The sequence below is a fragment of the Jatropha curcas genome, chromosome 8 (genome assembly GCF_041381405.1).
Source record: "Jatropha curcas cultivar XTBG-Jc1 chromosome 8, XTBG_Jcur_1.0, whole genome shotgun sequence".
NCBI classification, from domain to species: Eukaryota; Viridiplantae; Streptophyta; class Magnoliopsida; order Malpighiales; family Euphorbiaceae; genus Jatropha; species Jatropha curcas.
This window is the reverse complement of record NC_143158.1, coordinates 22,420,261-22,487,764: the sequence shown is the minus strand read 5'-3', so window position 1 is coordinate 22,487,764 and position 67,504 is coordinate 22,420,261. Positions and strand designations below refer to the sequence as shown.

General features: G+C 30.5%; 3 protein-coding genes across 3 annotated transcripts; 2 read left to right on the top strand and 1 right to left on the bottom strand.

Annotated features, from left to right (window-relative positions):
* Positions 1-10,445: 10,445 nt before the first annotated feature.
* On the top strand, positions 10,446-11,679 carry LOC105643919 (uncharacterized). The gene has a single exon (XM_012229162.3). It carries the CDS (start codon positions 10,497-10,499, stop codon positions 11,595-11,597), a length of 1,101 nt encoding a protein of 366 aa, XP_012084552.2. The 5' UTR covers positions 10,446-10,496; the 3' UTR covers positions 11,598-11,679.
* A 13,740-nt stretch (positions 11,680-25,419) lies between these two features.
* On the top strand, positions 25,420-26,325 carry LOC105643920 (uncharacterized). Its single transcript, XM_012229163.3, has one exon. It carries the CDS (start codon positions 25,617-25,619, stop codon positions 26,130-26,132), a length of 516 nt encoding a protein of 171 aa, XP_012084553.1. The 5' UTR covers positions 25,420-25,616; the 3' UTR covers positions 26,133-26,325.
* Positions 26,326-26,952: 627 nt separating this feature from the next.
* Positions 26,953-35,512, bottom strand: LOC105643910 (oxysterol-binding protein-related protein 4B). Its single transcript, XM_012229152.4, has 7 exons — positions 35,305-35,512; positions 32,030-32,185; positions 30,293-30,541; positions 30,086-30,182; positions 29,014-29,299; positions 27,387-27,489; positions 26,953-27,297 (listed from the first exon to the last, which is right to left on the bottom strand). Exons 1-7 carry the CDS (start codon positions 35,305-35,307, stop codon positions 27,043-27,045), a joined length of 1,149 nt encoding a protein of 382 aa, XP_012084542.1. The 5' UTR covers positions 35,308-35,512; the 3' UTR covers positions 26,953-27,042.
* Between the last annotated feature and the right edge of the window lie 31,992 nt (positions 35,513-67,504).

Below are 67,504 nucleotides of genomic sequence, written 5' to 3'. Positions count from 1 at the left end.
TGAGTTGGTTGATAATATTTAATATTTGTTACCATTTAAACAGGTAGATAGCCTTACTTTTAGGAGAGGTTTTGCCGAAATTTCAATAGAATCTTGAATAATCATAATAAATAGATTGTTAGATTTATTGAGGATGATTTCTTATTCTTATTAGGAGGAAGTCTTTATTTAATCCTTTTCTCTCCTTTCAATTCTACTTCATATAGATTATTCAAGATCGCCTTTTACTTTTGCAAAACATAACTATGATTAGAATATTCCATTTTTTATTGCCGTGAGTTATAATAAATGGTGCATATCATTATCATCATGCATAATCATTTACCATATACATAATTGTATACATATAATTCAGTAATCATTTCTATATTATTATTATGTTATTATTAATATATTATATGATTGTATCTTCTTGTTTGCATTTTAATTATTAATTTGTTGCATCTTGTGTTGAATAATTTGCTTGATTACTTATATTGTGATATTGACTTGTCTAGTTTGTGTGGAATTGAGATGAAACGGGTCACCATGGTTTTGTGAGGGTGGTCTTCAATACCGTCGGCCATGTATGGGGAGATCGGTGCCTCCGTGTGCATCTGATGATATATGATATGGACACCCATAGGTGACCGCCTGTTGATATGGAAAAGAAAAGAGAGTGTAAAAAAAATGAGAGGGCTGGTCAAGTGAGTATTAGAGGGTCGGCTATGTATTCCTGGTCGATTCCCTGGTACACACGTCATGAGAGGATGTGCCATGTATGAGGATGACTCATCGGGGGTTTTGGTGACACCACAGACCAATTTCCACTTGTTTGATTATGTGAAGATGTTCTTGTATGTGGGTGCTGATGTTGTGCCATGTGTTTGACTGAAGGAATGCTCATTTTAGTATTAGGGGAAACATTTCATGTGAATGTGTGTATTAAGCATTATTCTCTAAGTTGTAACACTCACTTTTCTTTTATTTAACTTTTTCCAAGAGCAGATTCCTCATTGTTCCAGCTAAAGCTCTGTTTTCTTTACCGCAAAGTTAGAAAAGTAATATTTAATTTCACATTTATTTAAATTATATAGCTATATGTATCGGAACTTATTTATACCTACATGTTAGTGAATTCCACAGTTGTAGGATTATAATCGATAAAATTATTTGCACATTTTAATTATTTATTTATGTGCATACATGAACCAGTTAGCCATATTATGGATGCTATGTATCATCTTGGGCTCGAGCTATAATGTTTGAGATGTTGGATTTGGGCTAGAGCATAAAATTATTATGAGTCTTGTTATGTATGGTAATATGGGTTGACTATTCTTGAAATACATATTGATGTGATTGAATTCAGTGGTTCAAGCTTACTATGGGCCTCGGGGCCATATGCTTACCTAGGCCCTACCTAGGCCCTAGTGTCGGTCCACTCATGCTTTCGGGTCGTGACATGAGAGCATTAAGCACAACCAAGAATCGAGTAACCAAATTAATTAAAGTCAATATTTTTCTCTTGTATTGATCAATCTTTCTATTTTTTGTGTAATAGAAAAAATTATTCAAAAAGTCTTAATTAACATATACTATGGAATAGTAGAAAAAAAAAATCTATGTTAAAAAATATGCTTAATTACTTGATTTATTTTATATTTAAAAATGCATATTATTTTTTCGTATTATTATTACTTTAGTAGTAATTGCTATCATAAAAAAATTAAAATAAAAAGGATGAAATAATTTTTATGGACATAATTTGAAATTCATAAAAAAAAAACTAAAATAAAAAGGATGAAATAATTTTGATGGACATAATTTGAAATTCATAAAAAAAATAAAATTTTAAAGAAAAAATGGGATAGAAATTCTTAATTTTTGGGACGGGACGGAATGAGACAAAACTTGGGTTGGTGGTCGGTTTTTATTAAAGAATTAGTCATGTCCTATAATCACTTTTAGGAAGGGATTCAAGATGGAAATCTTAAATTAATATCAAGTTTTTCTCAGGATGAAAATTTTGGGACAATTTTCGAGAATGGGTCGAGATTTTTGCAGTACCGTGCACACCCTACTAGCTAGTATATACAAAGTAAAAGATTGGAAATCTTTGATGTGATTTAAACGGGGTAAATGTTGACTTCTATAGGTCTAAGGTTAGTGTTATTGGTGTGAGATCAAGAAAATTATTGTGTTTATTGACCTAAATTGTTTTTAAAAAGATTACCAATTTTACCGTAAAATTTATTCGACCAAGTATAGACCCGTTTAGTATTTAACTTGAAACTATTTTTTTGTTTTAAAAAAAACATCCTTTTAAATATTATTGAGAAAAAAACAATGATTTATTGTATAACTGTTTTATATTTTTGTATACTTTCCTAAAGCGACACTACTAAGTTTATAGGTTGACAAAAATATCATTGAAAACTTTAATTTTATTGGTTAAAGAATAAAGATAGTTTAATTTTGATTGGTTATGTTAATTTGCTATTTGAATCTAAAATCTATTAGGAAGTTTAATTTAATTCTAAATAGGAAATTGTTCAAGTTTAATTTTATTGGTTACGTTAATTTTTGGAATCTAAATTCTATTAGGAAATTTAATCTAATTTCATGGTTCTGAAAATCGGACCGGATCGATCGGTTGGTTTAACCGAAAATTTGACAGTGGTCCGATCCGGATTACATAGGAAAATAAGAAGCTTAAAAATCAGCATAAACTGGTAAGAATCGAATGAAAACAGCTAAAAATGGATGAATCAGACTGGTTAAAAATTGATTTAATTCAAATTCTGGGCTTTTATCTCTGACCGTGGCCTTTTTGAAATTTGGGCCTCTTAAAAGTTGGGCCTAGGGATTTGTTAGTTTTAAACCTCTTTATTTCTAAATTCAAAGTCTTGTTATATTAATTAAAATAATTAAATTTCGCAACTTTAAATTTAAATGTGAAAATTAATGTTATATTTTATTGTAATTAATTGATTTTTTTAGTATTAAATTTAGTAATTTTTTGTTCTTTTTGTTTAAAATTATTTACTAATTTTTCTATTTTTTTTATAAAAGCCAAATTTGAGAATGTTTTTTATTTGATATCAAAATTTTATTATGTTATATTTTCAATTTTATTTAATAAATATATTTAAAAATATTATATATAAAATTCCGGTTGAACTGTATTGAACCCGGTTGAACCCTCTAATTCAGTGAATCCCTATTTGCACCAGTTCACTGACCGGTCCGATTCTCAGAATACTGGTTATAGGTTTTAATTTAATAAGTTGATTATGTAGTGAGAAAATTACTTTAGTTAAAATTTGTTGAACAGAATATTATTTATGCATACATAAGTTTGATATTATATATAACTAATATAAATATTTCAACAAATGTAAATAATTTTATTTTAAATTTTGACAACCATAGGAAATTATAATAAATCAAATACAACTTAGGCTCCGTTTGTTTCTGTAAATAACTCACGGGAAAATAAGTCAACGGAAAATATTTTATTAATCAAAAGAAAATTAAGTCATTTTAAGGAAAATTATTTTCTATTTTCAAGAGAATAAGACTATGTTCAGCAACAACTCTTTAAGTAGCTTTTAGCATTTTGATTGGTCAAAACGCTAAACGCCACTTAATGAGAAATATAGTTTGGACTAGTTTTTAGAGATTATGGTAGCGTTTTGTGAAAAGTTAACTCATGTAACATTTAGCTTTAGCGTTTTATAAAAAGCTACTAAAACAGCTAATAGCTAAACACTACTAAACAGTTTACATTTACCTAAATAGCTAATTTTGCTGAACAAAACCTAAAACATTTTTCCGAGATTGACAAACTTATTATAACCTTATAAACTCATATTTTTTTTAATTTATTATTTATTGGTAGTCACTACCACGAGTTACCGTTCACACCAGTAGCCGCCGCCACCACCGGCCACCACTATTTATCGCCATCGACTTTTAAAATTTATCATTTTTTTACATTTTTCTCATATTTAACAATAAATTTTTAAAATATGAAATTTCTATTATTATTATTAACATTTTTATGGTCTTATGAGTTAAAATTTTAATATTTTTAACTAATTTTTAATATTACAACCAAACAATGGAAAATAATTCAATTTGGAAAATATTTCAAGGAAAACATTTTTATGGAAAATATTTTGTAGAATTGAGTTATTTTCCAAAGCAAACGAAGCCTTAAATGATAAATATTGATATTATATATTATAGATGTCAATAAATATGATATTAATAAAGTTATATGCTCTATATTTTTTTTTGATTTTGTCAAAAAAATTATATTTTTCATATTTCTGTATCTATGAAACTACAAATTAAAGTAACAAAATAAAAGAAAATTTTTAATGTGCTAATTATTATTATTTGTGCTTACAAATTTTTTAAAATATATTGATTTAATTATTTTCCTAATAAATTTTATTTTTTTATCTTTTGAAGTGTCGGTTGTTATAATTTATACTTACAATTTTTTTTTATTTTATTAATTTTTCTACTTTTATAACATATTGTATGTAAAAGAATTAAATCACGGATATATATAACGAGTACATATGCAATACACGTTCATAAAAATTAGTGTGCGTATATATATATGGGACAAAAGAAAATTTCTTATTTAGAATTGGATTAAACTTTCTAATGTAATTTTGATTTAAATAATAAATATATTACTTGGCCTTTTAATTTAATGATTTATAGTTTAATTTAAAAATTAAAATTTTAATCAAAAAATAAAATGAAAATGCATTTAAACTTCAAAACATAGTTAATTCTCAAAAAAAAAAAAAAAAAAAAAAAATTCAATACATAGTTACACATGGTTTGCGATGAGTGTTACGTGTAGTTAGTATATGCAATGGATATATTTTTATTTTCGTGAATCTTTATAAATTAAAAAAAAACGATTAAACCTAAATATATTTGTACTATATATATATTTTAAGAATTTAAGCCTTTAAAAGGTTTACACACCAAATTAATTAAATTCAATTAGTAATATATTAATATTTGAATTTATAATGAGTTGGGCTTACCTTTTACACAAAATATTAGTTTACCCTCCTCCTTATATGGCATTTGGTTAATGTATGTTTAACCAATATGGGATTAACAACATACCTCAACAAGGACCACTTTTTATTTTTTTTTATTTTTACATTATATTTGCATATACAAGTGTAAATTCATTTATGGCATAAATTCACACTTTGAACATCGAGTGTCATATATCAAATTCTCCACCCTAAATTGTTAGAATAATTATTAAATAAATATTATATATCTTACCATGAACAGTAAACAACTATAATTCACTTGCTAAAATATCATTACCTTCGAATCTAAACAAGTAGATTTATTAACATAAATGCAAAAGACTATTAAAAATCCAACTTTGTTTTGAAATTATCATTTGTCCTTTCCTATCTTACCCTAATAATAATTATTATATTTTTTTAGTGACTCTCAATAAATTTGAGTATAATATAGACTTTTATGGATAAGAATTGCCTACTCCGATTATATGAGCATACCCATATACTAAGTAAATCTATAATATATTTTTCTAAGAAAATTTTACTGTGTTATTTTTTTTTAGTGAATGGTCAAAGATATCTTCATTTAAATCAATAAACTATTTTTGGTTTATTTGGTATACAAATGGCTCCATACATTAATTTTAGATAACACTTTCACTTTTAGCTCTAGTTATAGCAAGTCAAAACAAGAATGACAAGGATGATGCAGATGAATCAAGAAAGTTACCTGAAAAAACAGAGGACAAACATTAAATTTTTAAATAGTTTCAAATTTAAAACAATGTTTTTTTTTACGTTGTCTCTGTTATGGACTATCCTTATGAGCTTATAGTTTGTAGTTGTATTAAATTGTAAATCTGCTTAAATTAAGCCGAACCATTAAAAAAAATCCTCAGCTTGCGAATTGTTTTAATTCTACCCTGAATCAACTTTCTTCTTTAGGTATACCGAACTTGAACATGAGTTACAATAATATTCCAGATTTAAATTCTACTCGATTCAGTGAATAAAAAATATTTTTTTTGTGGAATCCACAATTTCTCTCATGGTCAAGTTAACCCAAGGATTGGATTAACCCAAAACACATCATTTCAAATAGAGAAATTAATAAATAAATACTACTTTAGAGAAATATAATACTGAAAAAAAAAAAGATAAATCCAATTGTCAAATCAATTTTATAAAACATACAGCCGTATGCAATTCAAAATTGATTCATATCAACACTAGAGAGGAGCGAAGAAGGAGACCGATCCTATCTCACTGATCCTTATCTCACCGATTTTTGGCGCGAAAGTTAAAGTGAAATTTTATGCAAAAATTTCTTCTCTTCGTTTCACATAGGAAAATTGATTAAATAGTGAAATTGATCAAGGGTTACAATTGTGAGAATGAGAAGATGATTGTTGGTTTATTTTTACTGGATATAACCGAAAATGTGATCGGGGATATAGGGGATGGAGTCGTGCGATGGGTTGAGAGAAGTTCGAAATAATATGTCTGAGGTTAACCCATTCCTTGCGTTAATTTGACCGTGAGAGAGATTTGTACATCCCACAAAAATAAATTTTTATTCATTAAATCTGGTAAAATTTGAATTTGGAGTGCTATTGTAACGAATGTGAAGTTCGGAGTACTTGAAAAAGAAAGTTAGATTTAAGATAGAATTAAAACAAGTCATAAAATTAAGAGTTTTCTTAATGGTTTGGTAGCTTGAATTATAGCACTATAATAATATAATTCTCCGAAAAAAAAATCTAAAAATGAAAGAATTTAAAACTTCTAAAGGAAATTATAAATTGTTTAATATTTGGTTAGGCTTCGGCTCGTTAAGGACCACATTTTATTTTATTTTTTACATTATATCTATATAAAAATTTATGTACGGCACAAATTCACATTTTGAATAACAAGTGGCAAATATCTTATTGATCCTCCCTAAATTACTAGAATAATAAAAATCTTATTGCATACAACAAAGGAATATAATTCACTTGCCAAAATATCATTACATTTAAATCTAAAATAGTAGATTTGTTAACTAAAATGCAAAATCCTATTAAAAATCCAACTTGATTTTGAAAATACAATTCGTCTTTTTCTATTTTTACCCTAATAATAATAATAATATATTTTTTAGTAGCTTCACATAAATTTGAGTATAAGATATACTATTTTTCACATATAAGAATTATTTATACATAAGAATTTGCTTATACAAGATATATGGACCCATCCATACATTATACACCAAGTAAATTTGTAAACATTTTTTTTAATTACTTTTTTTTTTCAGTGAATGGTCAAAAATATTTTTATTTGAACCAACAAACTATTTTCCTCGTTACAGATTGCCGATATGGGCTTATAGTTATACATATAAATATAAATTCACATATGGCACAAATTCACACCTTAAATAACAAGTGGCATGTACCATATTGGTGCGCCACAAATTGTTAGAATAATATCATTTAATAATAATTAAATATATTACCTTATATAGCAAATAACTATACCTCACTTACCAAAATACAGTTACATTCCAATATAAACAATTACATTTTTTTTTTTTTTTGAAAATTTGATAATTCATTAATAATGAATATAAGTTGAGAACATCGTAATATTCCAAAAGATTAAGAAACACAAATATAGAAAATTGAAATCTTCTATTTAGAGATGATCTTAGTAGAAGAGGTTAATCTTTCGGGTAAAAACTAGTCTATTTTCAAATAAAATGACAAAATAAACTTTCTGCAATATTGTCCCAAACATTATTTTTTCAAAATCTTGTTACAATTGACACACATAAAAGAGTTTAATATATCAAAATTTAAAATGGAGGAATAAGTCGCACTACCAGGCTCTATTGATAAAAGAAAACTCATCCGAATTTGAAAATCTGAAGTCTCCAACTACAAGCAACCAATAATTCATCTTTTATTTCCCTTACATCTTCTATTTCGAACTGTAAGGGAAATAAAAGATCCACGTAAAAACTCTTCAATAATAAGAAATAACCTCATGAAAGGAGAGAAATTAATAATACCACTAAAAGAGTACTAAAAACACTCAAGATCTATCAACTATTACAGATCCGAGAGACTAAATTCAATTTGTATTCCAAACGATCATAGGTTTGGAAATTATTAGAAAGAAATAAAGAAAGACGATAGAAAGGAACGAAAAGAAACCACTGCCGACCAAAGAAGACTGTCGACAGTGATTCAGAAAATAAAATCTAAAAAATTATACCGAGAGAGCAAGAGAGAGACGGCTAACCCTAATTGATTAGATTCTTTTATTAGATTTTTTAAATGCATAAGGCTATTAAACATCCAATTTACTTTTCAAAATATCATTAGTACTTTCCCATTTTTATGCTAATAATAATAATAATAATAATAATAATAATAATAATTTAAATGTCCCTCACATAAATTTCAGTATAATATACACTTTTTATAGATACGAAGTGCCTACACCCAATGGATGGACTCATCCATACACCAAACAAATCTATAAATGGTTTCTTTTATAAAAATTAATGATTTATCTTTTTTTGTCTAATGGATGGTAAAAATACCCTCATTTGAACTATAAAAGTTTTTTTTTTTTTTTTATTGATTTGGTGTATAAATAGCCTCATATACTGCATGTAGGTAACTCTTTCTACTTTCATGTAGAACTATTTTCATATGCATTAGTCTTTCTTGCTTTATGAGCATTAATCTAACTAATAATAGAGCAAAAGAGAAAAGGTTATTAGCTATGGCTAGCAAAAGCAAAAATGATAAAAAGAAAGGTTAAGTTGGTTTGGATAATGAATGATGCAGATGAATCAAGAAAGTTGCCTCAAACGAGGTTAGATGAATATATATATATAGCGAAACCATTACTTCATTTGGTGGATTCTTCACAACATAAAAATTATTATTCGTTCTTTTGAATAATTTTCATTGACTATTAAATAGTACAAGTAGCTTATTGTGTTGCACTAAAACTACCAATTGACATTATAGCTTTAATGCAATAATTTTCCATCCATGATAGTACAAACGATAGATTTGTAAATATTTCAATTTCATGACAGATAGATAAATAATTTTTAAACAACATTGTTTTTGTCATTATCTCCATTTTAGGAGCCCTCATGGACTTGTAGTTCATAGTTGTATTATAATTCTAAATCTGCAGGAGTTATAACATTATAATAACATTATTCTCTACAAAATAATCTTTAAAAAAAGAATTTAAGGTTTCTAAAGGAAATAATAAATTTTTTAATATTAGTTTTTTCAAAAGATAGAAATTTCATTAAGACGAAACTATATACAGATAAGGGATACATATCAATATATTTCTATATGTAAAATATGTGATAAATATAAATATATTTCTATATGTTTGTATATGAAGTCTAATAATAAACCACGTATCAAACAATTAAAAAACACAATCTTCATTTGAACTATCTGATTGAGTTGACAAAGAATAAAATATTGCCATAGGCGATTATTTGCTCTGCTTGATGGCTATTCATAGCCACTGTTCAACCTCATGGTTTTTATATAAGTTCGAACTGATCATTTTCAATTTTTTTCCTTATGTTAAAGAGGATATATGCAAGTCTTTCTGCATAGCTGCCCAAATAATAAAATATCACAGATAAAATCACTATAATGGTGATAATAATAACTCAGAATTAGATATAGAAATAAAATCTGAAAATATGAGCAATAATAAATCTTTTAATATTAGTTTTGGCTTTGGCCTTGAGGATCACTTTTTAATTTTTTTATATTATATGTGCATATACAAATATAAATTCACATTCACAAATTTACCCATTGAATAATTAGTGGCATATTTCATATTGATCCACCCTAAATTGTTAGAATAATATCATTAGATAATAATGAAATATCTTACCATATACAACAATGCACTATAATTGACTTACCAAAATATAATTATCTTCGAATCCAAACAGGTAGATTTGTTAATCTAAATGCAAAAGGCCATTAAAAATCTAATTTGGTTTTGAAAATATCATATGTCCTTTCCCATTTTTACCCCAATAATAATAACAATATTTTAAGTGGCCCTCACATAAATTTGAGTATAATAATATAGATAAGAATTATATATATCTCGTATATGAGTCTATTAATACACCAAGCAAATCTATAAATGTTTTTAAAATAAATTTTAATAATTTGTCTTTGTTAGTGAATGATTAAAATACCCTCATTCAAATAAAAAAAAAAAACTATTTTGATTGATTAGGTGTATAGATAGCTCTATACGCTCTATCACTTTTGTGTACAACTATTTCCATATACATCACTCCTTTTTGCTATATATTCCTTAATCTAGTTAAATATAGAACAAAAGAGAAAGAGTTGCTAGCAATAATAAGCAAAAGCAAAAATGACAAGAAAGAAGGTTAAGCTAGTTTGGATAGTGAATGATGCATTAAGAAAAGCAAATCTCAAAAAAAGGAGAATAGGATTATTGAAGAAAGTGAGTGAACTAACAACCTTATGTGGTGTTAGTGCATTTGCTATCATCTATAGCCCAGATGAGACTGAACCAATGTTTTGGCCGTCACGACTATTGGTGGAACAACTATTGATGAGATATCAAAACATGCCGAAAATTGAACGGAGCAAAAAGATGATGAATCAGGAAAGTTACCTGAAAGAAAGAGTGGTCAAAGTGCAAGCACAATCAAGAAAGAATCAAAGAAAGAATAGAGACGTTGAGATGAGTTATCTAATAAATAAACTTCATAAAGGTAATGGAGCTGATGATTTTGAGTTTAATGAGTTGCAGGTTTTGATTTGGTTATTAGGAGAGAAAATGAAAGATTTAAGAAAAAGAGTTGAATATTTTCAACAATTTCCTCCTCTTCCACCTACAACCTCTTTTTCTCCTCCTCTTCCACTTCCTAATGAGGGCCCTACTATGCAAGAACCGGGCCACCAATTAACCGATGTTGCTAGTGCTAATGGTGTTGGGGATGGAGATATCAGAAATAGTAATCCTAGAGATACTATGATATGCGATCAATGGTATCTTGATATTATTAACAATAACAATGATAATCTTGCTGGTAGTAGTGGTGCTAAGAATGACATGATGAACCACCACCCATATGCCTATAATATCACCTACAATGGTGGTGATACGGGGTTTCCTACCGGGTCCACTGGTAATACTTTTAGCCTGGGTCTCGTCTCGAGTAATATCAATATGGGTGGTGGTGGAAATCATTTTCAGATGAGACAACAGTCTATTCATGCTAATATTAACTCTATAAGTGGACATTCTTTTGGGTTAGGGTTGCAGCCTTATCAGGGTAACATTGATAATTATAATGGTGGAAATGGCATGGGACTAAGGATGCCTCCTCCAGCTATTGCAATTGGAGCTAGTGAACCAGAGATGCATGGACTTTTTGCCGGTGGAAGCGACACAGGAACGCTATATGATATTATTAAACCTTGGTATCATAATTTCTCCCATTGATTATTATTGTCGAGTCTTTCTCAATTTGAATTTTATATTTGTTTTATTTCATGTGTTAATTATTTTGTGAGTCTCTGTTTAATCTATGTTTCCTTCAAATTAAGTAATCTTGGAATAATTCATATGTTAATTTGATTTTGTTATTTTGGTTAATCAAATGTTATGTTTCTCTTGTTTATCTTATTTGGTTAGCTCTTTCCAAGAAAATAAACAAAATGAAGATACTAAACTTTGGATTATCATACTAATTACAAATTGAATTCTTCCTCTCCTTTTTTGACAACTCATTTAATGATTAGATGAGAGACTAAACCCTCTCGGACTGGAGAACTATTATGTTTAAAAGTCCTCCCCAAAATGTTGACTCCATGACCCGATCTATGATTACTATGATGAGATCTAGTGTGCTTTAACCACTAGACCAAGCAATCTTGAGTTATAATATATTAATTAAGCACCATATGCTAATGTTATTTGGTTAATTCTGGACATGAGTATATTAGTGTATGTTTGCAAGTACAATTATATGGACATTAATCCTTAGGTCTCTCTCTAATATTACTTCTTCATAGATACTTCATTAGTCCCATAATTCTTATTCTATTTTCCTTTTTGATCTATCCTAAATTATTTTCTTATTTTCTCTTTTAGAAGTGACTAATATTTTAATTTTACTATTTAAGCCTTATTTATATGATTCTTTGTCAATTAAATAGACACAATACTACATTATTTTTAATTAAATCTTTCTATAAATAAAATGAAAATATCAACCTTTAATCTTTCAAGAAAACTCTATTTTAATCAAATGTTTGATTATAGTTTGATTAGTTTTAAAAATAATTGATTATGGATAATTTTATTTTAATTGAACACGAGCACTAAGGTATTAAGAAAAAAACAAAGTAAAAAATTATAATTTAATTATACTAACTAAAATTTCTTGATCCGTGTGCATGTTAATTAGAATAAATATTATGGATCGGAGTGTATATATTAAAACAACATAGACTGCAGTATATACTTTCTTTGTCTCAAAATATTAGTCGTTTAAGGTTATTGCACAAGGATTAAGGAAACAGTTAATTCTCTTAGATTATAACAAACTCAAGGGTAATTAACCAAATTATCCTTTATCTCAAAACTATTAGTTGTGAAAGTATTTATTGTAACTAATCTAAACAAGGGTAATATTGGAAAAAACATCATTTATTTCTCCTCAAAATACTCAAAACAACTTATATTTTAGGACAAAATAATCACACAAAAACAACTTATATTTTGTGACAGAAGAAATATTTTTTTTTAATAGGAAGATTATGGATTCCATATGTTTTCTTAAAAAGTGAGACTCCTAATATTTTAGCATTTGATTTATCTTTTTTGATAAGTTTTTAAGCATTTCTCTTTTTTTTAATCCTCTTTTTTTTCGCTATTACAAAATTGAAAGGGTAGAGGTGAATTGAGTAAAAGTTAAGAAATCATGATGTAAAAATGTGTAATATGGGCTTACTTGGCCCAACCAATGCTAAAAGATAAATGCTAAACAATTAGCTAGCTAACTTGCCATATGCCCTTTGTGAGTGGATATTTAATTGATGTTGGATTCTTAATACTTCCCCTCAAGTGCAACCATGACTGGACTTCTGGTTGACGATTGAAACTTGAAATTCTCCCTCTGAAATTGAATGGGCCTCGCTAGGACTGGACATCCAGACGAGAGAGAATTGAAACGCAACATTGAGAATAACTAATTGAAATCGGGCCGGACCTACTCTAATACCATATTACAAAGTTGAAAGGGTAGAGGGGAATTGGATAAGAGGTAGAACCCATGATGTGAAAATGTGTAATATGTACTTACTTGGGCTTAGGCCAACTAATGCTAAAAGGTTAGTACTAGCCAATTAGCTAGCTACTTACCACCTTTATGTGTCCTTTTTCGGGTTGGGTATTTAACAGATGTGAGATTCTTAACACTTCCATAATTTACTTTTCAATAATAAATTGTCTTTCATTTTTATGAGTATGAAATTCATTCAATTATGGCATATAAGAAATTTAAATACTTTAGTTCATTTTTTAGATTTTCATTATATGTGTGTGTGTGTGTGTGTGTGTGTGTTATTGGTTTTTAAAATTCAAATTAAATATTCTATTTTTTTTAATAGAAATCAAATATGCCATGATAGAAAAACATACAATGTCTAAATTTTTAAATCTTCATAATTTACAAATATACGCATTTTTTTTGTATGTAGTCTAAACTTCAAATTAAATATGATACTTTTGAAATTTTAATAATTTGAAAATTGTTAAAAAAATCATGTGTTATTTAACACCCATTCAATGAATGAAAATTTAATTCATTAAAATTATCCTTTTAAAGTAACTTCCCTTTGAAGAATCATAAATTAATTCCTTAAATATAATATTGCCTAATTCTTCAAACATTTCATGCATTACATATTACACATGTAGAATGAAGCCTTTTAAGAATTTTAAACTTCAAATTCAAAATTTCAGTTCTTCACATTTCTACCTTCCTACCTTCCTTAAACGTTTCAACCTAAATTTAATAATCTATCATTACAATTTAAAATTGCAATTAAAATGCTAAAACAAAACCTATATTTCTATTGTTGCCAAAGTCTTCTCTTTCCTAACCCATATGAAAATTTTCTTCCAATGAGATGGTAAAATTTTAATCTCTCAGCAAGTTCAAGATTGATCTCATATAGTTTGAAAAATCAAGAGATAAGATGGTGAATAGTCTTCTTTCTTCTTCTTTTTTTAATTCTTATTTTAGTTTGTTTGGTAATGATGGTTTTTTTTTTTTTTTTTTGAGTAAATTATTAAATATAAATTATTAAGTAACCAATCAACGTTTGAAAATAGTCTCATAGAATTTAAAAACAAGAAGATAAGTGTCACGACTCGAAACCGTGGGCTAAACCTATACTAGGGCCTAAGTAAGCTTAAAGGCCTATAGGCCCGTAGTAAGTCTAAACCACACAATTCGATTACATCAAACGGATCCTAAGAATAGTGTGCTCATATTACTTTATATATGAGTTTCATCATCACATTACATCTTGACTCAATTCCGGCATCTAAAATAAATCATAGATCAAGCCTATATATAAAATTCATAATATCCATAATATGGGCTAACTGGTTCATTCACACTCTTACATGAACAATCACAATATCCACAAGTCCATCGATTAGCATGCTTATAATAGTATTACATAAAGCTGCATAAATTAAATAACAATAAGAACTAGAAATTACTTTTCTAGCTCTGAGGTGAAGGATGCAGAGCTTAGCTTAAACAATAGAGAATCTACCTTCTGGAAAAATTAAATAAAGATAAGTGAGTTTTACAACTCAGTGAATAATAATAAATAATATATAACACATGCATTGACGCAAACTACTTCCTAAATTCTTAAAATGAACACTCAATCAGTCAAGCACATGGCATGACATCAGCATCTACATATATTAGCACAGTCACATAATCAAGCAAGTGGAGATTGGTATGTGGCATCATCGAAACCCCCAACGAGCCGTCCTCACACATGGTCCGCTCTCTCATGGCATGTGCCAAGGAGCCGATCCCCATATATGACCAAGCAGTCTAATCCTCGCTTGACCAGCTCTCTCATCTTTTTCCTTATTTTCTTTTCTTTTCCATTTCCAACAAGAGGCCACCCTGTGATTTTTCCATATCATCCATATCATTTGATGTACACAGGAGCGTTGATCTCCCCATACATGGCCAACGGTATCGTAAACTGCCCTTACAAACTCGTGGTGACCTACTTCATCCTAATTCCATACAAGCAAGACATAGTAATATCACAACACAAATAATCAAACAATTCACTCAGTATAATGCACCAAATCAATAATTAATATGCAAACATAAAAGAATATAATATGATGTAAATAAATGTATATAAATATAATCACATATTAACAATAACATAGTAATATAAAAGTAAATGTTAAGTTACCTTTTATATGTTTTTTTTATAAAGTAAAGGGAAAATTATTATTTCGTCCCTGAGGTTTTACATAATTATTTAAGTAGTCCTCGACGTTTATACATATATTTATAACGTCCCTGAGATTTGCCACCGTCATATTAATTGGTCCTTCCGTAAAAAAAAAATACACTTTTTCCGTTAATTTTGAGAAGAAAAGACGAAATTATCCTTTGGAAAAATAATTATTTTGTCCCTGAGGTTTGCCATAATTATTAAGTAGTCCCCTACATTTATACAAATATTTATAATGTCCCTAAAGTTTACTTCTGTCATATTAATCGGTCCATCCATAAAAAAAAATACACTTTTTCCGTTAATTTTGAGTGGAAAAGACGAAATTATCCTTTATAAGTTTTCATTGACATTATTATTAATCACTTTCCTCTAAAATACCTGAAACTCGCATTTTAACCATCTTCCTCAACCCAACGCTGTCTTCATTGCCACCACCATGTCAATGAAAACTATCATCTCCATAACCATATCACCACCAAAACTAAAACCCAATATCCAAACTCAATCAAGCCATCGTCACCCTTCATCCATTTATCTCTCTCTCCTTGATTAGAGGATTTAGGTTAGTTTGGTCATTCTATTAAAAATTAACAGCAAAAAGTGTGTTTTTTGGACAGAATGACCAAGTAATATTACGGAAGTAACCTTAGGGACGTTATAAATATTTGTATAAATGGCGGGGACTACTTAAATAATTATGGCAAACCTCAGCGACGAAATAATTATTTTTCCTTTTAGTTTTGTTAGTGATCTGGTTATGGTGATGATACTTGACAGAGACACGGTGGTGGCGGAGAAGACCGCGTTGGGTTGAGGAAGATGGTGAAAATGTGAGTTTCAGGTATTTTAGACGAAATTGATTAATAATAATGTCAATGAAAACTTATAAAGGATAATTTCGTCTTTTCCACTCAAAATTAACGGAAAAAGTGTATTTTTTTTTATGGATGGACCGATTAATATGACAGAAGTAAACTTTAGGGACATTATAAATATTTGTATAAATGTAGGGGACTACTTAATAATTATGGCAAACCTCAGGGACGAAATAATTATTTTTTCAAAGGATAATTTCGTCTTTTCTTCTTAAAATTAACGGAAAAAGTGTATTTTTTTGATGGAAGGACCAATTAATATGACGGTGGCAAACCTCAGAGACGTTATAAATATATATATATATAAATGTCGAGGACTACTTAAATAATTATGTAAAACCTCAGGGACAAAATAATAATTTTCCCTAAAGTAAATCAGGTATGCACCATTTATTATTAATAACAGTGATAGAGAAGAGAAGAAGGCTAATTTGGATTTTGGATGATAGGAGCAGTAGACGAACCTGGACGAGCTAGATTAAATACAGATACAAAGGAAGGACCAAATTAAATAAAGAACTATACTTAAAAATAAATCAAGTTAAAGTTTTTAACTAAATTAAGCCTATTTACTTAATCATTAAACGTTAATAGCCTAAATTCTGTCGAAATTTCGGTAGCACCTTTTCTGAAAAATAGGACTATCTACCTGTTTAAATATCATAATATTATTATATATTTATTTATCAATCAATACACACAGTCCATCCGTCAGGCAATCAATCAAATCGAATACCCATCCTCCTTCAATAGCAATATCACTATTCAACCATAATTTACAAATTAAAATAACGTCAACTTGTCTCAAGTAATTTATCAATCATTCTTGGTTTGCATCAATATAATTAGCTTTGTTTAGTTAATTACCGAATAAATAAAATTGTTTATACATGCATGTATAAACATATCTTATACAACTAACTTAGTTAGCTTTCATAATAACTCTTATTCCAAAACCTTTAATTGGTACCTGCACATTAGTTACTTTAAGCTTAACTACATTATATACATTTATATAAATATGTCCCATAATTCATACCTAATCTTTATATATGCTCTTCTTTCTCCACATCAATCCAAGAACCAAATTTACAATCAAACCTCATAGCCTACATGCTAACAATTTCGTCATTCCACCAAGAATTCACATGTGCATCAATTTTCATCCCATCATTTTCAAAGCCCAAACAGTAGAATAACATGGAAGCAACTATAACAACAAAAATTCAAGTTTATATTTATAATCCATATTCTACTCAACTAAGCTTGTTCATTTTCTATCAAAAATCAAATATACAATATTATTTCCCTTGCACTATGCAAAAGACAAATGTAGATGGCTAAACTAGCCGCTGCCATATCAAGGGAACCTTGGATTTCTTTTTATTAGAATTCATACTTAATGAGTTGCTAAACACATTTCCTATTTAAGAACTTAATTACAACTTCATACACTCATATTAAAGGTTATAGTTCAAGAGATTAACAAAATACCTGCTGTCATTACAAAACAATTCTCATTTTTATTCCATCTTGATCATTAGAACTTCCAATATTAACGACAAAATATGAAAACATATTCCTATCACTAAACATAGACTTAGTTTAAACAGAACCTTTGATTTTCTCTATTTGGAGGCTGCCAACATATCAAAGAAATCTTAAGTTCTTGATTAAACTCATATATGATATGATAGTTAACCCGTTTCCCATCGAGAGCTTAATTTATAACTAGATGCTGTCAGGCTAAAGAAATCAAAATTTTATAATTAGAACCAATACATACGTCTATTACCTCCTTTCCCAACAAACACTTGACTCACAACATCATATATTTGTACCATAAGCTATAATTCAAATAATCAATTAAAAAGGGTCCGGCCAACCTAAAAAAAATCAAGGTTTTTAATTCAAGTTCATACCATATATACTAGTTAATTCATTTACTAACAAAAATTTAATTTACCATATCATATATCTCATATCATGGTACTAATTTTAACAAATGGTTAGATTAGCCACTACCATATTGAAATTATTCTAATTTCTCAATGAAAAACTGAAATAATTATAACATACTTATCAATTTCACATCAAATTTCAGTTTGTGCTTAAGGTTAACAATTAAATCCAAGGTTTTCCCCAAACCTTTATATAAACAGTACCTTGGATTAAAGCTAGATACTGCCATAATCATATAATACTGATTTCTAAACTAAAAAGTAAGTACATCAACCTTTCCTCCTATTTTTTCTCCCAAGCTTATATCACATATAACCAAAACTTGTCCAAAATTCACAAGCCTATATTACATAATCATGCAAAACAGGATGCCAATTGGGTAGATGCTATGCAAAGTGAACTTGATGCTCTAAAAGCAAATCATAGATGGGAATTAACTTCCTTGCTAAAGGATAAGAAACCAATTGGCTGCAAGTGGGTAAAATACAAACAAGATGGCACAGTTGATCATTACAAAGCCCGTTTCGTGGCTAAAGGATATAATCAAATGATGGGTCTAGAGTATACAGACAGTTTTTCACCAGTGGCTAAACTGGTTACTGTTAGAAATCCGGTGTTTCGCGAGTAGACCAAACATATCGACATCAACTGTCATGTCGTCCGACAACACATCCAAGACAGTTTCTTACAACCCTCATACATAGCCTCTCAGTCTTAAACGGCGGACATCCTCACTAAATCTCTCCCTGTTGAGCAATTCCAAAACCTAATGTCCAAGAGGGGCTTGGTCCATCTACCGCGCTCCATCCTGAGGGGTGGTGAAATGGTACATATTGGGCTCACACACACAACTGATCCATACATCAACAGGCCCAAAGCAATATACAGCCCAACCTTAAGTTTGTTGGATAGTTACAATTAAGTTATAGAATATGAGCTGATGTGGCATGAATGGTTACCATTTACAGCAATATAAAAAGCTATGTACAGAGTCAATGTAAATATACAATTCAGTTTTTACTTGAATATAATACAGAATATTTCATCTTCTTCCTACGCAATACCCTAAACACCAAGATCTGAACACTTTTCCATGTAAAGCTGTGATTTGAATTTTCAATATGATTGATTTGATTTTTCTGCGCAATACACTGTTCCAGCTCCTGACAAGATACAAAATTTAATCAGAAAACATTGACATAATATGATTGATTTCAATAAAATTTCTTTACCAGCTCTAGAAAGCAGCTTGCTCTATCATCCACAAACTCCATACCATAACCTTTCCTTTATTATAGAGGACAATTTTTGAATACATAAATAAAATTTACTCTAAATGACAATTTTTGTTACTAAAATGATATATTTATATTTTTTAAAATTGAGCTTAATTAATTAAAATAAAATACAGAAATTTAATTATGCCAAAAAAATTAATATTGAGTAAGAGTAGACAAACTAAAAAATGTCAAAGATTAATTTGAAAAGTTTCCCTTCTTTTTCTTATTAAACTATTTTTATTATTAAAATATTCCATTGAATATTAAAAAAAGGTCTGAACAATACACATTTTGGATGGAACGTTTACTAATTTTTTTAAAAATAAAAAAGAAAAAAGCCAATGTGAGAGTCTATAAGGAAATGATGGATTTATTAATTATGCTAAAATTGAGTGACTAAATAACAATTTATCCAAATACCACGATGACAAGGAAAACCCAAGTGATAGGGATATGCTTCAATTTGAAGTAACACGGAATTGAATTCAAAAAGTAAAGACAAGGATGACTCTTTGTCCTTATAGAGGACCAGGAAGACTATAATAAAACCTAGAAACAAAAGTCTAGACCAAATGAGAAGAAAATGAGGAGACAACTCCTTCCTTCCACGACAGGTCAAGTCTTCTAATCGCTCCAGAGTTGGACTTACACAGTTTGGAAAACTCAAATTACCAGACTAAACTAATTTTGTTAATTTAATATTTCACTTATTTGATTTTGTTTCGGTTGTAATGGAGAATCTGGAATCTTTTAAGTCGGTTCAATTTTTGTTAAACCTGATAATAAATATAAATTTATTCAAAATAATTAAAATCAAACCAAATTAAATTTGTTTGATTTAATTCTATTCATTTTAATTTATATTAATTTGGTTGATTTAAATTCAATAATTGCAATGTGTAGCTCTTCTAGTTAAGGGTTTTTAAACATCTAAATCAAATGTCAAATTTGATAATTACATGGCCCTAATCCCACGGCAGGGGAAATCTTTCAAAACGAAGTCAGGCAGACAAAGTCGTTCCTCAAGTTTTGTTTAAGTCTGTGCTTTGAAAGGTTCAACCATTTTATAATTGGACATGAAGAAGGAATTTGTAATTTATTAATTTTTTTCCAAGACTAGGATTTGATATTTTTTCTTCATCAATAATGAATTGCGACCAATAATTTACTTTTGCTAGTAACATTGTATGAATCAAAATAAATATACATGCATATATTATTACTCTCTTCTTTTCAAAATATACATGCTAGTGATCACTGATTTGATATGTTATTCAATTCAATTCTGGTAATTCAAAAAATAACTCGATTCGATTACAAATTATACCTAAAATGGCCAAAATCGGCTAAATGCTTTCTGACCAAATGCTCATTCCTAATTATGGCTCTAAGTAGAGGTGGATCTACAATAAGGGGTAATAGAGCACTTGCTCCACTGATATATTTACCTTTTAATTTATAATTTTTTACATTTTAGTTATATAAGTATGTTAATCTTTACTAAATCTTTAGCTTTTGCCTGGATTGAATTATTATTTTCCTATGTATTGTCCCACTAATTAGATTTTAGATCCGCTTACGACTACTAAGCAAAATTTACCTATAAAATCGAATATTTAAAACTTGAAATTGCACTATTAAAATAATTCTTGAATATCATTCTTGACTTCAAAGTAAAATTATGCTAACAAAAAAAAAAGTCCACATCTTTTAATAAAACTAATTAAATAGTCTTTTACTGTCACTTCTATTAATAAGGTAAATAATCAAAATATTCTATTAAGTTGATGAAAAAATTAAAACACCACGAAATGAATTGTAACGAACCAAATATAATTTATTATTTTGGCTCCAATTCCAATTCTCACTGACAACTGTAAAAGAACCATGTCAAATCGTACAGAATCGAAAAAATTGATTTATAAATATTTTTTAAAATGTTTTTCAAATGTACTATGTTACGTAGTTAACAACAGCCACCATATTTTATCATTCAAAAAAAAAAATCCTTTATTACTATTTACTACTAATAAGAACGTTATATAAATTGAAACTACGTGTCTCACAAAAAGTTAATAATTTTTAACAAAAAAAAAAAAAGACAACTAGGTGTGTTGATCATTATTTCCGTCGGTTGGAGCCACCGGTCAGGTGTTGACGTCCCGATTTAAGACATTCATAGAGCGCACAGACCCCTAAATACTGGTGAAAGATCATGCTCCCTTCCTACAGAATTATGGCGTTGCAGTCTTAATTTATTTAATATTTGAAAAACATCATAATTAGTACATGTATATACAATTTCTTATTATATTCAACTTAAAGTGTGTATATTCTTCTAAAAAAACTTAAAGCGTGTGCATATATAGGTGATATAATATTGTAGATTAATATTATAAAAATCGTATCAAACAAAATTTATATTATTGCTACTTCATGGAATATCAGTTCACAGCACTCATGCCAAAATATCAAAATATGAAGGAAGAAGGAAAAGAAAAGATGTTGACTTCTCGCCTATAATACAGGTGTGAGAATAATAGAAAATTGTAATTGAATGAGATAGATCGAGTGATTATATCGGAGTATGGCCGAAATTCTTATCGGATACATATTTGGAATATCTTTATAATAGACATTTAGAATAAAATCCTTATTAGATAAGTAGAAGATCCTTGTATTCCAATTCAAAGTAGGATTATGATGGATAATCCATTATCCATGGGTTATGGTCCATGACCGAGTTGTTTTATTTTCCGTTGGTAACAAATGTCTTCCCGCTACCAGTGAATCTTTTCTTTAAGTTCATTTTTTGAAAATTATGAACACTTTTAAAGGATTAATATCTTTTGAAATTATTTTCCATATATATTTCTCAAATATTTTTTAGAATGAGATTAGAATTCATAATATTAATACAAAATAGCTACCAATAAGGGATTAATCAATTTTATATCTTATATTATAATGTATTTAAATTATAAGATATTAAATCATAGTATTTTTATATGTATAGAAATTTCAAAAGTTTCCTAATTAGAATAAGACTAAATTATTTTTAATGATATTTTTAATTAATCAACTAATAAAATAGCAATAAAATTAAGAGTTTTCTAATTATAATAAGACTAAATTATTCTTCAATCAACCTATAAAATTAAAAGTCTACAGGGGCACTTTAGGAACCCAATGTTCCCATCATTCGCAATTTTATTATATTATAATTAAAATATTGAAATTCTCATGACTATCCATTGAAATATTTAAAACTAAAAAAATAAAAAATAAAAGATATTATCTATATAAATATTAATCTTACAATCTAAATAAAATTTAAACTTTTATTAATAAAATATAAAATAAAAGGGAGCAAGAAAAGAGAAAAGAAAGTGCAATCATAGAAAGGATGCGGCGGATATGAGATAGGTAGTGATAAATAGGCTGAATTTTGGTTATAATTTTAGCAACGGATAAATATTCCGTTGCTAACCCGTTTGTAGAATAACTCTCAGCAATGGAAGAAAAATCAATTCATGTTATAACTTTAGAAACGGAAATAATTAAGTTGTGAAAAAGTTAAAACCCTTTGTGAAGCCTTAGCAACGGAAAAATAATGAAACAAAATTTGTTAATTAATAAAAATAATATGAGTAAGGAAACTAATGTAATCAATCTAATTGAAAATTATTTTATAATTTTAATCGATAAATAAAATTAAAATTTTATTAATTAGAAAGTCCATCTCTTTAAGATATTTCACGATAATGCTATTTTGGATATTTATAAATCTAATTATAAGAACTATAAATAAAAATTATCTATTAATTTGTAAATAGAGAGAGAGAGAGTTAATGTTATACTTACCGCAAGAAAAAAACATAATTGTAAACTCAATAATTTCAAATTAGTAAAAACTTAATATAACAATTCTTGACAGTCAAAAGCAACAAATTTTTTATGGTCAAAGACAAAAAAAACTAAACATATATATAGTAGTATGATAGGAAAAATTCCTAATTAGAATGTGATTAAATTTATAATATTAATACAATAAAAATAATAAATTGATATTATAATTAGAATATGATTAATAATGATATTTCTGTCAATTTATAAACTTAGTAGAAGCGTTTTAAGAATCCAATGTTCCCCCTCATTCGTACTTTATATATATTAGTCTTTTATGTGACTTGCGTTGTACGTTGACTATGTTTGTTATATACTCATTTTTTTATTTATATAATATTAAAGTACATGTTTTATTTATATTAAAATAAATACAAGTAGTTAATTTGTATTGCAGTTTGCTGTACAAACTACTTACAATGCTATTTCTTATGTACTTAATTCTATTTTTGTATAATGAAGTGGTCTCAGAATGAAATTCAACCCAATCCCTGACCTAATCCTTTAGTCCCTAATTTATAAATGTAGATTTTTAGAATCCTAATAGGTGTCCGAAAATAAAATCAAGCTATCACTCAATCTCTGACCCCTGCCCTCAACCCCAAATTAATATTTATATACAACTATAATGAAAAATAATAATAAATTATTTTTTAATGCTAGGTAAAAGAAAATAAATGAGAGGATGATTTGAATTAATAATGGAAATCACTTTGCCTACAGTAGCAGTATTATTTACCCAGTGTATTAGAGAAAGGAATATATGCACATACACACAAATTCTTAAAACTCAAAAAGTGATCCAAAGAGAACTATATAGTTCTAGTTTTTTTCTAGTTTCCTAAACACTACATTCTTCTAAATCAAATAGACGTAGGATATAAGAGAAAAAATATTAAAAAAATTAAAAAATGCCTAATTATCAATAGACCATCTATTTATTACAAGGGGATATAAATCTCTTACTAAATTAAAATGATAGTAGTTATAAATTATTCAGTAACGAAAAAGAAAATAAAAAATATTATTAAAAATTAAACTCTTTCAAAACTCACTTAACAAAAAAATATTTCAATGTATATAGATATATACATATATCAATAAAATATTATATATTTTTTTAATTAAAATTTTTAACTATTTATCAGGTAAATTTTATTTGAAAATTTACTTTTTAAAAAATATATCCAATGAAATCTTATGAATATAAAGAAAAAATATTAATAAAAATAATATTTTTTTTTTATTTTTTCTAAATAAAATATTATATATATTATATTTGAAAATTTATTTAAAAAAAATATAACTCATCAAACATAAAGAAAAAAGAATATTAATAAAAATAATATATTTTCTTTATTTTTTATCTATATCCTAAAAAAATTAAATATTTAATGAATAAAATATAAAAATATTTTTAAATATCTCAATGTCATATATATTTATTAAAAAATAAATTTTCTAAAATGAGAAATATTATTTTAAAATATTTTAAATTTTATTAATGCTATCGAAAATCTCGTTATTCTCTTCCTGCTTGAATATGCATACAGCACACAAGCAAAGATAAATAGAAATAGATAAACAGGTTATAGATTCCACTGAACAAATTCTCGTGCAAATTGGCCTCTATTCTCTTCCTATTCCTAATAAAAAGAAAAATAATTGCCCATATTCCACTCAATTGCTTGACTAAATGGCTCTGTTGTTGATGGTGAAGTGAGTGAAGTGACACTAAATTAGGTGGCCAGAAAATAGCACCCGTTTGTTAAACGGCAACTAGTCAATTTCTTGTTCCGTTTTTCAAGTCACCGACTAAAAAAGAACTTCTCTATTCAATTTCTTCTATATATATATATATACAAATTCCCCTTCCAAGATCAAGACCAAGACGAAGACGGAGACGGAAACGAAGAGCTCTGGAGAATGGGTTGCTGTTTCTCTACCAAATCATCATCGAAGCCAAACAACAACAGAATTCGTGTAGTTCATCTGAATGGCTACGTAGAGGATTTCGAATATCCAATTTCTGCTAGCGAAGTCACTGGTAAAGCCTCTAAACAATTTCTATGCACACCAACTCAACTTTTATCAACTGGTTCTAACCCATTAAACCCAAATACCCAACTTCATCCTGGCCAAATATACTTCTTGCTTCCATACTCTACATTAAAATCTGATTGTTCCCCTATGGATTTTGCCGCTCTGGTAAAGAAACTTTCTTCAATCGCGAAAGCTAGCCATAGTAATAAGTGTTCAACAAGTAGATCAATCTTGAACTGTCACGCTACATGTTCTAATCGGTTCGAGGAGGCAAAGAGAACGGCTAATAAGCCATGGAAGCCAATTCTTGATACCATTAGAGAAAAATCGTTTAATCAGAAGAGCGAATCGGAGGTTTTGAAAGAAATATACATGGAGATGGAAAGTGAAACAGAGTAGTATAATGTATTAATTCTTTTCTTTTTAGTACTAGAAGAGTGGGAACTCCAACTCGAGTTCCGTGTTTATAAGAAGTAGTGTTAGGCTAAGTTTATGTTATAGGCATTGTTGAATTGATTAGAATTGTAGGAGTTGATAAATTAGTGTCTAGCTATTATTCAATAGATACAATAAACTTAACTATTTCATGCTCTATGCTTGATTGATTGTATAATATAATACCTTTCTTTTATACTTAATGGAAAATTCTGCAATTTGCTGTGGAAGCATGTTAAATTTTTATCTTTACTAAGATTTGAATTACCCATTGCTTCTTGTCCAGTGGTAAAAATTTACTGTTGAAGAACGTTGAAAATTTCTTGTCAAATTATTGACTTCGATGTGGGGATAGACTCAATCTTTAGGTGGAAGGGGTCCTGACTCTCGTAAAGTTTTCCTTTGAAATTTCTAATTCAATTTTACTAAGTTTAAGTAGATTTTAGCCGTTGACCAGGCTTGATAACAATGGATAATATAAAGTTTGAATAATTAGCATTTAAAGATTAAAACAGTATTTTATAAAAAATTACTCACGTAATGTTTAATTTTTTATAAAAAATTACTGCTAACAACTACTAAAATAGTTAATTTTACCGAATACATCTTAAAAATTTTCCATTCCTACATTCTGCCCTTCAAAATAGATGAGTCCTTCGAGTTTTAAATGCTGCATTCATCCCGACTTTGATACCAATTGTTAGCATGAAAACCCAATTAAATTTAAGGACATTGTTTTTTCATAGGATTTAAAAGAGAGCATATTTATGATTTTAATCAAATGTGAAACAAACTTTGATCACTTGATGGAATATGTTAATATTAAAGTATGATAAATAGATACATTATAATATTGATTATGTATTATATGGTATCAAAAGGGGACAATAATGGGAGCTGGTGAAACCCATTTTTGAGTAGGTAAGCAATCCCATCCAGCTTCCTTGCTATATGACAAATTGAAATGTTTAGGAACCCAATTTTCTCCTCTTGAGTTTCTCTGTCTCACAAGCTCCCTCTGTTTTTCTTCAATAGCTTTCTTTGCTTGTCTTGCTTTCTCCCAGTCTTTGTTTAGGATGCTTTCACTAACCATACTCCATACTACAGCTGATTCACTGGCCAAAATTCCCTGTTAAAAGCAAAATCAGTTACATGCTTTTCCTTGTGTCTGTGACATTCCCATAATATTAATATTAAAATAAAATTGAGGTAAAGTACCTGAGGATCCTTAACTATTGGGGTTTTAAGCACTGAGATCGCTTCTTTTGCATTGTATATGGCCGTCTCTTTCCCATCATTGATGTCCTTAACTGTTACAATGCTGCAATACAAAATACGGTGATCATTACTTTTTTTTTTTTTATTATTCATTAAAAGAATTAATACATTCAAATAACGGCATAAGTTATATAATATGGGTAAATATCTTTTCGGCATAAAAGTTTATAGAAAGTCTTACTGTCAAGATAACTCAAACCTTAGATCTCCGACTCTCTATATTAGTGAAACTACGAACAAAACTATCCATGATTGATATGTTAATTAATTGTTTTATTGAAGTTTTGAATTCTACCTAAGCATAGAGATAGTCTAACTTAGTCAAAATCAAACCAAACTAGCCAAAATTGGAAAAAAAATTTAGTTTTTTAAAATACAAATCAACCTGAACTAATTAAATTACATAACTAAATTGAACCGGATTTAGTTCAATTCAATTTGAAATTTTGATTTTGGCCATTTTTTGGACTTATTAGGGTTCAGTTTAGGTCCAGTTTTTTTGTTTTTTAGATTTTTCAATTTGAAAAGTGAAAAATGAACTGCACTAAAAAATTTCAATTTTTTATTAAACCCAAATCTAAACTCAACATCTTAAAAATAAAGTTGAATTAAACCAAAGCAATTAGTTTGATGCAATGTTTTTAATTTAGGCTCTGCTTGTTTCTGTAAAATAACTTGCAGAAAAATATTTTTCATAATTTTCCGTTGTTTGGAGCGTTCAGAAAAATAAGTTAACTGGTTAAAGGAAAATTAGGTCATTTTTTAAGGAAAACAACTTACTATTTTCGAAAGAGTAAAACATTTTTCGGACATTGACAAATCTTATAAATCCATATTTTTTTAATTTATTAATCATCATAATCACTACCACTAGTTACCATTTACCATTGACCATCACCACCGGCTACCACCACTGGCCACCGATAGCCACTACCGGCGTCTTTCATAATTTATATTTTTTTTGCATTCTTTTCATATTTAACAATAATTTTTTAAATTATAAAATTTCTATTATTATTAATATTTTTTATGGTCTTATGAGATAAAAATTTTAATATTTTTAATTAATTTTCAATATTACAACCAAATAACGGAAAATAAGTCATTTGAAAAATATTTTTCAAGAAAAATGTTTTCTATGAAAATATTTTTATGAAATTATTTTCCTTACTTTACAGAAACAAACAGAGTCTTGGTTACTTTTTACTTAATCTAACTAATGCATCATAAGTAAAAAACCAACCGCTAAACTTTATAAAAAAAAAATTAAGGCTAAAAATATTTTCCATGAAAATATATTTCAGTGAATTATTTTCTTATAAGTTATTTTAAGGAAACAAAAAGAATGTTAGTTACTTTTTACTGGATCTAACTGATGCATCATAAGTAAACAACCAACCCCTAGACTTTATAATAATAAAAAAAAAAAGCTTCATTTGATAAGTTATAATATAATATAACCAGATGAATTTTTATTATAATATTTAATTATATTATATTATATTTCATTATAGCTTATCAAAATTATTTGCAAATTTAACTTTACAGCAGTAAAAAGTTGAATTACCTGTTCCAATATCCATTAACCTCATAAAGAGTGTTGCAAGAGGATGATTGGTATATTCTTCCTTTAATTGAATGGGCCCCCCTTCGCCCTAAGAAAGAATTGGTGGAATAAATTAACTCAGCTTCAAGGCCAGTCTCTTGGCATTGGACCTTAACCTTACCAACCCAATCCAGACCAGGTGGAAGAAGTCTGATCAACAGGTTTGGTGAATTCATCACATAAGTTTCTCCATGATTCAACAGCTTTAGTTCCCTTTTTCCACACACCTCAGCTTCCACTTTAGTCCCTACAATAATATATTTGGATTTTGCAAGTATAAGCATTCAAATATTTTGTAAAAAAAATTGAAAGTAAAACACAAAACTATCAAAAATATAAATAATACTTTCTCCGTCTCAAAATATAAATCGTTTTAAAATTATTATTTTATCCTAAAATATAAGTTGCTTTGAGTATTTAAAAAATAATATATGATGATTCCAACGTTACCCTTATTACATTAGATATAATAACTATCTTTATAAGTTACTCTTGATTTTGAAATAAAAAATAATTTTATCAAATTACCTTTGATTTTGTTATAATTTAAGAAAATTAATTGCTTCTTTATTCTAGGGCAAAAATTTTAAACAACTTATATTTCAGAACAGAGGAAATAATACATAAAATTCAAGACAAAAAGATAAAAATCGACTTATGGCAACTTAAAATTATATTTCTTATTTTTTTTCATATTTTTTATTTTTGAATTTTTATTTATAATTATATTATTAGGAAAATGCAAAAATAAAAAATAAACATGTAGTTGAGTTTTCCATTATTTTGGTGGAATTAAATATCTAGAACTATGTGATGGATTTTGATTAATTTGTTATATTAAAATGTGCAGAGATTTATACCATTATAAAAAGTATTTCTAAAATCTTTTGAATAAATATACTATTTTTTTATGAAATTAAAAATAGTAGAAAAAATGAGAAGTGGGCATGAACCTTATGGCATGGAAGAAACGAAGCTTAGAGTGGAAATAGTAGTGAATGCCCTTGTTTGTTATAATAAGAAGTTGAAGTACCATAGAATTTTGGAATTGGATATTGGCACCATATGATCTCTATATTTTCTGTCTCATCCGTTGCATGAAGACCAGAAACTGGTGGGTGATGTGAAACCTGCAAATTAAATTAATAAGTGTAAATAATAAATTTGAATCGAATCAAATCATTCGCTTGATTTATTTTTTGATTTTAACTTGATTTTTAAATAGAATTCAAGTTCTTACCTGTTCGAGTAGAACATTGAGACTTCCTCTGGAGACATGGTGAGTCTCTCCGAGAACAGAGTTGTAAGGAGCAAGACCAAAAACACCAGGACGAGCACAAGCAGAAATGCTCCATCCTATTACTGCTATGAATCTATCAACTGGGTTTCGTGCATTATTGCACTCTCGCAACAAATCTTTATCCACAGAATATACAGATTCACCATAACATTGAAGGTGTGATTTTGGAAGGTTGAAAATAGGTGGTAGCTGAAATTTGTAAATTAAAATGAAAAAAAAAATGTAAATAAATAAATAAATAATGTATTTAAGCTCTAACACAAAATGTGAAGATTAATCATTATGATTAATCATTAATCAAATTGTAATTACCATTATTAACATATACATAGAAATTAAATATAAAAATTGTAAGTAGCTTTAAAATAAGTTATCTAAGTTAAGTTGAGTGTAAATGGGAAGGTTCGGGATAATGCTCCCATAAATTAAGTTTTTTCTGAACAGTGTAATACTAATTAAATAAAATTTTATTTTGCTGATACAAAAAATTAGAAGGATCTTATTATAACTTGTAATTTATTTCTCTTCGTCTTTGTTAGAAAAAATTACAAGTGAAATCAAATTAGTAAGTTTAACCAACTAATAGGACAAATCAAATAGAATATTCAAACCAAAAAAAAAAATATATATATATATATATTGCAATTTGCAAACGAGAAACAATTTATTTGTGATTTTATTTCAAAATTAAATTATAGTCATTAGAAAAAACCAACCTCATAAGAAAATGATACTATTTTATATGACATTGTTATTTCTGTTTCTTATGAGTTTTTGACTTCCTCAATTGACTTTGATACAGGAATGTGAAAATGAGTTATGGCACAGGAATACAATTCGCTTAACACAAAAATTATGTGGATTAAAATTAAATCTAAACGGATTTATGCCATAAAGGAGTAATTCGTATGCGAGTCGAAATAGATTATGTTATGAGTTGACTTATATAACCTGTCTAATCTATCTAATACATTTAATGAAAAATAAAAATGTAATTTCACACACATATATATACACTAAGTAATATTTTATGTATTATACGTGTGCATTTTTTAACATAAGCTACTCGTTTAATTTGTGTTATTTTTATATTTAAATATTATACACGAATATTAAATGGCTCATATTCCACCATGGTCCCGTATCACATGTTAGGTTTGAGACACCAACCCGTTTTACACCCCCATTAGTATGCTCATAATTGCAGCATTGCAGATTGGAATTTATTCTTTGTACATATCTCTACTTCACCTAAAAGAATTGACTGTTGACTGGCATGAGTTAATAAAGCAAACTCTTAATAAAATACTTTTTCTCTTTTAAAATTTAAATCATTTAAAATTATTGCATAAGAATTACGAAAGTAATTAATTCTCTCAAATTATAACAAATTCAAAAGTAATTTAACTAAATTATTCTTTATCTCAAAACCAATAATTACTTATGAAAATATTTATTGTAACTAATATAAGCAAAGATAACATTGAAAAAACATTTATTTATTACTCTTTAAAATATTAAAAACGATTTATATTTTAAAATAAAATAATCATTTAAAAATATCTTATATTTCGAGGATGACAGAGTAGGTTCTAATGGAAGGAAATTGCTACAAGGTGGACATATGCAATTTATTGGATTTAAATCAATGTCAACCACCAAGAAACTTTAACTTGCCTGAAAGCCGTTGAGGTCTGATCCTGGCCGTACATTTCCAAACAGGCTTAAAATTCGACGAACAAGATTAGGAGCCTGATAAACATCTGAGCCGCCTTCTAATGAGAAAGGCTTTGTAAGGACAACTCTCGTTTCCTCCTCACTGTCTTCTTTGACCTGCCACACGTTGTAACGTTATCCTTAATTCAACTCTTTATCAAAATTCAAAGCGACAAACACTTGTTATTAGAATTTTAAAAGTATAAATATAAATAAAAAGTTAAACAAAAATAAATATTAATGAAAATTATTTAAAAAAGAGGATTTTGACAGAAGAAAATAAAATTAGAACCAATATCGATTCCAATGTCCATTTTGCTTCTCTTGCAGAATCCGGATAAGAATTTGAAAGCAAGTCTTGAACAAATTTTTTTTTTTTAAAAAAATGAATTTTAACTTGGAAAATCACAAATTGACCAAATTCCAACAGAATTTATTAAAACTGAAACTAGAAAAATCAATTTCGTTTTTTTTTCTTCAATTTAGAAAATCGAAATTGGTTCATCGTATTTTAGTTTCATTCAGATTGTTCCATGTAATAAAATTATATATTTTTATGTTTATAAAATTTACAGTCATTAATTTGAAAAATATTATTTATAATAAACCATTATACTCCTATGGAGACATTATTTTAAAATTTACAGTCATGTAATAATATTATATATTTAAAATTTAAAATTCATTATTTTGTAAAATAATTATTTAACCTCTAAATTTGAACCAAATAAATAGCTATCACACACACTATAGCTAATTAGCTATTCAATTAATTTAAAAAAAAAAAAAAAAGAAAGAGTAGCTATTCAATTTAACCCTCTATAAGGGCCAATCCAAAAGGTCGGCTATAATATTCCTATGGTAGACTTCAGGCCGTACGGCTATATTAATGAGAGTTTGCCATACCGTAGACTACAGGCCAAGTGGGTATAGAAAGAAGGCCAGGTGAGTTTAATGCGCAGTAAGACTTACTACTCTACTACCTTGAGTCAATAAATCCAGACAATTGGCACAACAAGGCCATACCACTCTGCCAACTACTTTTCCACTTTTTTTTACTAACAAAGGACACAAGAAACTAAAGGTTACAGATTAAATTATCTGTAAAATAGTATTTTCCAGCTTTCAAAATATAAATCATTTAAAATTTTATACAAAAATTAATAAAATAATTAATTTTTCTAAATTATAATAAAATTAAAAATAATTTAATCAAATTATTTTTTACTTTAAAATTTAAAGTGAAATATAAAGATATATAATTACCGTATTTAATATAAATAAAGTTAAAATTGAGAAAAAAAAAATCATTTTATCACTGCATTACTTCAAAATATCTATATTTTGACATAAAACAACCATACTGAGATGGAGATGATTTATATTTTAAAACAGATCGAGTAATTCTATACTTCTTTCTATTAGAAACAAAGTTGGTCAAAATTATAAAATGAGAAAATGAGAGTTAAAGAAAAATCAATTTAAGAAATAAATAATAACTAATCAATCAATTTAGAACCTGTTCGTTAATATTGATTGTTTAAATAGCTGTTAACTGTTATACTAACTGTTAGCTGTTAGCTTTTAACTCGCTATGTGAATTACAAGTGTTCGGTAAAAATATTTATTTAATTAACTGTTTAACTTAAAATGACAAAAAATGACATTAATTGTTTAATTAACTGAATTCAAAGAAAAACAATGGGTATGGTTATCAAAAATTTTTATCACTTTTTGTGGAACGCTAAATGCTAGGATGTTTAATATTTAATAAAAGCTCTCTGAACCTTTGCAAGCTATCATAAATATGTTACAAAATAATATACTACATCTGTTTCATAACACTTGTCACATTATATAAAATAGTATGTTCCAAAATACTTGTCACATTTGTAGTTTCAAGGAGTAACAAATATTTTTTTCATATTTACCCTTTGTATATGACCAATAATTATTACTTCAATTTAATGATTTTCTTAGAAAATTAGTAATAAATTAAAAGTAATACGGTCAGTTTACTCAATAATTTATTGTAACTTAGACAAATTTAATAGTTTTCTTAAATGATATAGAATTTTAAATTTGACAAATATTATGGAGCAGATAGTAATTAATACATATAGAATTTGACTATGTCAAAGCTCTAAAAGACAACATGACCTTAACGTGTAAAACCATGCAATACACTATCTACTAAAGCAGCCAAATAATAATGGTTTCTAATAAATAAATGAGGATTGAAATTTAGTTGTTAGATAGTAGAACTACTGAATTACACTTAATTTATTAGGTTTCCCATCCCCTCATTTATGAGTCCTTTATTTATTTTATTATTAATAAACATGAAATTCGTTTATCAAGTTAATCCTAATATTATTAGTTGATCATTTTCTACCATTAAAGCTAAATCAATTTGAAATTCTATGTTTAAATTAATACCAAATTGAGCCAACTAAAAGTAGTGAAGTAACTTCCTTTGTGCTCCAGATTCTCTCATTATTATAAAAGCTTATATATATATATATATATATTGAGAAAACAAAAAAGACGGCTCTTCTAAGGGAAAAGTTAGTGGAGGATATATATATATATATATACATAAAACAAATGTGTGTGAAACAAACACACCTTTCACAAAGCATCTTAAACCTTTTTAATTACTCTAAGCAACGTTTTTCAAAAGAAAAGTTAAGCACTTCAGCTCTGCCAACTTCACTTCCAATCAAAACCGTAATATATTAAATGCCACCTCTTTTATCTAAAAAGACAACCATACCCTTATTTATAACTATTATTGATATGAATATATCGGATTTCCCGGCTGTTTTCTCATTATTTTAGATATTTTTTGGTATGAATAAGGCAAACAGAAGAAAGACGCCAAAAAAAAAAAAAACCAAATGAGGAACAAAAAAATTCCCACTAAAACAACGCAATAGAGAAAAAACAGTTCTGACAACCGAAGCAATATGAATATAACCGGAAAACCGGTTTTGTCCTTCAAAACCTCATTTTTCTCGCCGGATATCTGCTATTTTTTTTTAAGGATTAAAAAAAAATGAAAGGAAGAAAGAAAGGAAAGGAAAAGAACTGCTCATCATTCCTGAATTACTAAGAAAAACTGAATCTTATTCTAAAATAGATGAGAATAAAAGTGAAAAGCATCTGCTCTGAAATTCAACATAAAACACGTATTCAATTCGTATGTATGTATGTATAAAGAAATGGATACGTACCATTTTGAAGAGACGAAAGCTTGATTATACGTTGAGATAGAGTGAAGAGGTGCTCTTTTCCGCCTTAGAGATGAGAAATGGATTTGATAGCTCTCTTTGTTGTTTAAAAATGGCGTTCTATGGTGCTCGATAAAAGAGAGAGAGAGAGGGATTTGAAGAGTTGGGTGGTGAGATCAATGACGGATAACTTGTCGTATGAAAGACACAAATTTAAAGGCACGGATCGCAGGTTCTGACGTGGTGTTTTTTTTTTTTTTTTCCGCTACTTTTAAATTTTTTTTCTCTTTTAGATATTTTTTTTGCATGACTTCAAAGTTTTAGATTTTGTACTTTTTTTATGAGAGAGCTTTATTGATACTTAATTTATTGTATGTGGAATTTGATTCAAATAAACTTAAAATTTCAAGTTATGATCAATTTATCTTTTTTTGGGTAAAAATATTAAAATATCAAAATTTTCTATTTTTAAAATATTCTCAAAATAAAAAATGTTTGAAAATTAAAAACATAAAAAATAGATTTTCAATCTCATCCTTGAAAATTGACAAAGAAAAGAAAATAAAAATATAAACTATTTTTAATTTTCATATTTTTAATTTTTTAAATTTGTGATTTGAAATATAAAAATTTATGTTCTAAATCGGTTAAAGAAGTTAACTTTAGACTAAGTTAAATATGGAGTAAAAGTTTAAAAGCAAATTCAAAATTTATATAATTTTTTTCTTAAGATTTCACATCATTTCATTTTGAAGACTTTGAAATTTTTTTTTTATTTTGATAAAAAACTTTTAAGCCTAATATCTTAATAATGTAATTTTGAAAAAAATTTAAATCTAGATCAATTATAACATTGTACAACATCTTATTAATGTTAGTTACTGGTCAACCAAATATCATACATGAGCTTATCGAAAATTTGTATGTCAGTGTGACAACTTAACTCTTAATTGCTAAGAGAATTAAAATCTACCTATACATATATATAAAGTCATGCAAATAAGTACAAAATCACGTGACATTGTTTTTTTGGCTGAATAGTGAAAATAACTCCAAACTTTGCGAGTAATTTTAATTATATCATAAATATAATTATTTTTTCTAAATACCTTAAATTTCAATTTTAATTACAATAGCGATTTAATTTCAAATTTTACATAATTTAATGAATAAAATATTATTTTTCGTTTGGACTTACATGGTTAATTGCAATATTAATGAATAAAATTCAAGTTTTTTAAAAAATTCATAAAAAGTCAAGTGAAATAATAAATTTTAATTAGTTGAAGTTATTGTTTTGCCATTTTTTAAGCATGCAATTTTAATTAGGGTTTATTGAAATTATATTTAAGTTAAATCTCTTATAAAAATAGGTTTTATTCATTAAGTATAATTTTATTTTTAAAAAATCATTATTTGTTGTCAATATTATATAAATAAATAAATAATATTTTATTTTTAAGATGAATACATTATTTTTTTTATTTCAATAGTAGGTAAAATTTGAAAATAGCATTTCAATTTAATAATAAAATATTTTTATTTTAATATTTGATATAATTTAAAATTAAAATACTATTGTAATTTAAATTGAAATTTAGGATACCAATATAAGAAAGTTAGATTTACGATTTAAGTTGGGGTTTTTTATTAACTACGTAACTATTGTTTTTTTTTTACTTCATCTCTTCTTTTTATACTTCTTTTTGTTCACACGTGGGAAAAGTGGTTTTGAAGCCAATTGTTTCAATTATGTGAACGTTGAAAATGATTGGACTCGTCCTGCATGTCCAATGTCTTTATTTTCATATGACAAATTCAATTTCGTGTCTAACAATATTAACTTCCATTTGACAAGTTGTCGTCCTATTCGATTGTTGTGGAAAGGAGACCATCAAATAATCCCAATTCAGACAACTGGATTCATTGTTTGGTACTGTTTAAAAGACTTTTGCAGATTCATTGATTAGGATTTGATAGAACTGTTTAAATTTTCAAAAATTGATGATATAAATTAAGAAATTTAATTTTAATTGTATTTCAAAATATATCAATCAGTAGAGTTATTGATAAAAGGAAGAGATTTTGTATATGGGTTAAACATAAAAATGGAGATAAAGAAAGAAGATTTAAAAGTAGAATTGGAGGTTTAACATAAACATATTTTTAAGTGGAAATAAAATTTATATAAAAAATCAAATTTTTAAAAAATTGGGGAGCCAAGTCTCCTAAATTTTCATGTTGTTTTGCCTTGTATATTTCAGCATTTATTATTATTATTTTTTAAAAAAAGGATCAACGTATGTGTTTTTGTAATTAAGCTTAATATTCTTTTTAATTGATTAGCATATTTTTTTATATATTCAGATCCATTAGTGGTGATTTAAAGTTTTGAACATCCAATTGCTATCTCTAAAAAATAAAAAAAACGCTCCTCCCTCTCTCTAAAAGTAAAAGGTTTTGTTTTTCCTTTTCTTTGGGTGGCCGCTGGCAACACATCTTCGGTTGGCGGCAATCTCTCTTGTTTTTTTTTTTTTTTTTTTTTTTTTTTTTTTTTTTTTTTTTTCATCTTTTCTTCTGTTAGTCTTATTTTAGTATTTTAGTAGTTTTCTTTTCTCTTTTGTTTTGTTGTCCTTTATTGGCCTTGTCCCGGTATGTATTTGCCCTCTTTCTCAAGACAGATCCATGGATTTGCTCTTACTTTTTGGTTTTTAATTACGGTCTTCTGAGCTTTTTAGTTTGAGGCAATCGCTCAAGGAAGGTTTTGACAGCAATTTTCTATGGAAGTGGCTTGTACAAGGGAAATCTGGTGCATTCTCTACATCAATATGAGTTTATGCACTATATCTTATTTGTTAAAGATCAAATCCAAACTTTGAAAAGCTGTCACAAAAGAAGCTTGGCACCATGGTGCATCGGTTGCTAGTGGGTTACTCTCCCTTCCCTTAGACATAGGCTATTTTAACAACCTTGTTTTTCTTCTAAATCAATCTTATATTCTCTTGGTTATACCGGATTACTTTACCTCTTGTATTCTTGTTTTATGATATTAATATATTTTCCTGTTTGTGCAAAAAAAAAAAAAAAGATCTTGAACATTTGATCTAATAAGTAAATTTCCTATAGATGTAGTCCATTTCTGCTAATTCAACCTCTTGTTAGTATATTATAATGTTTCGAGTTAATTAATAGAAATTATGATATTAAGTAATTTTAAGCGGCATAATTTAGTTTAACTAGTTTATGGAGGTGATTATTAATTCGTACCCAATAATTTTGTTAGATGTGCTAGTTTATGCTGGTGATTATTAATTTGTACCCTTTATTAATCTTGATAATTTTTACATTTGCACGTACATTTTTTTCATTATATGTTGCTCGTTGTTCTCACTTGTATTTTAATTTTTGGCCTAATGCATACTTCCTCCCTGAATTTTGACACTTTAATCGTTTGTCAACCTAAACTTTGAGAGGGATCGAATTAGCCCCTTAAATTGATTTTTTTTTTTTGTTATTTATTAGCCCCTTGCCAAGCTGGAATAGTAGCGTGTTCATTTAATTTTTAAAGAGAGTGTGAATGCTTCATTATAATCCAACGTGGCAGAACAACAACATTTTGTTGTTGCCTTTCTTTGTCCTATAAGGATCGAAATCCATAATATCAATTAACCACAAATAACTCTTTCCTCCCTCATCTGATTTAGCGATTAGGGTTCATAAGCAAAATGGAATTCAATATGGATCTCCTTATCCCTAATTGCAATTGTGGGCAAATTGCAGTTCTGAAGGTTTCTTGCACAAATGTGAACCCAAGAAGGAGGTTCTTTGAATGCAGGAGACATCAGGTGAATAAATACAAACCTAAGTTAATGTAATCTATGCATTGTGAATTTGGTTAGAATGAGCTATGTTTTTGTAGAAGGCGGGTGCATGTAACTCCTTCCAGTGATTGGATCCACCATTGCCCGAGCATGTGCAACATATGATATTGGGTTTATTGAGGTGTATCAGGGTGTGTGAAGAATAGAGGAAAAAGATGAAGGCACCCCTCCAAATTGCTGCTGGTGTTGGATTGGTTGTTTTTTTGTGGCATTTTGGGATGGCGTGAAGGAATAGCTTATTTGAAAATGATGTGGGTTAGGGAATTTGATGTAGTTATGCTGTGGAAGTACTATTTAGTTATTGTTTGGTTAGGAAGTTGATTTTGGGATCACTATTGTTTTGTGCACTTACCAGATTAGAGAGCTCTTAGCAGATTTTGTAAACAATGCATTTTATGCAATTCAATGAATTGAAGTCCCCTTTTATGTTAATTGGTAAATGTTTCTTTTAACCGATTCTTATTGATTTATGGTTTCTGGTATTGTAATATTGAAGACAGAATGAAGAAAATGAAGAAACACATTCCACATTGAAGAACAAAATCAAGAGCATAATCATGCCATAAATATTGTAGAAATATGCAATTTTAACTGTCAGACAAAAAGGTTATGTGTAGCGCACATTCCTACTAATCCAACAAAATAATGTGGTACTTTCATTGAAGTCTTATAAGTACCACATCCAAAAATAACAAGACCACTTCACAAACTCAAAAAACAAAACCATTCTCTATCTTTTCAGCATCATGGCACTATCTTCTTGGCATTTGGGCAGTTGCTCCCTTGTGAGGCCTTGCATAGCAGTACTTGAATTGCCTGTAGCTGGTGCTTTGAAATGTTGAGCTTGAATATGATGGTTTTGCTTATCAAGTTGTTGTTGCCTCAGCTGTCTTACAGTTCTAACATTTTTCCCCTTCCACTTCAATCTTGGTGCCTTGAATCCCAAATCTCTAGTAATTACTATTGATCTCTTTAGTTGAGTGTTTCCACCAATTATAACCCTTGTTGCAGTGTTTGCAAAAGACCACATCAACATTACAATATCGCAAATCATTACAAATACCATAAATCATTACAAATACCCAAATTAAATATAAAAACTAGAAATATTAACAATGACAATGATTTGTTACCTGATATGTACTGAAACCAGTTGTTTCATTAATGTATAAACCCATGCCTCTAGGAGCTGCATGTCTTTTAGCTTGAGAAGCTAGAGTTGGTTCTGCATATCTCTTCCTTTGTAGGCTTTGTTGACTTGATCCAACCATAGGATTCATGTTATTATTCCCCCTCTCAAGTGCACCATCATGCACAGTACTTGATTAAGAAGCATTATTAGAAGTTGTGGATCTAGCTTTCTTTTTATAATGCCTGACAATAGGTGAAGTTGGTGTGCAAGCAAATAAGTTGGCATCTGATTATACTGTAGAAGATGTAGCTGAATATAGGTACACAAATTTCAAGTTCATGAATAAAAAAATCACATAAATATATTATAAAAACCCATAAAATTAGATATAAACTGCTGTGTATTTTTGCCCTACTTTTTTGGACACCAGAATGAGTATTTTCACTTCTTGTTTGTACACCATATTGAGTATTTTCACTTTTTGTTTGGACACCAGAATGAGAATGATTGAAAGCTAGTGTGTTTTACCCACTTCTAAAAGTTGTAGAAATTGGAGTTGGTGTTGGAATGCTTGTTTGAGTATTTGCATTAGAATTCCCATAGAGCATACCATATTCAAATATCAGTTGAGAATAACAGATGAGCTAAAGGTAAAATTACAAGTGCAATAACTAAAAATTACCTCTGTAGTAGCTCTCCCTTTTTTTGGACAACCCCTTTATTATGTCTAATAGTTTTGCACAAAATGTGGGTCCCGTATATGTATGGCACAACCCAAGAGGGGGAGGGGGTGAATTGATTTTTCTAAAAACATTTTAGAATTTAAAAACAGAATATCAAATTCGAAGTGCAACGGAAAAATAAAGAACTCGTGAGAATAGATTATGGATTAGAATTACCTCACAATGTTCTATTCATAAAAGATAGAAAGACTATGCAAAGTGCAGCTATTAATTAGAACTGCTTCACAATGTCTTATTCAATATTAGAACTTCTTTATGACGGAAAGCTATTATATTTAGAACTTCCTCATAAAGTTTAGAAAATCATATAAGACTGTGTGAGAGACAGTTATTGAATTTAGAACTGCTTCACAGAGCCTTAACCAGGTTTAGAAAACAGATTAGAAACCCAAGTAGTGAAATATACTGTAAATAGAAGAATTGTTTAGAACTTGGTATATTCACTTATCAGAATTCTAGAGTTCTAATATTCAGAGAAGATAAGACTCATTCCAGTTTTAGAACATTAAATCCATTAACATTTTAGCATTTCTAAAATATAAACAGAAGTGTAAATGAAGCAGTATCAAGCAAAACTTCGGAAATTAAAAAGATAAACACAGTGATTTATAGTGGTTCGGCACTAACTCGCCTACATCCACTCCCCAAGACTCATCTTGAGATCCTCAACTATGTTATCTCTTTTCAAGGGTAAGAGACAAACCAATAATACAAGGCAATAGATCAACACCTAGATCTACCCTTTATCCCACTAGATTTTCCAAAGGTTCTAGTTAACCTCAACCCTTTCTGTTTTTGGCAGAGTACAGAAAACTCAATTCAAGACATTAGAATCTCTCTCACGGAGAAGGTTGCTTGATAACCTCTTTCACAATAGCTTTTCATCTAAGCTATTACATAAATGTTTATCAAATAAAAACCTGTCTACTATAGATTACATAATCTAAATAGACAGAAAGAAATGCAAATATAAGCACAGGAAAAACAGTTTATCAGATTAGAAAATCATTTAGAACACAGAACCGTTTTTCAAAAGTAGTTATAAAAATTCTTTTCTCTTTAAAGATAAAAACGTGAAGTGTAAAGATGAAAAGAAAAATGGGGGTAGAGAGTAAGTTTTGAGAGATAAAGGATGAGATCAATAGTTGAATACTCTTAAAACGAAAACTCTTTCTTCCTCATTGTTCAAAGCGTGGAAGCTTCCTTTTATAGGGAGATATGTAACTCTCGCTTTTGGAAGGAGAATATTTCATTTTGAAATCAAAATATCTTCTTTCCTTATTTAGAAGATATGAAAATCTTAGTTACCAAAAATTTATTTTATCGTTTTGGTAAGAGAATAGAAAACGATCTTTCTTTCCTTAAACATAGAGATTTTCCGAAAGCATTTGGGAAAGTATTTTTCGAAGAGATACTACTTACTAAAAACGAAAAGATACAATCTTTCTTCGTTTTAGGTAAGAGAAAAAATCCTTTAGATCTTCAATGACAATTTCAGAAAAAGAAAGTGTATAATTTATTACCAAAATTGTTAGAGACATAATCTCATTAATTTTAGGTAATTGAATCATTTGACTTTTAAAGAATATTTTCGAAAACAAATTTTTGACAAACGAATTTATTTTTGAAGAATTTTAATTTCCGAAAAATATTTTTGATGAGAGAAAAATTAGTTTATGTGCTTATAGATGAATTTTCTCTCTATCCTATAATGTATCCTAAAAACCTAACCACTAGGGTCTTCGGATATCTTCACACACAATGTAGGACTTGCCTTGTTCGTTTTCTTTCCATAAGAATTATGCATAAAATAATATTAGCACAAATAATATAATTTAAATTTATTTGTTTTGTTTTAATCATCAAAATTTCGAGATTAGAAATTGACCCTTGAGCCAACACAAAATGCAAGTCATGACAACACCCCTCTTTGATGCTTTACCTATTTTCTTTTTAGGTTCATCCTTGTCCCTTTTCTACTTAGCTTTTTCCCACTAGGCTTCTTCTTTTCAATAATAGGTGGCAACACAAAAGGGTTATTGGCCTTAGGCTATTACTTCATACCTCTCACTGGTTGTAAACTAAAACTATAAGCAAGCAAATATGTTGGTTTCCTATACTACTTGGCTACATAGTCCTCAGAATTAAGCTTCCTATGGTGCATTGCACAAATTGCATGTTGGCAAGAAATTCCCTTAAGTTCCCATGATATACAGTTACATGGCATTGCCTTCAAACAAATAGTGTGTTGGTATTCCCCTCCATAATTTCAAATCATATATCTCCATTCCACCTTGGAGTGCACTACATAAAAAGTAGCTTATGCATTTCCAGCTGCTCCATTACCATAGGAGAAATGTCATTATCCATGTGTTAGCAAATTCTCTCATGTTTACATTCCTTTTCATCACTTTTGCCCTAATCTCCTCACACATAGTGATAATTGACTTGAACCTTGCATTTATGATCCACCCATTGAATGTCTCTGCCATATTACTTTCTATAACATCACAATTGGTAACAATACTGAAGAAAGCTATGCACCAAGTGTTGATGTTGTAGTAATGCAAATCCTCAACTATCCCCTTCCTAAGCTTTCTCATATCCTTTACCTTATCTTTCAACATCATTTCAAAAGGAGCCCTAGCCACCTTCCAAAACTTTTTTCTTCTTTCTTCACCTCTCCACTTATTGGCCCAATTTATCCAAATGTGTCTAGCACACATCTTATGGTCAACATCTAGTAACTCTTGGATTATTGCTCTATCCAAACCCTGCAAAAACTAAAAATACAGTACACAATAACCATAACAATAAACCATAAATAATGTTAAAAGATTAAATTACTAGGGTAATACTTTCTGCATGTTTGTCACAATTGTCCATCTAATGCCAGTTGTGATTCCCAAGTTCTGCTTTAATGTTGAAATGAACCATAAACAATTCTTGGTGTTTTCAATATCAACTACTGCCCAGGTTATAGAAAACATATGATTGTTTCCATCTATGCTCACTGTAATTGCCTACCCCACTTGGACCTTTCAGAAAACATCCATCTAATCCTATCATATTTCTAACTCTAGCTAGGAAGCCTTGTTTACATGCATTTAGACATATATAAAACCTCTTAAATAATTGCTTCCCATCCTCAAGTTTCTTACACTTGGCAAAATAAGTAGAACCAGGGTTAGAATTTCTTGTCTCATCACAATAATCATGTATCCTTTTAAACTTTACTTTATAGTCACCCATGGCAGCAAGTAAAACCTTATTATTCGCCCTTATAGCCACTGTTTTGCCAACATATACCTCAAGATGGTCTTTACAAAGTTTCTGTATGTCCCTAATTTTAATGCTTGGCTGAGATAAATTCTTTCTTCAAAATGTTTTGCAATAAATTTTGAATTACTTAACTTGTTCTTATTAGTCCTATAACACTCATGGGTTGGATTATATGTTTTTATGATGATGTCTCAGTGCTTCTCCCTTTATTACCAAAATATAGCCATGGGCAACCATCTTTGCACTTAGCCCTAACTCTACCTGGTTCATTTGGGTTAAAGGTTATCCTAACGCCTCTAGCTATTGCATACTTATTGCTTCTCTAAACTCAGCTGCATTAACAAAAATCATGTCTAACTCTCAATATGGGATTACTGTAGTTAGATCATAGTGTAACTTCCTATCTCTTTTCTTACTTGATACACTACCCTTTTCCTCACCCTCGTCATCATCACTTATCTTTCTACTTTTAGGATCAGATGAGTTTGGATATAGCTCATCATTAACTATTTTCCCCTTGAATTTGTCATTGATGTGATCTTTTTCTCTAAAACCAAAGTTTGTGCCAAATTCACTAAGGGACAAGTCTTCACATTCCTTTGTCCTAGGAGCTTTGAATGTTCTTTTGTAAGCCTAATTGTGTGTCTTGCTTGCCTTAACTCTTCATCATCATCACTTCCATCTACTGCTTCATCTTCTTCATCCTTAGTCACATCTTCCTCACTTCCATCTATATAGTCTTCATCCTCTGAGGTTTGGCTATCCTCTTCATCTTCAGTCACTTACTCTTCAATCATTTTGGTTGTTCTTTTGTGCATTTTCCTCATTTAATACCTTTGTCCTATCATCAACACCACTTGATTGGACCCCTACCACTCTGTCATTTGGATTTGTATTTTCTGCAGCCTCATTAACTCCCTCACCACTGTTAGCTACCCTACTCAATATAATGCTATCACCAGCTCCCACTCCCTCTTCCCTATTTGCGAATCTTCATTGACAATACCCTCTAAAAAAGCATTAACTCCTTCATGAACCTCTTCTGCCTCATCCACAGTATGCTCTTGTTGACGCGTGTTTTTTATGCCCCACCTGATCCAATGATGATATGAGGATGAATGGGTTAATGCTGTCTATAAGTCTTTTAATCCTAGGATTTAAAGAAAAAAAAAATAAACAAATAAATAAATAAAAATAAAAATAAAAATAAAAGAGAGAGCTGCATCACAGCTACATCGTAGCTGCGTCACGCAGCTACTGTAGCTGTGCAGCTGAAAAAAAAAAAAAAGGACGCATGCTACAGTAGCCGTACTACTGTAGCTAACGCGTGCTACACACAGAACTTCACAACCAAAAAAAAAATGAAAAGATAAAAAAACGCATCAATCCTTGGAAACAAAACTTCTAGACATTCGATCCATTTACAATCCTCAATCTGAGGATCAGGTAATTTTCTTAACATTTTTGTATTTTTACATATTTTTGTATTTTTACATATTTTTATGATTTTAGCAATTTAACCTTCTTTAAATTGTGTTCTGTTTATATTTGATCATGTTATATGCTCTTAAATCATATTTAAATAACAAATGAAGTAAACAAATGACTTCAAAAACGAAATTTGGGTAGAAATTGGGTGACGAATAGCTGTTCTTGGAAGAACAGCTGCGTCACGCAGCTGTTCTTCATGGACAGTACTGTTCATCAATGAACAGTACTATTCATCCAGATTTTTCAGAAAATAAAAAAAATAAAAAAATAAAATTTGTATAAAACTAAAATCTAATTTCTTCAATAAATCTGAGAAATGCCCAAATATGAATAGATTACGGTTTAATTATGTGTTTATTTATTTTATGTGTTTATTTATTTGAACTCTACAATTTATGTTTAAATAAAAATGAAATTAAATTTGTAGATTTATTAATAATCTGCATATTTTAAAAAAAATGTATATATAATTATTGTGTTTGAAGTTAAATTTGTGGATTTATGTTTATTAATTTATATGTTTATTAATAATAAATTGCATGTTTAGTGTTAAATAATAATTATGTGTGATTTTGATTTTTAATTTTTGTGTTTAAATTTTGAATCAATCTATATAATTTTTGAACTCGGTTTGTCACCCGCCTTGAACCATAAGGCAAGAGCGGGTCTTTTATTTATTTTATTTATTTTTCGGTTTGTCACCCGCCTTGAACCATAAGGCAAGAGCGGGTCATTTATTTATTTTATTTTATATTATTGACTCGGTTTGTCGCCCGCCTTGAACCATAAGGCAAGAGCGGGCCTTTTATTTATTTGGTTTGATTGGTTTGATTTAATTGCTTTAATTTGAATAATTGCTATGTGATAATTAGATTTGATTGGGACGATTAAATAATTTTCTAAATAGGAACTCGGTCCGATTTACTTGGGTTGAGTTTAAATAAATAAATAATTTGGCTTTTCTAACTAAAATAAATTAGAAATCATAGGTTAATAGAGGCCGGTTTTTCCGGGCGTCGGCTTCCAACGGGCTGACGTACCCAATTCCCTTACCCAGAATTGCATTGGTACGCCTGACCAGTCTTTTAAAATAATTTGGCCTTAAAACAAAATTGGGTTTAAAATGAAGTCATTTTTATAAAAACGGTCCCATTGTCTAAACAATGGGTGGCGACTCAAAATTGTTTATAAGACCGATTTATCGGCACCGCATAAAAAATAAACACATTTCATCAAAAATCACAAAGGATGTTTTCGGGTCCTTCGGGGGGATTTTCGACGAAAACAGTTTGGCGACTTCACTGGGGATTTTGCACCCACTAATCCCCGATTGTTTTTAATAAATAAATTAGTGGTTGCAATTAGGAGTTGACTCTAAAAAACCTACTTTTCTAAATAAAATTGATTAGAAAGCCGTTGGAAAATTTTTAATCCTCCGTATATGTTAATTGCTTTCCTTTTTCTTTCTAGGATTTTTGCATTCATTCGCATTTCTCTCTTCTCACCTCATTCTACCCATATCACCCTTCGGTACTGGTGTTAAGTTTGACGGTGGATCTAGCCTAAACCATGCGATTTAGGTGCATCCATCCGAGAATTAACATTACTACCAACCGCAAGCCTAGTACCTTAAAGGTGCGTCAAAAGGAGTAGGCCCAACAAAGCCCGAATCCTGTTTGCGGAACCCAGACTTTGTTCAGCCCAATAAGACCGAAGCCCATGCATATAGTTGAAAACCTTAGTTACTTTCCTTAAGGTGCACCCGATTCTGTTTGCTGTTGTTATGCCGCATTCATTTCCGAGAGTTTATATCGTCAATCTCAAAACCCCCTGTTGGTTGTCGAGATTAGACCAAATCCTAGGAAACATATGTCGGAATTTATACCAATGGAATCCGTGTGTGGGAGAAATAAGGTTGGAAGGCATGCATTTCCTAACTCCCGTTCCCTATGTGTTATAAACTGTACATATGTTGTGACATTCATGCATCATTTAATATTTTTTGTTTCAGCCATACATTAATAAGAGCCAATTTTTGGTATGGACATTTGATCTTGATTTTGAGAGTGGACCTCTAATTCGTTTTGAATAATATAATGCAATCACTTATAGTGAATTAATATCCAAAAGAAAAGGGAGTTATAAGGGGGTTGCAATTCCTTTGTATTTTAACATTTCTCGCATTATCTGAAAATAAGTGAGAGATGACAACAATTGTAATAAAACAAAAATAAAATCCTGCTTGGAACCATATGTTCCAAAGCGAAAAGTAAGGATACAAAATATACACAATGAAATAAATCCCGCTTGGAAAATCTTTCTTTCCAAGGCAAAAGTTAGGGATTCGAGAGAAAATAGTTAACTGTAAATCCAAAAGGAACGGCTGACGACAGATAATGCCTGAAATGTTTGGATACAAAATAAGTTATTGTCATATTATTCATGCCGAAATTTTGGTCCAGTCGTTGAAATCGAGATCTTATTTCCATACTGATCATTAGCACATTAGAAATGCATTTCTCATCCTATGTGCTTCCATTTTCTCATGCATACATACAGGACCCTCTTTAACTCAAACATTTTTTGTCAGAATTGATCCTTCCCTAGAAACTGCTTCGAGAGCTTGGAACCGACATCCTGGTCAGCGTCTCGTCAGAACATCCCCAATCCCCGAGCTTACTCCAGTTAGTTCAGTGAATCATTCAAGTTCATCAGATTCAGAGCCCGAATCAGATCCAATAGAAATGGCGGATAACACAGAAAACGAGACCGGATTTTCTGAAGCTCAGATAAGGACCATAGCTCAGATTGTGACTGCTGTTCTTGCCCAAGACAGGGCCCAAAACCAGACTCCTCCTGGATCAAGCAGTTACCCTGTGGTTGAGGAGAGACAAATACCAGAGCCTACTTCTGATAATCAGGCTTCTGTGGGAAACACTACCCCTGTTGAGAATGATGTGCTCAAGTAGCTAGCCGATATGAAGGAAAGATTTGACAAAATGGCGGCAGTAAAGGAGAAAGATCCAGTCACTAATTTTCACATCACTGAGTATGTTTTGCACCCGACCAGCTCGACCTCATTTAAAACATTCAAGCATACCATATTCGAAGGAGATAATGACCCTCGCTCTCACTTGTCTGAATTTCTCCGAGTATCCCAGATGAACCGGTATAATGAGGAAGATGTTTTGCGAGCATTTCCACAAACACTACACAAGGATTATAAGAGATGGTATGACGGCTTAGATGAGGAGGTTCAAAAGAATTGGATCAAACTGCAGACAGCTTTTCTCAAGCATTTCAAGACTGAAGAGAGTGATGAATTCAGTTTGCGTGATCTGGAGAGTTTAAGGCAAGGGAAGGATGAAAGCTTTTCCGACTACTACAGAAGATGGAGAACCAAGTTGTATAGAGTTCAAACAAGACCAAAAGATAAAGAATTGATCCGTATCTTCAGTAGGAGCCTACTGCCCTTCTTCAAGGAAAGGATGTTGACCCAACCTCTCACAGACTTTTCTTTAGTTCAAAGCGCTGGTTTGAACATTGAGGAGTTATATAAGGAAGAGAAGAAGAAAAACCGAGGATTTGGCAATTACTGGTTTTCCTACAGTGATCATAACAGAAATGCTAGGAATGCAGCTACAAACCAGTCGGGGAGTAGCAATACAATTGGAGCTGTTAACGAGAAAGTGAGAAGGGAGTTCACCAATTTGGGCAAGCCCTTGAGCACAGTCATGAGATCCTGCATCAGGAATGGCGTATTGTCTAAGCTACCAATTAATACGTCTAAACCTATTCGGGGTAGGTTTATTGATCAAAACTGTGAATACCATCAGTGCAAAGGCCATTCTACTGATAATTGCTTCCAGCTCAGGGAAGCTATATAAGATTTGATAGATAGTGGGAAGATCACTAAGCCTAATGAGCGTAATAAGCCGAGCACATGGAATAATCCTCTGCCGCAGTATCAGTATAACTATCCACCTCATGAGTCCCCAACAGGTGGATCAATTAACGCAGTTGGAAGCAGTTTGCCTAAAGAGCTTATATTGGGAGAGGCGGGGTTGGAAGAAAAGATGTGTGCTAAACATTCGGGATGACTGCAACGGAAGATGCAGAGGAAGCTGAGAGGAAGATGCTGAAGATGTCAACGAGCATAAAGGTGAAAGAAAAAGCTGCTCCAAAGACCGGGGATGCTCCTGGTGCCAATGAAGTAGCTATATCAAACAAGCTCTTAACCTTGTTTTGTTTTGTTTTCTGAGTGTGGCTTTGGGAACAATTTGGATGAATTTCATTTACTATTTTAATCAATAGAAGTGAATTTTAATTATTTGTTTTCTCATTTTCCTGATTGTCGTGTTTATGGCTTTGATTATACCGCACGCATATTTGACATAAATGCACTGCATTGTTTTGCATTTAACCTAAGCACCGCTGAAGATCAAAAAAAAAAAAAAAATCGAAATTGGATTGGACTTTAAGCTTGAGCTCAAAAAATGATCTCCAAAAATGTCTCGAGAGGAATTCGAAAGTCTTTGCCCATAGTTATACTGATATACCAGGGATCAACAAGTTAATTGCAGAGTATTTCACCCCTACCGATCCGAATATCAAGCTAAGAAAACGGGTCAGACCAAAGTGGCAAGATAAAATCAAGACTAAAGGTTCAGAAGCAACTGAATGCAGGTTTCTTGAAGGCTGGCATTACCTTGAGCGGTTAGCAAACATAGTCCCTATGCTTGAGTAGGATGGGAGGCTAAGAGTCTATGTCGACTACGGAAAGTTAAACAAAGCCTTGCCTAAATATGACTTCCCTCTTCCACAGTGCTGCAAGAATGAGATGTTAGTCCAAAAAAAAAAAAATATAAAAAAAAAGAAAAAAAATAATAAAAAATAAATATATATAAAAAAAAGAGGGGGAACCGAAAGTGAGTTTTTCAAAAGTCTGTTTTATTCATTGAAGGCCAAACAGGTGGCTAGATTTATTGAACAGAACCTCTTTTGTCGCTATGGTGCTCCTCATCACATAATTATAGGCAATGGTTTTTCCTCCAAGCAGATGTCATCTTAGAGGGAAATTCAGACCCAACAGGCATGAAACGTTCAGAATTCAGAAGCTATAGGCCAACGGTACCGCTGAATTGGTCACTATGGAAGGGAAGCCTTTTAGTCGGATCCTCAATCAAGACCAGATGAAAAGGTTCTATGTCTGAGATGATGATTTCGATCATTAAAAAAAAAAAAGAAAAAAAAAAAACGATGAGCTCGCTAGGTTGAAAACCCGTAAAGGGCGGCCTAGGCAAAAGTTAGAGTTTAAAAAAAAAAAAAAAAAAATAAAATAATAAAATAAGAATAAAAATAAAAGTTGAGATCAACGCATGGTGCTTAGTTTAAATTCGAAATCTATGCCATGCATTTGCGACATACTTGCAACCGGTTACTCAATGCCATCAACCTGACTAAGAGGAGAATAGATAAATGAGTAGTTAGAATAAACGACTATTGTATTAAAGCAAAAAAAAAAAAAAAAAAAAAAACCCATAAAGAGCTCGATTTTCATATTTTTCTTCCCTTTTATTTCTGGGGTTTGATTGTTGATTATAAGGTCTTCCTCTCTACTTAGTTAGTCAGAATTTGCTCATTTGCTTTGAAGATTTTTGCCTGATGATCACGCCCGAATGTTGAATTCTTTCGGACGACGACCAGGAGATCGAATGCTATTTTCTCGGTGATTCCCTTGGAAGGATCGATAAAAAAAAGAGAATAAAATCCCTGGCACTTAGATAAGTTCATGCATACATGAAGGAGTTGCATATTTTTATTTCTTTCTGAATATTGCAGGTGATAAAATGGTCACCCCATTTCTTTTTTGTCAAAAATGTAAATTTCGGTCCATTAGTTAAATAATCCACTTTAATGTGCTTTCATTTTTAATCCGATGGTAAGAGACCCAAATGCTAATCCCGCAAATAATTTCAAAAGAAAATATTTGTTGTTGTCTTTTGGTGTCTTTAAGTGCAGGAAACAGGAACCAATAACGAGAGAACTGATGGAATTATTCATAAAAAAAAAACAAAAAAAATGAGAGGGATGCAATAATTGGGAGCTCATAGCCCTCCGAAATAAAAAAAAAAGAGAGAAAAAAAGAAAGCCGCAGCAAAAGTCACCACAGTGGTTGGATCATCATCAAACACCAACCCCTCGAAGACCCAGTTTCATCATTTAGAATGAAACCATCAAACAAGAAAAAGTAGCGGTGGAGGCATCCGAATAAAGCGGAACAAAGCAAATCGAAAAAAAGGGGTAGCAGTGGAAACATCCGGAGATGCAGAAGATGAGGCATCCGAATAAAGTGAAATAAAGCTACGTCTCAAAAAAAAAAATATTAAAAATCAATCAATTTGGAGTCACTCGCCACACAGAGGACAAACTCAGCACATTCACCAAATTACCCTCAGGTAAGTATTCTTTCAAACACCGCATCAGGAAAAGTATATTTGAAAATGTAACAAAACCTTTGCAAAAAAAAAAAAAAAAAGAAAAAATAATAATAATAATAAAGTTTTCAAGGTTTACTTAAAAGATAATATTTTTGGTCTCGGAATGGAATTCCAGACTGGGGGCAAAAATAAAATCTTTTGTCCTGATGCAAAGTTTCAAACTTCAAAATTTATGACTATTAATGCATGGGGGCATGTGATACCCTAACATTTGACAAAGGCAAAATCTGTTTGTACACAGAAATTGCTCGTTCTCTCTTGAAAATATTTTCAGGCCAACAGGTGATGATTTCTCGAAGCCGTTTGGTCCCACCAAGCAGTGATGATGTATTGCGAAGCTGTTTGGATCCCTTCCCAGATTAATGATGATGGATTACGAAGTTGATCAGGACAATCTCAAACCCTCTGAAGCCGATTATACCGAGCTAAAGAGGTGAACAACAAAGCCGACTACACCGTGCTTTGGATTCTTTTCAAATTCTCTGAAGCCGACTACACCGAGCCGAAGAGGTGAACAACCAAGCCAACTATACCGTGCTTTGGATTCTTTTCAAAATCCCCTGAAGCCGATTATACCGAGCTGAAGAGGTGAACAACAAAGCCGACTACACCGTGCTTTGGACTCTTTTCAAACTCTCTGAAGCCGATTATACCGAGCCGAAGAGGTGAACAACCAAGCCGACTACACCGTGCTTTGGACTCCTTTCAAACTCTCTGAAGCCGACTACACCGAGCCGAAGAGATGAACAACAAAGCCGATCTGACTGTGCTTTGGAGATGATCACAAAATCCTTCGAGCCAATCAGACCGCGCTTCGGAGGTAACTTCAAGGCCGATCAGACCGAGCTTTGAAGTTGATCACAGATCCGACGGGAGCCGACAAAGCCGATCAGATTGAGCTTTGGACGTGTCCAGAAGATCAAATCAACCCAACATCTTTCAAACCGAAAAAACCGAGCTTTGAGGATGACTGCCAGATTGAAGGCGCTTCAATGGACCACTTTAGCATTAATCGTTTATACAATTAATGATAAAGTGTGGGGGCAAACTGTTGACGCGTGTTTTTTATGCCCCACCTGATCCAATGATGATATGAGGATGAATGGGTTAATGCTGTCTATAAGTCTTTTAATCCTAGGATTTAAAGAAAAAAAAAATAATAAACAAATAAATAAATAAAAATAAAAATAAAAATAAAAGAGAGAGCTACATCACAGCTACATCGTAGCTGCGCAGCTGAAAAAAAAAAAAAAAAAAGACGCATGCTACAGTAGCCGTACTACTGTAGCTAACGCGTGCTACTGTAGCTACAGTCGTAACCTAGCTCTATATTCTCACAATTTTTACACAATCTACGACTCTTCACCTACACACACAGAACTTCACAACCAAAAAAAAAATGAAAAGATAAAAAAACGCATCAATCCTTGGAAACAAAACTTCTAGACATTCGATCCATTTACAATCCTCAATCTGAGGATCAGGTAATTTTCTTAACATTTTTGTATTTTTACATATTTTTGTATTTTTACATATTTTTATGATTTTAGCAATTTAACCTTCTTTAAATTGTGTTCTGTTTATATTTGATCATGTTATATGCTCTTAAATCATATTTAAATAACAAATGAAGTAAACAAATGACTTCAAAAACGAAATTTGGGTAGAAATTGGGTGACGAATAGCTGTTCTTGGAAGAACAGCTGCGTCACGCAGCTGTTCATCTAAGAACAGCTGTGTCACACAGCTGTCCATGAAGAACAGCTGCGTCACGCAGCTGTTCACCCATGAACAGTACTGTTCATCCATGAACAGTACTATTCATCCAGATTTTTCAGAAAATAAAAAAAAAATGAATAAAATTTGCATAAAACTAAAATCTAATTTCTTCAATAAATCTGAGAAATGCCCAAATATGAATAGATTACAGTTTAATTATGTGTTTATTTATTTTATGTGTTTATTTATTTGAACTCTACAATTTATGTTTAAATAAAAATGAAATTAAATTTGTAGATTTATTAATAATCTGCATATTTAAAAATATATATATATATAATTATTGTGTTTGAAGTTAAATTTGTGGATTTATGTTTATTAATTTATATGTTTATTAATAATAAATTGCATGTTTAGTGTTAAATAATAATTATGTGTGATTTTGATTTTTAATTTTTGTGTTTAAATTTTGAATCAATCTATATAATTTTTGAACTCGGTTTGTCACCCGCCTTGAACCATAAGGCAAGAGCGGGTCTTTTATTTATTTTATTTATTTTTCGGTTTGTCGCCCGCCTTGAACCATAAGGCAAGAGCGGGTCATTTATTTATTTTATTTTATATTATTGACTCGGTTTGTAGCCCGCCTTGAACCATAAGGCAAGAGCGGGTCTTTTATTTATTTGGTTTGATTGGTTTGATTTAATTGCTTTAATTTGAATAATTGCTATGTGATAATTAGATTTGATTGGGACGATTAAATAATTTTCTAAATAGGAACTCGGTCCGATTTACTTGGGTTGGGTTTAAATAAATAAATAATTTGGCTTTTCTAACTAAAATAAATTAGAAATCATAGGTTAATAGAGGCCGGTTTTTCCGGGCGTCGGCTTCCAACGGGCTGACGTACCCAATTCCCTTACCCAGAATTGCATTGGTGCGCCTGACCAGTCTTTTAAAATAATTTGGCCTTAAAACAAAATTGGGTTTAAAATGAAGTCATTTTTATAAAAACGGTCCCATTGTCTAAACAATGGGTGGCGACTCAAAATTGTTTATAAGACCGATTTATCGGCACCGCATAAAAAATAAACACATTTCATCAAAAATCACAAAGGATGTTTTCGGGTCCTTCGGGGGGATTTTCGACGAAAACAGCTCTATAAATAAATCTAATGTACCGCTATCTCTCAGAATATCACACTCATAAAACAAATCTTTATCATTAGCAATATGCACAAAGCTCTCAATCTCACCTACTATGAAATGCCTAACATATATCTTGTAGATGTTGTAACCAAAATCCCTAGCTATTGCCTCTAACTCCACTAAAGACAACTTTTCAGGGTCCACATTTGGTGTGAAACTGACATGGTCCCCCTATATATCTCAGAAAGGGGTCATCTATAAAAGTCCCACCATGAGTCCATCTCAAATGGATTCTTTTCTTAATCATTTGGAATCTAATGCAAAAAAAGAAGAAAACGGATTAGAATAATAGTTGGTCTTTCCAAGACAGTGCATTTTTATAAATCCCCTTCCAAACACCAAAAATGGCAATTCCATCTCACATACAAAACCTTAAATTACTACCAAAATTTCAAAAAAAAAAAAAAAAACACAGCATATTCCATTGGTAAACCTTAAACGAAAAACCCAATAAAATACTATAAAAAACCATCTGTTTACAGCAAAATCACAAAATAACCCTAGCAATAAAAAAATAAGCTTATTCATAAAATACTTATTCCTCTCTTACTCATTGTCACCTGACCGAGTAATTTCATCTCCAGCGATTTGTTCCAAATGAAAATCTAGTGCTCTCTTCTCTCTTACAAAGGTTGTTAATGTGATTCAAAAAAAGAAAGATCGGTCCCAAAAAAGCTGAGTGTAGGAATATACACAGACTCTCTCTCTCAGCTAGCACTTTAATCAAAACTAACATCTAAAATCAACTTGTTATATCATGTAGGATAGCTGATTTGGAAAACCTTACGCAGACGTGTCTAAAGTAATGCCACATCATAGCGACTGTACTTCACGCACTGTTCCAGCTTGAAAAATGGTTAATAATAACAAAAAAATCAAGTTAAGGGGCTAATTTGTTCTCTCGCAAAGTTTAGGTTGACAAATGGTTAAAGTGTGAAAGGTTCATAGGAAAAAGTATGCATTAGGCCTTTAATTTTTGTATACCTATAACCTATTGTTAGTTCAACATTTTACTCAATTAGTTTTAAGTTTTATGAAATGGTTAAGGCCCCCAAGGCTCGTGGTAAGCTATTTCACATGAATTTAGTCCTCTAAACCAATTTTAGGAATAATAAGGCCATAAAATGATGTTATTAACTCATAATGCCAATCCTTATCTCTGGCCCAGCTTCCACATTTCATAGCTCAGGCCAATAAGTTTTCTTTTATACTATTAATATCATCTATAATATGGGCAAACTAGTCCATTTACACTTTTAAAGAGTCAACTAGAAAATTTCACAGGTTCATTGAACAATAGACTAATGACTTTTACATGATAAATTATAACACATGACTTTCTAATTGCGGAGCTCAGTAATTAGACATGGATACATTTTTATACATAATACTGTATATTCAAATATTATCAAGAACTGTTCATTGAATAATACACTAATGATTTTTACATGGTAAATTATAATATATGACTCCCTGACTACAGAGCTCAGTAAGTAGATGTGGATATATTTTTATACATAATACTGTATATTCAAATATTATCAAAAACTGGTGATTACTACTATAACTCTGCAGAGAAGGAAGCATAGCTTATCTGAACTAGCACAGTGTCTACATCCTAGAAAAAATTCAAGGGAGAGGTGAGTTTCACAAACTCAGTGACTAATAATAAATAATGCATAGCCAAAACAATCACACAGGATGCTTTCTAAATTCATATAATGAACACAACTTCGGTCAAGCACATATCACAATATCAGCACCCATAAATAATATCACCTTCAATTAATTACATCAAATGGAGATTGGTCAGTGGCGTCATAAAACCCCTAATAAGCCGTCCTCGCCCATGGCCTGTCCTCTCATACGTGTGCACCAGGGAGCTGATCCCCATACATGGCCAATCGGTCTAATCCTCAGTTGACTAACCCTCTCATTGTTTTTTCATTCTCTCTTTCTTTTCATTACCGATAGGAGACCACCCTATGGTTTTACTATATCATCCATATTATAATTCATCAGGTGCACACTGGGGCACCAATCTCCCATACATGGCTAATGGTCCCGGACTATTTCACAATCCCATTGTGATCCACTTCATCCCAATTCCACCGGAAACAAGGCACATTATTATCACATCAAAGGTAATCCAAACAATTTATTCAATACAATAGATTTCATCGATAATCATTATGCAATACATGAGTATAGTCATGGTGCATATAATATATAGTAGTCATATAATTGTAGTATTATATTTATAAAGTAGACGATGATAATAATAAATATATTTCAATAATATCATATTAATACGTGGAGATAAGGGCTAAATATTAAATGTGTGTCTATATGGTATAAAATGAATGATGCATGTATGCGGATAATGTTATGCACCATTTATTATTACTCACAGTGATAAAAGTTAGAGTACGCTTTCATTTGGATTTTGACTAGTAGGAGCGGTAGACAAACTTAGACGATCTAGACAAAACACAAATATAAAGGAAAGACTGCATTAAACAGATGACTTTTCTTAAATAAGAAATTAAAAAATTAATTTAATAATATATTTGCTTAAATATTTAACTAGTACAATAAATATGATTTCTATCGAAATTTTTGGCGGTATTTCCCTTAAAATAAGACTTTCCACTTGTTTCAATATTAGTAATCTAATATACTTATCAATTACTGCTCACACAACCCATCTATCGAGCAATCAATCAATTCAAGTATCCCAACGTCTAAATAACAATTTATATTCAACTCTTAGCTCATTAATTAAAAATAGATTTTCAATTTGATCTTGGTACATCCTCGAATATCATTCTAATAACCTATTTTACCATCATCTCAATTCATATAATATAACCTTAATCTCAAAATAATTGCTACCTCTCTGTTAGTAAATTTTTCTTTATCCTTAAATTATTTTCGGACTCCAAAATAATTTGTTAAGTATTTAATTTATTTTCTCTTTCGGTTCATCACTCAAATATATACCAATTCAGGACTTTATAAACTATTCCTTCATTTTTGACATATGATTATTAACCCGGATTTATCCAAAGACAATTACATACTATAATATGGCAATATTTACATATATTCGTTAAAATAACTTTAGCTCCACAATAAATGTTGTTTATTAAAATAATAAGTCTTACTCTATTCATATTTTCATATTATGTCTTAAGCAATTCGTTCTAAGACTTTACTTAATTTATGGTCCATCCTTAACCTTCAATCCAAACTAAGTTATGAAGTTAAATTTTTTCTTTTATAGTTTAATGTACAATATATATATATATATATATATATATATATATATATATATATATATATATATATATATATATAGTCCAGCCTACCATAAACCTATACTATAATTTCCATCAATGTTATTGCCAAAGTTCTTCAATTACATTTATCTAACAGTAACTAAAATTTGCCTTAATTTATTAAAGCTTTTTAATCAAATTAATACTCACAAATAATTTATTTAAATTTATTAAAATCCTTTAATTATAATCAATATTTATAAACTATATTGGGAAAATACCCAAAATATAGCACTGTCAGATTGACTTGGTTGGAAACAGCGGCTGTGTTCGTCGGATAGACAACTGGAGGTGGCTGGCTAAACTGTCAGTGGTGGGAAGGGACTAGATCTACTAGCCTTCAACTAGTCTTGCCGGAATGGAGAGAGACAGTGAAAACAGTCGCTGGAGTCGATCGGAATAAAAGGAGTTATAGCACTCACCGGAGTTGCGAGCGAGGAGAGGCGCGACTTGAGCGGTGGCGGCTGATTGCTGGGATCGACACTGAGCAACGATTGAAGGCTGAGATCGTTCGTGTGCCTGCTGCGTTCCGTAGGGATGAGCATTAAACGGTTTAAACCGTAAAATCAAACCAAATCGCACCAAACTATCAGTTTTCAATAGTTTATCGTTTTAAATGGTTTGGTTTGCTATATAATTTAATAAACCATTTTCAAAACAATTTGATTTGATTTTTATTTAACTAAACCATTTAAAACCGAACCAAACCACATTAAACCATATACGCCAAACCTGTTACCCTAACAAAAAAATATTCATGCTTCCCATTTTTGGCAACCTTAGCCATCTACCTCTAAAAAGAAGAAAACAATTTTACAACAAGACAAAAGCAACTACAATAAAGGCCTACACTATATAGTCCACACCCTACATGTACTTTACAAGTTTATGATTTTCTTTATTTGTTTTTATTTTTTAATTTTTTAATTTTTTTTGAGTTGTTTGCCATTGTTTTATGTTCTTTTTTGTTCTTTACTGTTAACTTTTATCAGCTTTATTACATTTTTTGAGATGACTTTATTGTTTACAATCATTAACTTTTTCAATTTTTTTTATCTATATTAGCATGTTAGTAATAAACAAAAACTTACAATAGACTTTCTCGTTTCCTTGTTTTGCTTCATTCTAGATAGCTTTCATCAGTTGTCTTTTATTTTCAATTATTATGAATCGCTCATTATTTCTTAATTGTACATGACAATATAGGACTTTATCAAGACTTGGTAATTCCAGTTAAGCATTGTCACAACAACTACAAAAGATTTATAATCAGGAATTTCAATCTAGATATTAGAGTTTATAGAAAAAAAAGCAAGCTGAAATATAATAAATTTTAACAACAATTTGATAAAATTTTCTTAGTGGAGATGTTATTCATTTTATATTGAATTTTGTGTATAAATTGTTATTGAGTAATTTTTTGGTTATTTTTCTATTTGTATATAAAATGTAATTAAATAATTTTTTATTAATTTTTTAACATAATTTTGTTTATTAGATGGCTGAAAGAAATGAGGCTCCACAAAATAGTATATATGAGGGAGCACCAAAATCAACAAATGCACCAAGGGATAAAAAGAGGCTTAGGAAAGAAAGAGCTGATGTTTGGGATCATTTTACAAAATTGCTTTCAAAAGATGCTGAGCATCAATGTAAGTGCAATTAATGTGAGCAACTATATAAATGTAATCCTAGATTACTTGACACAAGGACACTAAGGGCGCACTTAACTAGATGTAAGAGTTATCCTTATAATACACGAAACCAACCATCCTCCACCCAAACAATACTAAATTTTTAAGCATCTTCTGAGGATGATTCTTTGAAAATTTGGAAGTTTCATCAAGAAGTTGTTAGAAAGGCCTTGGCATACATGATAATCGTTGATGAGCTTCCATTTAAATTTGTTGAGGATCAATGTTTTAAATACTTTTATAGTAAAATGAATTCAAGATTTAAAGTTCCTTCTCAGTTTACAGTTGCAAGGGATTTGTATGATATGTTTGTTAAAGAGAGAACGAAGTTAAAAGATTTTATAAAAAGTAATTGTAAGCGAATTTGTGTCAAAGCAGATATATGGACTTCTATGCAAAGAATTAATTATTGGTGTTTAACTGGGTATTTTATTGATAATAATTGGAAGTTGCACAAAAGGATATTAAACTTTTGTCCAATATCTAGTCATAAAGGTGAAGCTATTGGTAATGTAATTAAGAAGTGTTTGCTTGGATGGGAAATTGATAAATTGATGGCCATTATAGTTGATAATGCTAGCTCTAATGATGTTGCTGTTAGTTATTTAAAGAGAAGGGTTAATAATTGGGAGGGAAGTGTTTTGAAAGTGGAGTATCTTCACATGAGATGTATTGCACATATTATGAATTTAGTTATGAATTTGGTTATCTGTGACCAACCTTTTCGATATCCCATATCTGAAAACTACTTCATTCTTGAAGAATTTTAAGATCCGAGCGGGGGTGATTGTGGCTAATGCTTTAGCTTTGCCCACTCGGAGAAATCGTCTATAGCTACTATAACGAATTTTCTTTGTCCGACCTCGAGTGGGAAAGTCCCTAAGATGTCTATCCCCGACTGAGTGAAAGGCCATGAACTTTCCAAGGGTTGTAAGTCAGAGGTGAGCTTCTTTGGGACCCAATATGCTTCTAACAGGGGATATATTTTTGTACAAAATACCTCAAATCTCTCTTCATAGTCCGCCAATAATAGTCGATCAGAAGAAGCTTCCTGAGGATTACATCTCCTCCTCCATGTGCCCTATTGAACCCTTTATACACTTCTCTGGTTACGTAATTAGCCTCTTCTTCGCCAAGACATCATGACCAAGGGTGAGTTTTGGATCCTCGGTATAAAGTCCCCTAATCTAAGGAGTAGTTGGACGCTTGCCTAGTTATTTTTAGTGCTTCTTTTCACTCGATTGGAAGTTCTCCCATCTTTAAATACTTTATTATGGGCATCATCCAATTGGATTCGGCTAAAATGGGCATGACCTCATTTTTCCTCGATGCTCGGGTGTACCTATTTTTCCAATGAAGTTCCTTCTAGCAAAATTTCTCTTCTAGCGGCTGCTTTGGCAATCATGTCTGTTGCACTATTCTTAGATCTGAGTATCTATCTAATTTTCCCAGCTTCCTCCGTCTTTTTCTATTTGGGTTAGCAAATTTTTTGCCAAGGCCTGGGACTTGCTCATTGAAGGCTCCTTTGCTGCAAATATTCTTGAGATTTGGTTCACCACCAACTACGAATCTAATAAAATGAGTAAGTCCTCTGCATGGACCTCCCTAGCTATTTTCAAAACTTATGATCAGTGCTTCATATTCAGCTATGTTATTAGTGCAGGGAAAGTCTAACTAGACTGCGTAGCTCAAATGCACTTTACTAAGGCCTTTGAGGAGGATCTCGGCTCCCGCTCCTGCTGTTGCATAGGCTCCATCTATCTGCAATTTCCACTGAGCTCGTTGAGTTTCCTATTCACCTATATGCTTGGGCATCGTCATCTTGGCCATAAATTTAGCTAAGACTTGTGCTTTCATCACTGCGCATGGGGCATATTATATGTCAAACTCCCCCAACCAGATAGACCACTCCACCATTCTGCCCAAAGTCTTCGCTTGGTGCAACACTATCTTCAAGTGGAAATTTATCCTGACAATGATGGTGTGTGCTTGGAAATAATGTCTCAATCTCGTCGATGCGATTAGTAAAGTGAATGTCAGCTTTTCAATTCTAGGGTATCTTAACTCGACGTCTTGCAGCACTTTACTGGCGTAATATATGGGAAACTGCTCTCCTCCTTCCCGAACCAACACAGAGGCCACTGTGGACTCTGTGACTGACAAGTAAAGGTATAGAGATTCACCTTCTCGATATCAATTGAGAAGTGGGGGACTATTGAGAAAGACACTTCAATTTCCACTAGTGCCATCTGACATTCATCTGATCATTGAGAGTGCTTCATATTTTTAAGGTTTGGTAGAATGACATTCATCTTCTCGTTGAGTAGGAAATGGACCTTCATAGGGCTTTATCCTCCCGTTTAGTTACTAAACTTTAGTGATGTTCTTCGGAGGTGACATTTCTCTAATTGATGTTGTCTTTTCTGGATTGGCTTCAATCCCTCTCTGAGATAATCATGAAGCCTAGGAATTTCCTACAGTTATACCAAAAACACATTTTTCTGGGTTAAGCTTCATGTTATATTTTGACAGTACTTGGAATGTTTGCTCCAAGTCTCTGGCATGTTCCTTTACTCTCTACTTTTTACTATCATGTCGCTTATGTACACCTCCATCATCTTGCTGATTTGATCTTTAAACATTGTATTTACTAAGTGCTGGTATATGGCTCCAACATTTTTAAGCCGAAAGTCAATAACTTCATAGCAATACGTCCCTCAGTCGGTGATAAAGGTCATCTTCTCCTTGTCTAACTGATTCATTCTTATCTGGTGATAGCCTACTTCAGCATCCATGAAGTTCTATCTCTCATACCCATCTATAGAGTGCACCAACTAGTCTATGTTCAAGAACGGGTAAGGATCCTTAGGACATGCCTTTTTGAGACTTGTGAAATTCATGCAAAGGAGCCATTTGTCATTTGACTTCGGAACAAGGGCTATGTTGGCCAGAAATTTAGGATAATACACTTCTCTAATGAAGCCTGCTTTTATGAGTTTGTTTATTTTTGTGCTATCACCTTTTGGCGTGATGGCACATGGTTTCTTCTTTTATGCTTTATGAGCTTCGTGCTTGGGTCTATGTTGAGCTTTTGATTAACAGTGTCTGGGTCAAAACCTTTGATGTCTAATGCTATCCAAGCGAAGCTTTGTTTATTCCTCTTCAACACATCTTTTATGGAGGAGAGCACCTCCCTTCTGAGGTTTGCACTTGCTCTCAGCATTCTGCCTTCTTTTTCAGGCTCGGGGTTCAGCTTAGTTCTATCTCGAGGTATGTTTAGCGGTTCAACCATCTGCTTTTCTTGCTTCCTTTCTTTTAGCTTGAACTCTTCTGCCCTTTGAAGAGGCAATGTGAGATGCACGCCTTTCAGCACCACCACATATGCTTCCCTAGCGCCTTTTTGATTTCCCTTGATTATCACAATGTCACCTGAGTTAGAATAAAATTCATCACTAAGTACTTGATTGATGTGCAGGCACCTAGAGTGTAGAACGGGGGTCTTCCCAATATACCATTGTAGGGGAATGGGATATCCACCACCACGAACTCTGTCTTTTATGTCTGGGTATATTCTCCATCTTCGACCTCTAGTGCTATCTCAATACGACCCTCTACAGACAGCTGGCTCCCAGTTATGCCTACTAGGGGAGTTCACACTGACTTTGGCTTCACAAAGTCGAGCTTGAGGGCTTTGAAGATATATAAGGCTATTAGGTTAACCGAGCAGCCGTCATTCACAAGCTTTCTTCGAACTTTATACTTCTCCATCATGCCTTCGACAACTAACGCGTCCGAATGTAGGAAATGCACATGCTCAACATCCTCTTTCGAGATGGTGATGGGCTTATTTAGGGACTTGTGTGTGCATTCTTTCGACTTATGTAGAGCTTATGTAGGCACTTGTGTGTGCACTAAGTATATTTCTCAGGTACGTCTTTTTCTTATTGAATTGTTGTCTCCTCCTGCAGTGCCACCAAAATCATATTACTAGTTCCAATAGGTTCAGATCTTACCAATTATTTTCCTGCTCTCTTGGATGTTTTCACTTCTAGTTTGGAGATATTCTCTGGGTTTTTGTCTTTCTTGACAAATCTTTTTAGTGCTCCTCTCTGAATCTGGGGTTCGATCTCCTTCTTTAGTTGCTAGCAGTGTTATGTATCATGGCCTACATCTTTGTGGAACTCGCAGTATTTGTTTTTGTCTCTTTGGGCTGTAGATTCTTCTCCCATTTTCCTTGGGTAATTGAAGTGAACTTCATCTTGGTTGTCTTTTAGCCAGCGCAGGATGTCGGTTCAGCTTTTGGCTAAAGGGGTAAAGTCTTCCTCCTTAATGATTGAGCTGCTACCTCGAGTGTAAGGTGTTCGGACAGAATAGCTTGGTCGTGGTTTTCTCGACCTACTACCTCTGATAGGAGAGTACCTTCTAGAGTTCTCCATCCTCTTTCAGGATTTAGTGTCTTTATCCTGCGCCTGCTGTGCTTTCCATGCCTCGTCTAGCCGAGCGAAACTGTTGGCTTGTGCCATTAACTCTGAAAAAGAATAAGGTCCATCAATATTCAGGGGATTGAAGGTTTTCTATACTTACAGGTTTTGGCCATTGCACTTATGGCCACTTCCATGTTGAGGTCCTCTATTTGCATGGTTAGCTTCTAGAATTTAGTGATATAGTCTCTGAGTGATTCATCATCTGTTCTTTTCAGGTCTATTAGGTCTGATGATATCTTTTTGCTCAGGATACATGTAATGAACTGAGCTTTAAATGAAGCGAAGCTATGTATGGAACCTGTTCTGAGCATATAAAACCGTTCTTATGCAGGCCCCTTTAGAGTGATGGGCAAAGCTCGATATAGTATGGCGTCCACAATAGTCTAGATAGACATTACTGTTCGAAATTCCACTAAATGGCTTCAAGGATTAGTTGTTCCGTCATAAGTTTCGAATATTGGCATCTTGAACTTGAGAGGGAAATTCACCGACATGATCTCTAGGCTTAAGGGGAATCGGTCCTATGTCCAAAGTCAGTGTTGTCACCCGCCTCGCGAAAATCTTTCAAGACCTACAGTGTTTTTGCTCGGAATTCTTCATCATCATGATGGCACATGTTTTCGAGCAGAAGGGTCAATTGCACTTGTGTGCGCGTTCTGTTTTGGGTATTCGTGTGCCAGGAGGAATCTGATCTTCCATTCTGTCACCTATAGTCCTATTTGTTGTGTGTCCTTCTGCAGTGATGTTAATGCGGCATCCACTTCTAGGGGTACTTGGGATAGAGGATTCGCGGGTTTCGTCATTATCCTTTCTAACACAGCCGTAAAATTATTATAAGCTTGCGTAAGCAATGCAGTTGCCTGAGGATCGAAGGATGACATGTCAGGGGGGGGGGTGTAGTGATTGTCTTCTCCAAAGAGCTTCCTACTCTGTCAACTTCTCCTTTCCTAGCAACGGGTGTCTTTTCCATGAGATTGGGGAGGATGTGGTAATTAGGTTGTATTAAAAAAATGGTGAGCTATCAAATTGTCAATCTTAATGATTATTTGTCCACGGTCACCGCACCAGTTTGGTAGTTCAAAGTAATATATAATGATGCTAAAATTTTGATCTCTAGTAGTGCTGTTCATTAATCTTTTTTCTATGGAAAGGTACGTGTCTTATATACACGGATAGGATAAAATCGATTATGAAGAGAGAGATATCTGGGAGCATTATCTCTTAATATTTTGCCGATATATGTGATTCCTCTTTTTGAGGTGGGATACTCTTGACTAAATAATTCTGTTGGTTAGTTTTCAAAAGAAAAAGGAAAAGCATACTATACTTTATTATATATTCTCTTACTTATACAGAGTGAAATTTTTTTAATTTTTTATGGCATAATATCGTTAATATTGGTTCCTCAACCAAATCCTCCTTTATATATTCTAGTATTTATAAAGTGAATTTTTATTTTATTTTTTATGAGATAATATCATTAAATATTGGTTCCTGAACCAATTCCTCCCAGCTACTTGTATATTGAATTTGTCACTGAATTCTATAATTAGTCTTTCTTTGTTTGCGATTTTGAGTAAAATGTTTTCTTTAAAAAATATTTTTTAAATAATTCATTTTTGTTATTTGGTTGCAAAAATTAATTAAAAATATTTCATATTTATTTATAAGATCATAAAAATATTTATAAGAGATTTCATATTAAAAAAATTATCATTAATGCATAAATTGATAAATTGTAATAGTAGCAATGAAACACTGGTGGCAGCCGCCAGGCTGGTAGCAGTGGTGGCAATCAGTCATCTATAATAATGATTACCAGTGATTAATAAATTAATAAAAATCTATATTATATATAAAAGTGAAAATGAGGGGGAGAATAATGAGATTACTTATAATAATCTTAGTGAAATTTTAGAAATTCTAAAATATTCTTTTGGATAATCGATAATAATTTGAGTTTAGTAAATCACTTGAGTTTTTAATAATCAATAAATAATGATATTGAATTATTAATCAATTAATTTTTTTAATAATTTTTTATTATTTGATTTAAAAGGTTTACATTCGGTATCTCTGTTACATTTGATTATTTCTCATTTTCATAAATGAATTAATCATTAAATCAATCAACAATCATATTTATTTTTAATAGTATCCATGAATATTTTTTTAAACTTTAATTTCCATAATACATGTGATTGTTTATTTTATTGCAATACAAGAATATTGTCCCTAACTTTTTCTTTTAACATTTATGTAAACTAAATTATTATATAAAACAATGTAAATATTTCAAATATATAAGAAAAAAACATAGGGAAAAACCACGGAGGATTAATTTATAAATTTTTAATATCAAAATAAATTTATTTTCTGAAAGATGTAATGAGGTTGGATATTTAATATAATATATGATATTTCTCTTTAAAAGAAAAGCAGTATGAACATATTATTTTTAATAAATATATATGATAATGAGACATTTAAAAATTTTTATATTTTATTTTATAAATTTATTCTTTAAATATTTGATTCTATTTTTATTATATTTAAAATATTTTATTTAGGAGAGCGATAAAAAATAAAAAAGTATATTTTTATAACAAATTTTCAAATACAATACACATAATTAAGCTTTTCAAAATTTTTTAAGTTTTACTTTTAAAATTTATTTTTAAATTAAATAAAATATGTGTAGGATAACCAATGCTTTAAAGTTTTAAT

What these genes read in the sequence shown, in the direction of transcription:
- LOC105643919 (XM_012229162.3), top strand. Translation starts at nt 10,497, where the DNA reads ATGACAAGAAAGAAGGTTAAGCTAGTTTGGATAGTGAATGATGCATTA.
- LOC105643920 (XM_012229163.3), top strand. Translation starts at nt 25,617, where the DNA reads ATGGGTTGCTGTTTCTCTACCAAATCATCATCGAAGCCAAACAACAAC.
- LOC105643910 (XM_012229152.4), bottom strand. An exon ending in CAGACCTCAACGGCTTTCAG is followed by an intron (nt 30,542 to 32,029) that starts GCAAGTTAAAGT and finishes TACAAATTTCAG; the next exon opens with CTACCACCTATTTTCAACCT. An exon ending in GTTAATGGATATTGGAACAG is followed by an intron (nt 27,490 to 29,013) that starts GTAATTCAACTT and finishes TTTGTATTGCAG; the next exon opens with CATTGTAACAGTTAAGGACA.